At 35.4% G+C, this 72,089-nt stretch overlaps 3 protein-coding genes and 1 long non-coding RNA gene across 9 annotated transcripts; 2 read left to right on the top strand and 2 right to left on the bottom strand.

The window, feature by feature from the left end:
* The first annotated feature begins 9,051 nt into the window (after positions 1-9,051).
* On the top strand, positions 9,052-11,776 carry LOC117321489. The gene is made up of 3 exons (XR_004531372.1): positions 9,052-9,145; positions 10,227-10,286; positions 10,969-11,776. It is a non-coding gene; the product is annotated as an uncharacterized LOC117321489 (long non-coding RNA).
* Positions 11,777-15,566: 3,790 nt separating this feature from the next.
* Positions 15,567-33,367, bottom strand: LOC117321487 (mucin-2-like). Of its 4 annotated transcripts, XM_033875901.1 has the most exons (13): positions 33,280-33,367; positions 32,256-32,297; positions 28,616-28,692; positions 27,820-27,894; positions 27,209-27,329; positions 24,763-24,872; positions 24,461-24,535; positions 20,402-20,543; positions 19,990-20,037; positions 18,984-19,160; positions 18,298-18,774; positions 16,949-17,087; positions 15,567-15,859 (listed from the first exon to the last, which is right to left on the bottom strand). In XM_033875901.1, the coding sequence occupies exons 1-13, from the start codon at positions 33,311-33,313 to the stop codon at positions 15,667-15,669; spliced, it is 1,710 nt and encodes a 569-aa protein (XP_033731792.1). In that variant the 5' UTR covers positions 33,314-33,367; the 3' UTR covers positions 15,567-15,666. The 4 variants fall into 4 exon arrangements, with proteins under 4 accessions (XP_033731792.1, XP_033731796.1, XP_033731793.1 ...); XM_033875905.1 differs by lacking the exon at positions 18,298-18,774; XM_033875902.1 differs by lacking the exons at positions 32,256-32,297; positions 33,280-33,367 and adding an exon at positions 31,558-31,572.
* A 2,949-nt stretch (positions 33,368-36,316) lies between these two features.
* On the bottom strand, positions 36,317-57,416 carry LOC117321469 (tetratricopeptide repeat protein 28-like). Of its 3 annotated transcripts, none has more exons than XM_033875887.1 (21): positions 57,328-57,416; positions 56,850-57,004; positions 56,465-56,674; positions 55,563-55,740; positions 53,676-55,183; positions 52,966-53,309; positions 50,617-51,246; positions 49,968-50,137; positions 48,843-49,067; positions 48,022-48,169; positions 47,486-47,658; positions 45,930-46,033; positions 45,323-45,548; positions 44,205-44,290; positions 43,666-43,823; positions 43,354-43,474; positions 43,055-43,120; positions 42,812-42,888; positions 42,586-42,664; positions 41,924-41,938; positions 36,317-39,427 (listed from the first exon to the last, which is right to left on the bottom strand). In XM_033875887.1, exons 2-21 carry the CDS (start codon positions 56,952-56,954, stop codon positions 39,182-39,184), a joined length of 4,869 nt encoding a protein of 1,622 aa, XP_033731778.1. In that variant the 5' UTR covers positions 56,955-57,004; positions 57,328-57,416; the 3' UTR covers positions 36,317-39,181. The 3 variants fall into 3 exon arrangements, with proteins under 3 accessions (XP_033731778.1, XP_033731783.1, XP_033731789.1); XM_033875892.1 differs by having other exon boundaries at positions 56,850-56,998; XM_033875898.1 differs by lacking the exon at positions 41,924-41,938.
* Positions 57,417-61,748: 4,332 nt separating this feature from the next.
* Positions 61,749-70,390, top strand: LOC117321458 (torsin-1B-like). The gene is made up of 2 exons (XM_033875877.1): positions 61,749-61,802; positions 67,118-70,390. Exon 2 carries the CDS (start codon positions 67,129-67,131, stop codon positions 68,521-68,523), a length of 1,395 nt encoding a protein of 464 aa, XP_033731768.1. The 5' UTR covers positions 61,749-61,802; positions 67,118-67,128; the 3' UTR covers positions 68,524-70,390.
* Positions 70,391-72,089: the final 1,699 nt, after the last annotated feature.

Genomic DNA, 72,089 nt, shown 5'->3' with positions numbered 1-72,089 from the left:
GGAGGTATACTGATACCCAACATAAATCACTGGAGGTATACTGTTATCCTACATAAATTACTGGAGGTATACTAATACCCTACATCAATCACTGGAAGTATACTGTTATCCTACATCAATCACTGGAGGTATACTGTTATCCTACATCAATCACTGGAGGTATACTGATACCCTACATCAATCACTGGAGGTATACTGATACCCTACATCAATCACTGGAGGTATACTGATATCATACATAAATCAGTGGAGGTATACGGAACTCCTACACAAATCAATGGAGGTATACTCACCAATTCCGTATATCAATTAAGGTATATTGTTATCCTACGTAAATCACTGTATGTATACTGATTGTCTACGTAAATTATTGGAGATATACTGGTACCCTACATATATCACTGGAGTTATACTGTTGTCCTACATAAATTACTGGAGGTATACTGTTATACTACATAAATCACTGGAGGTGTACTGACCACCTTCATAAATTACTAGAGGTATATTCATATCATTCATAAATTACTGGCGGTATACTGATATCCTACATAAATCACTGGAGGTATTATGTTATCCTACATCAATCACTGGAGGTATAGTGTTATCCTACATAAATCATTGGAGGTATACTGTTATACTACATAAATCACTGGAGATATACTGTTATCCTACATAAATCACTAAAGGTATACTGTTATCCTACATAAATCCCTGGATGTATACTGATACCCAACATAAATCAATGGAGGTATACTGATATCCTACATAAATCACTGGAGGTATACTGATACCCAACATAAATCACTGGAGGTATACTGTTATCCTACATAAATTACTGGAGGTATACTGATATCCTACATAAATCACTGGAGGTATACTGATACCCAACATAAATCACTGGAGTTATACTGTTATCCTACATTAATTACTGGAGGTATACTGATACCCTACATCAATCACTGGAGGTATAATATTATCCAACATAACTCACGGGAGTTATACAAATATCCTACATAAATTACGGGAGGTATAATGATACCCTACATCAATCACTGGAGGTATACTGATACCCTACATCAATCACTGGAGGTATACTGATACCATACATCAATCACTGGAGGTATACTGATATCATACATAAATCAGTGGAGGTATACGGAACTCCTACACAAATCAATGGAGGTATACTCACCAATTCCGTATATCAATGAAGGTATATTGTTATCCTACGTAAATCACTGTATGTATACTGATTGTCTACGTAAATTATTGGAGATATACTGGTACCCTACATATATCACTGGAGTTATACTGTTGCCCTACATAAATTACTGGAGGCATACTGTTATACTACATAAATCACTGGAGGTATACTGATACCCTACATCAATCACTGGAGTTATACTGATACCCTACATCAATCACTGGAGGTATACTGATACCCTACATAAATCACTGTAGGTATACTGATGCCCTACATCAATCACTGGAGGTATACTGATGCCCTACATCAATCACTGGAGGTATACTGATATCCTACATAAATCACTGGAGGTATACTGATATCCTACATCAATCACTGGAGGTATACTGATACCCTACATAAATTACTGGAGGTATACTGATATCCTACATACATTACTGGAGGTATACTGATATCCTACATAAGTTAATGGAGGTATACTGATACCTTACGTAAATCATTGGAGGTATATTGATATCCTACATAAATCACTGGAGGTATACTGATACCTTACGTAAGTCAGTGGAGATATACTGATATTCTACATAAATCATTGAAGTTATGCTGATATCTTGCGTAAATTACTGGCGGTATACTGATATACATATATCACTATATGAAGTGTTTGGTATTGAAATAAGTGTGTGTCTTATAGGAAATCAGTCAATTACATTTTAATCTTTGAATGCAGGAGTTTCCAAAGTGTATGAAATTTGGCCGTGTCTTCGATTTATCTCTTAATGCCCTTATACAGGAAAACATCATCGGGAATCCTAATTAGGCCCTTAAAACTCCTTTATAAGTTATTCCGTCATGAATTGATAATGCTACTGAAGTGTTGACAAGTCTCGGAGGAGATACCTAGCTAAACTTATAACTGTACAAACATCTGGGATTATAGAACTTGTGTGATAGAAGGGGTGGTACTATGATATATAAATATTACCAAAATGTATATTTTTGTACTTTTTTCTAAACAATTTAACAATTGAGAAAATGAGAAAGAACAATTAAGAACAAAAGAAAGCACAACCTCATTGTGTCCAGTTTTAACAGTATTTAGCACTTACTCTTGATTATAATAGTAATATATGAAATGATTCTAGAAATCACAATAAGTATTTAGTGCATTTGAATAGTATAAAGCTGTTTCAGCAGAGTCAACGACGCGTCAGTGGTTATAGGGAGACGAGTGTGGGAATCCACCAATTAGAAATATAACCACGCTTTAGTATGAAGACGAGAAGGCAAATTAGCTTCTTAATTAAGTGCATCAACAATATAAATCCAAACACATTGCATTAACTGTCGATTTCTCGATTTAAAAGTCTCGTGCACCAAACGAATAGAGTAATGATATACACCATGCTCCAGAGCTTACATGCTGTGAATGTGGTTTGGAAAATGAATTTATCAGCTTATCTAAATAAGCCAGGTTTTACCTCACATTTATTTTTGATGCCCTCTTTCTATGCCCCCTATATTACACATCATTATTGTAACCAAATGATGACTTACCCAAAATTGTATCGACTTTTATGATAGACTAAAGATGGTTTGTACAGATCGGAGTAGTTATAATGCAACAGTGATATGATGAATTTATTTCACGTATAATGAATTCAGTAAAATTGGAAAACATGGTACAAAATCACAAAAGGGGAATTCCCCTCCTCTTCCTAGAAAATAAACTTCCGCTTCCAGTGTTTCTGGGTAATCTAACCCAATGTACACTCCAACTATGCTATATAAGTAGGAGTGGGTTTTTTTTTTTTACTTTTTCTGATTATTTTTTCTTATTTGGCTTTGTTTTGTCGATTAATTTTAGAAATGAAATATTAGACGATGATAAATGTGATTTTAAACGTCGAACATAATATTTGCTTCTAAAATTTCCCCACGTGGTCTATGAAACTATGGTTACAAGTATATAAAGCATTTCGTTGAAAATGCTGTCTATACCGCAACTGCACTGAATGAGACACACACCAGGGTAAGTGTTTATTTAGTTTTTATTTATGTAGAATCCTCATTCCTATTTAATCAAAATGTGTTATTTATAATCGACGCATACTTACTTTTTTATTATAATTGTTTTCCATTGTGGCACTTTCAGGGATCTCCGTGCAAATTTGTATTTTTTGTTATATTTTGCCCTCGATTTAACTTCTTTTTTAGTTAGATTGATGGATTCGATATTATGTCGGTGTGTTCTACTTCATTATTTAAAGCTTTTTAACACATTTTCTGATTTTCATATCCTCGTATTAGTTGCTACTTGGAATATAGACAAGCCCATGTCAGTTCAAATTTCATATGAGGCTAAAGAAATGAGTCGGGAATCTTCTCATTTACCGTCGCATTGGCGTTTTAAAAATGAAAAAAAAAAATGAAAACCCTATTTTGATTAGACTGATATGCAATGTAAAAAGTCGATATTTTTATAACACTGATAAAAGGGTAGTTTTACGACAGGGATGATTAATTATCATGTGTTTAATCTACACATTTAATTCTGTTTTATTGCAAATGTTAAGACGTAATGATACCCGCAATTCAATTTGAAATGTTTAGTCAGTTACAATGGCTGCAATCGACAAATCATATATGTCCCTGTGGTAGTCCAGCGGATCACATACTACATTCCATCAAAGAGCCTTCCGAGTGTCACACAATACATTCCTTCAAGAAGTCAATGCATAACACCCAATATATTCGTTCATGGAGACACCATACAACACGAAATATATTCGTTTTGGGAGTCACCTTATAGCACAAAATATATTCGTTTTCGGGGTCACTTAAAAACACAACATATATTCGTCTAGGGAGTCACTGCACAACATCCAATATTTGTAAAAGGAGTCACGGTATTAAACAATTTATATCATTCTTTAATATAACAAACATCAAAAACCAACCGTGCACAAATATATAATAACTAGGAAAACATATTTAAACATGACATTACGGTAAACATGGTAAAGGAGAAATATCTCATGGTAAGACAGCATGGCACCGGTTATGTTGACTTTGATATCATTATATTAAACCAGATACAAAATACCCTTATACTACATCACAATACACTTACATCTATCAGTAAGATCTGAAAACAAACTATACACTTATATTAATTCCTTTTCTATCCATTTGATTAAAGTACAGGTGCTCTGATTGTGTAATGGTTACTGATAATCGTCAGTGTGGAGTGGCGTTGTTTAAGTCTGTCTTTGCGTTAATTCAATACAATAAAATATTCTGAAATAAAAGCGTCTAAAAGTTAGGTATGTTAATAAACTAGCAAATCACCTATGTATCGTTTATACTAGTTTTTACCTGACACTTAAATGCTTATTGTTACATAATTACCTTTTTAAGAATAGGAAATGATATGCCTAATATCTATAAAATCGTATCGTTTGACCTATCTTAAAATGATTTATGCCGGAGAAACGCTGAAATGAAGGGGAAAATAGTTTAAAGCTATTTAAAAGATAATAGATAACAATTTTAATATTTCAAAGTGCAGTTTTAGTTATCTACTACATACCTTTAATGCATTGCATAAACAGGTTTCTACAACAAGCATTTAAAATAGTATTAACGACTTTGATAGGAAGGCGGAGATTTTTTTACAATTGTGTTTGGCGCGGGCTAGGCAACAAGTGAAGTATACACAGATAGGGCGTCTTGTCGCAATCTCTGGTTGACGAAATGGGATGACACAAAAGGTTCGCCAGTTAAAATAAACTAACGGAATATCTACAATGGTTTATACAACGAGGAACAATGGACACTTGAAAAAGTTGCACGGGACCTCTTTGACTTGAGCGAAATTGAACGACAGAGTAAACATCGCGAAGTGTGAAATCTGTAAAACTTTTATAATCATTATTGAGTTTGCAATTATCATTAGTATCGTTCTTATCACACTATTAATATAACTTTATTAACCGAGTAGATAACCTCTAATGCCCAAACATGCACATATAGGTATCAAACTCCATTATCAGGTACATGTATTCGAAAATCCCTAACATGTTCTGATGTGACTGCAAATTTGATTAATTTGTTTGTTTGCATGTTTTTTGGGGGGGATTTGGGTTTTTTTTTTCTTTTGTTTTTAAAGGGGGGGGGGGGAGGTTGCAGCTGGACCTGCTTGACGTCAACAACCACAGTCAATCAATCTGAGAATTGCTTAATTCTACAGATTGCATGTAAAGCGTTTGACGGGAATAGCGTTTGATGTTTTAAAAAATAATTGATAAGGTATCACATGAATATATACAAAACCTTAATTATTGCCAAAAGTTATATTCTTTTGATGCGTTTCGGGTATTGAACAGTCTCCCATCCGAAGAGTTGAAAACTTTAGATAGATCAGGATGCTTGGTCACTAATGTCATGATCTGTCGATGTAATATCTGCAAACAAGGGTTATTTCGTTTTCTTTTCATTTCATAACCCCGCCTGGATGCTTTTACATTTTTCATTTTTAACACTATTGCTTACTATTAATATATTGCTTTATTGTAGTTTATCTTATTGCTGTTTTATAGCCAAGTGTGTTAATTTTAATCCTTTTTGTAAGAGGATAACTACGATAGAGTGATGGCGCATTAAACAGACCTAGCTGGCAATGCCTCCCAAAACCATGGAAAATTCAATTGCGCCTTGCTGCGGAACCTAAAGGAATAATTGTATTAACATTAGTATTTATAAATATCAAAGCATTATTTTTTTATGTAGAAACTATGTAGTGTCCTATTTCCTTAATTCGTGTATGTACTTTTATCGGAGACCATGCTAGATCCTCTCAGACCGTCTTGTATGGACGTAACTCCAAACTTTGTTAACGTTCTAGCGGCTTTATTCATTAGGGATTAAGGAATTTTCATCATCAAACTTCAACCAATTACAAAAGAACATGATATTTTCGAGGTTGCCGAGTCAAGGTGCAGGTCACCGTTACTTTTTTACATCCTTTTCAGCACTCTAACGGGATCCTTTGATGGATTTTCTTTTAAGTATTGGACATAAATGTGTTTTTATTGGAGGCCTTGATGAAATACGAGTTAGTTCTGATGTAATCAATTTACCGCTGCTTGACCATGCTTATACATGTAAATGTGTTGTATCATGACATGAAATCTGTGTTTAAAACCAGACTGAGTTTTAAATACTAGCTGGTTAAAACCAGATTGTATGTCTACCATTGGTGGTAAAAGCCATGCTGTATGTTAAACATTGACCGGTAAAAACCAGGCTGTATGTTAAACATTGACCGGTAAAAGCCATGCTGTATGTTAAACATTGACCGGTAAAAGCCATGCTGTATGTTAAACATTGACCGGTAAAAACCAGGCTGTATATGAAACATTGACCGGTAAAAACCAGGCTGTATGTTAAACATTGGTGGTAAAAACCAGGCTGTATATGAAACATTGGTGGTAAAAACCAGGCTGTATGTTAAACATTGAGGGGTAAAAACCAGGCTGTATATGAAACATTGACCGGTAAAAACCAGGCTGTATGTTAAACATTGGTAGTAAAAGCCATGCTGTATATTAAACATTGGTGGTAAAAGCCATACTGTATGTTAAACATTGGTGGTAAAAGCCATACTGTATGTTAAACATTGGTGGTAAAAGCCATACTGTATGTTAAACATTGGTGGTAAAAGCCATACTGTATGTTAAACATTGGTGGTAAAAGCCATACTGTATATGAAACATTGACCGGTAAAAGCCATGCTGTATGTTAAACATTGACTGCTAAAAACCAGGCTGTATGGAAAACATTTACTGCTACAAACCAGGCTGTATGTTAAACATTGGTGGTAAAAGCCAGGCTGTATGTTAAACATTGACCGGTAAAAACCAGGCTGTATGTTAAACATTAGTGGTAAAAACCAGGCTGTATGTTAAACATTGACCGGTAAAAACCAGGCTGTATGTTAAACATTGACCGGTAAAAACCAGGCTGTATGTTAAACATTGACCGGTAAAAACAAGGCTGTATATGAAACATTGAGGGGTAAAAACCAGGCTGTATGTTAAACATTGGCGGTAAAATCCAGGCTGTATGTTAAACATTGACTGCTAAAAACCAGGCTGTATGGTAAACATTTACTGCTAAAAACCAGGCTGTATGTTAAAAATTGGTGGTAAAAGCCATGCTGTATGTTAAATATTGGTGGTAAAAGTCATGCTGTATGTTAAACATTGGTGGTAAAAACCAGGCTGTATGTTAAACATTGACCGGTAAAAACCAGGCTGTATATTAAACATTGGTGGTAAAAGCCATGCTGTATATGAAACATTGACCGGTAAAAACCAGATTGTATGTTTACCATTGGGGTAAAAACCAGGCTGTATGTTAAACATTGACCGGTAAAAACCAGGCTGTATATGAAACATTGACCGGTAAAAACAAGGCTGTATATGAAACATTGAGGGGTAAAAACCAGGCTGTATGTTAAACATTGGTGGTAAAATCCAGGCTGTATGTTAAACATTGACTGCTAAAAACCAGGCTGTATGGTAAACATTTACTGCTAAAAACCAGGCTGTATGTTAAAAATTGGTGGTAAAAGCCATGCTTTATGTTAAACATTGGTGGTAAAAGCCATGCTGTATGTTAAATATTGGTGGTAAAAGTCATGCTGTATGTTAAACATTGGTGGTAAAACCAAGGCAGTTTGTTAAACATTGGTGGTAAAACCAAGGCTGTATGTTAAACATTGGTGGTAAAACCAGGCTGTATGTGAAACATTGACTGGTAAAAACCAGGCTGTATGTTAAACATTGACTGCTAAAAACCATGCGGCGGTATGTGATACATTGTGGTAAAAACCATACTGTATGTTAACCATTGGTGGTAAAAACCAGGCTGTATGTGAATCATTGACTGGTAAAAACCAGGTGGCTGTATGTGATACATTGGTGGTAAAACCAGACTTTATGTTAATTACTGGCTGGTAAAAACCACACTGTATGTTAAACATTGAAGGTAAAAACCACACTATGTTAAACATTGGCTGACTGAGAATCAGTGACATCATACGATTTATTGTTTCGTGTGATTTAATGTTTGGCATTAGAAATATGTCATTTGTCATTTGATAATGATTCAAATTCTTCCTTTAATAACATTCATTTTACCTTGAAATCATAATAATTATAACAATGATGATAACAAATTAGTTTACCGTAGTGAACAAATAGAATCGAATACTTTTTAATAATACTTCGTTGCGGTGACAATGCGCAAAGCAAATTGAGCATTTAGTAGTGAAGTTATTTGCGGGGTCAAATAACCATCTGATAACGGAAATTGCCCGTTTTCCATTTTACCAGCGCAAATAAGTTATCGCTTGTTGATGTAATACAATTCCATCATTTCCATTGTGGGAGAAATCATCACTTCTTTCGACCATGTTTTGAGTTCCGCACTCAGTTAGCAAGTATGGTCACTTTGGACCCTATGTATCACCGACGAGTCCTACAAGGACGAAACAGCTGTATGGTATAGTTTAATTCATTGGAAAGATGTTAACATCTAGTATCGTTTTTGTATGAACATTTCATATTATTGTAAGACATTTTAGTCAGTTGTTAGGGTTTGTGGTGCATCGATTTCACAATGCATAAATTGTCCTCAACGTAGCTAAATGCAAAACCATTATATTTCATTAACATGTTTGAAGTGTATATTCTTAACGAATATAACGTATTTTGTACTGAGCAAGACTCCGATATCCTAGTGATTATTATTTGCTTGATTTGAAATACATTCTTTTGTTTTTGTTTCCAGAACATCATCACTTTCTACTTGTTCCGGTTACTATGGACGTCAATGTCGGGCTATTTACGAGGTTCATCATGTGGGGTTATATCTGTGAGTATACCTTAGGCATTAATGAAACCATTTTATATTGGATATGCTGTATGATATTTCATTTAATCGGGCAACACTTAAGTCCCTGGCGATAGCAGCCATGTACAAATAGAGGTCAGCATAGCGTCACGTTACCGCAGTGGTTATAACAACTAGACATAACTTCATTTTGTACAATATATTACAAAACTCAACAATTAAATAAAGGTGAATTAGGCTGTGACATGTCAACATCCCACTTTGAAGGAGATATATTACCGAAAAAAGAGCAAATTCTCAATATGAAATGGAACTTATCACGTTAATCCTACAGTTCAATGGGTTCCTTGTTGGTTATTAAAACTATGTTCTTAGTTGAAATATATATATAGTAGCGGATATATAAATGTTTACAGTCGCATAGGTTTGATGTATTAAGGGTGTATCCAATCGACATTTTCAATGAATTTATTTTTGTCTTTGCTTAGATACAGCTCTTTTTAAGTGAGTCTTAAAAGGAAATAGAAGGATTAGACAAGGTATTAATTACTAAAATTGTTTTGCCGAATCAAGCCCAGTATAAAAGCAAGTTGAACACGAAAGGGGAACCATCAGAGGCTCGGGTATGCTAACAAAATCTTGGACGATATACAAGACTAAGCAAAGTGTTGTAAAATAGTAATCCCCCATATATACCGGTGACATTTCGTAGACTATTTTTGTCAGAAAATCTGCTCCAGTATAGATGGGTAGATACATCTCATTTTCTTTTCTCATTACCTCAATGAAATAAAACACTGTCCCATGCTATTTTCTGATATTATAAAAAATATCCATCGTTTATAAAATTAAAAGTTATGAATTTTGTTTGATTTTAGCTAATTTCTTGTTTTGTTTGATTCTCCTTTTAAGATTGATTCGACCGATATTTTCATAGCGGCCCGTCGTCGATGAAGCAGCTTTCTCGTCCGAAATAACTGGTATTACTTGTTTTCTAATCGGGCTTCCCGAGCAGATACATATGCTGTTCTGTTGTTCATGTTCACACTCGTTTATCAATTTAATATTTTTTTTCTTAGCATTTTTCTGTTTTGTTTGACAGGTCTGACATTGCTAGTAAACCCAGTGTTGTCCCAGTATGATTCAACGCCAGAGAATGAGGGTAAGTTGACGAGACTAACACGCAGTTTTTATCGTGATTAGTCATCTAATGAACTCATATTCTGGTTGGTTTCTTGCTTAAAATCCTTGACTGATAGCTTGGCTTATTGTGCTAAAAAAAAACATTCAATACTTGCATAAACTATTGATATTTGTATTGTTAAGTTCATCTTTCTGCTGTATGTAGGGCTTATACTGTGTGTAGTAGTTCTATTGTAGGAAGTGGTTCTACAGTAGGTAGTGGTTCTATTGTAGGTAGTGGCTCTCTTGTAGGTAGTGGTTCTACTGTAGGTAGTGGTTCTACAGTAGGTAGTGGTTCTATTGTATGTAGTGGTTCTATTGTGGGTAGGTAGTTAAGCAGCTGTTTTTGTTACCTGCAATCTCAATGTATTATTAAAAAACATTTAAGATATTAATATCTTTAAACAAAAATTGGGAATTAGAGAACGGTTCGTCTTTTTTAAGGAAATCAATAGGAATGTAAAGTTAAATTGTTCAAAATGAACAATTATATGCTTACTTATTTTGGAAGGTATTTAATGTGTTTTCACAACTATGTCATTATCATTTTATATAAAAGATCAATCTAAATTCAAGAATTATTTAAACAGTAACTAGTTAGCCTTTGAAGTGGATGAAAACATATTTCCTAAAGAAAACTTAATGTTTCATTTTTGTTTCAGATTCGTCCTCGCATTCCACATTGTTCATAGCCCTTGGCGGAGGAGGAGGATTTTCGGGTATAATCGTCCTGTGTTGCATCTACTACTTCTGCTGCAAATAATGATATAGAGTAGATACAAAATGAAAACTTATCAAAAATTATATTATTAAATTCCGGATGTTTTCTAATTCTTTTTAATGTAACATGATTTCAAAATACATTCTATGATATCCTACCTTTCTATGTGTAAGGAATGTATTGGAGATCTGGAATGCGAATACTTCACTGATGTTGTATCTTTTGGGACAAGGATGAATACAATGCTTATTGTTGACAGTTTATTGTTGCGTTAAGTATTGTTGTGAATGAAATACATTTGACACCAACAAGTACGACAGGGACTACACATATCTTTAAAGATGCTACATGTTCGATAAAGTATAATGATGACCGACTGAACATACAAATACCAATAGTTAAAAACTTTACACTATCAGCACCCTCCTAAATTAAGTTTTCCTTTTACCTTTTTGTTTTGAATGGATAAATAATTAAATCCATCATGCTTCACCTATATGTTTTGGATTTAACTTTAGGTCTTATAAGCGATGAATATGAGGAGTCAGTAATCAATTTTTCAGTTTGTTGGTGTTGGTTAGATACATTTCGATACAACGGGTGTCGTTTTTGGGAAAAGCAGTGTATTTGGCGATGTAGAATCTTTAATATTTCAGATCACTGAGTGTATATAATTGTGGCAATGTCTTTCATGATTAGATATATAATGAGATAATGCCCTTTCCAGACTATGATCCCGGCACCAAACACTGAAAAGGATACTTATTATACATAACATAACTATGTTTTAGATGCAGTCTATATATAGTTATGAACAAATAATCTAAAATTCATCAGTGTCAATCGATATCGTTTGATATAGTGTTTTGTTATATACAAATTAGTTTGATTTCAAGAGAACTGCACGTGTTTAATCTTTTTATCTACTTACTTAGAAGAGTTACTTCCCTTTTACTAGTAGTTAAAGCTATATCGTCGCTAGTATTTTGTGATAATGATTACAAACCCAAGCATGGAAATTTTCTTAATCTGTATAAATAAATCACTCAAAGTATGTTGATATCCTACATAAGTTACTGGAGGTATATCCTACATAAATCACTGAAGATATGGTGATATTCACTTCCAACGTAAACTACTAGAGATATACTGATACCCTACATAAATCACTGGAGGTATTCTGATACCCTACATACATTACTGGAGGTATACTGATACCCTACATAAATCACTGGAGGTATACTGATACCCTACATAAATCACTGGAGGTATTCTGATACCCTACATACATTACTGGAGGTATACTGATACCCTACATAAATCACTGGAGGTATACTGATACCCTACACAAATCACTGGAGGTATTCTTTTAATATGTTTAAATGAAATCATTATTAGACAAAGTTCATGTATGCTCGATATGTAAACAATGGCCATGTGTGTAATTTATGTGCAGTGTATGGCAAGCCATTTTAACAGTTAATCCCATTTCCTCTTAAGGGGATATTTTTTTTACTTAAGTGAAAAAAGAATTTCACTTAAGTGTAAAAAACATAATGCAAATAATTTATTCACCTTAAGGTGAAAAGAATTTCACTTAAGTGAAATTCTTTTTCATTTAAGTGAAATAAAACATAATGCAAATAAATGTTAACTTCCCTTAAGACAAAAAGAATTTCACTTAAGTGAAAAAAAATGTGTGCAGACATAATGCAAAATACTTGTCCCTTAAGTGAAATTCTTTTCATCTTAAGGTAAATAAAACTGTCCATATGTTCATAAAGTCACTCTGTCCTCCTATCCACCCAATGGTATAATGGAATGAACCCTCCCCTTAGACCTGTCTCCAAACCGGTTTTATACCACATTTATATATCTAAAACCATAACTTGAAGATACTTTTTTATCATCATGAAAGTAAAGTGAAACACATTTCAATATATGTTATGTTTCATTGCCATGATGTTTTATTTTTTCGAAGGTAAAAAAAAATATTTCCATTATGTTGTATTTCACTTATGATTTATTTTCCTTATGTTTTATTTCCATTATGTTTTATTTCCATTTTGTTTTATTTCACTTATGATTTATATATTCAGTGTAAACCTTTCGCTTATACATACTATTAAGTATGAACAGATTTTTCTCAAAATAATGAAATAGTGGAATTAATTAGAAATCATGCTTAATAAACGCCTTCATTTTTAGTTTTTAAAAGTAAATTAAATAAGATAACCGATTTTGACAAAGAAGATGTTGTTAAAACCATTAAACACTGTAATCCAATGCTATGTCAACTAAGAAACAGCTTGAGTAAACTTTAACTTTGACACGTTCTTATTACTTAAATAAAACATAAGTGAAAGTAAATCATATGGGAAATAATATTGATTTTACAAACAACAAATGAAGTAGAGAAAAGGTCTCGAATTGGTCAGAAATTAAACACCTAATGCTTGGTCAATAGATGGACTAGTCCATATCTGATTCATGAGAGTGGGTGTCCTATTTACTCAACAGCAGCATTTGAATTATGTTTTATTTCACTGATTTTCCCTTAAGATGAATAAAAATTATTTCACTTAAGTGAAATAAAACATAATGCAAAAAAAAGCCTTTTAACCTTAAGGTAAAAAGTATTTCACTTAAGTGAAATAAATTTGAAGCATATTTTACCTTAAGAGGAAATGGGATTAAATGTTAAAACGGCTTCGTTCTCGGCTCCGTCACAAATCCCGCTGTAAATATAGATTATACACTGATGTCTCAAGGACTCCCCCGGTCAAGCGTCCTGGCCAGTGGTATTTTGATTTTGGTAGAGCGTGAATGAGCATCTTGGATTGCCATCAATACACGTATGCAACTAGAATTTTAGCTTGTTCGGGAGTATGCGGCTTTAACTGGTTAATGCATGAGTCCCTAAAGTGTATGCAATTTGTCTTTTTCGAAGTATCTCTTAATGTCCGTATACTGGATCACATCATTGGAATCTTTACTAACACCAAATTAAGCCCTTTCAACCTCATTTTACAATATTCAGTTATTAATTGGTAATATAGCAGTAAACACTTGGCCACTTTATACTAATTTGTCCTATATAAACAGATATAAATATGACGGCAGATTTAGGCAACATACTTTAAATCTCTGTGATACAGCATACACATGAATACATATTCAAAATCCCTGAATGTGTTGTTGTTGATATGAGACAAATTAAATTTAAACACCATTCTTTGCAGTAAGATGCTACCAAAATGGTGACAAGTCTCAAAGGAAAAGTCTAAATAATACGTAAACTGTACAAACATCTGAAATAAGGGGGGGGGGGGGGGGGGGGGGGACTTGTGTACAAACATCTGAAATAAGGGGCGGGGGGACTTGTGTACAAACATCTGAAATAAGGGGGGAACTTGTGTACAAACACCTGAAATAAGGGGGGAACTTGTGTACAAACATCTGAAGTAACAGGGAAACTTGTGTACAAATATCTGAAATAAGGGGGGAAATTGTGTACAAACATCTGAAGTAACAGGGAAACTTGTGTACAAATATCTGAAATAAGGGGGGAAATTGTGTACAAACATCTGAAATAAGGGGGAACTTGTGTAAACATATCTTAAATAAGGGGGAACGTGTGTGCAAACATCTATAATGAGGGGGAAACTTGTGTACAAACATCTGAAATAAGGGGGAACTTGTGTAAACATATCTTAAATAAGGAGGAACGTGTGTGCAAACATCTATAATTAGGGGGAAACTTGTGTACAAACATCTGAAATAAGGGGGAACTTGTGTAAACATATCTTAAATAAGGGGGAACGTGTGTGCAAACATCTATAATTAGGGGGAAACTTGTGTACAAACATCTATAATTAGGGGGAAACTTGTGTACAAACATCTGGAATAAGGGGGAAACTTGTGTGATAGATGGGGTCATTCTTTTATGTATAAAGTATTACCAAAATGTATATTTTTAGGTTGTGTTTTAACATTATTTTCCTCTTACTCTTGATCCTAATAGCAAAACATTCTATAAATCACAATAAATGATTAGGGCATTTGAATATTGTAAAGCTGTTTCGGCGCCGCCAGTGGTTATAGGAACGTTGGAGCGTGTAAATGTGTAAATCCAGCAGTTAGGAATAGTTTTAGTATGTAGAAGGGAATTAGATTTATAAGTTGATCATCAATTTAGACCCAAACACATTGCATTCCCTGTCTCTTTGTTGATTACAAAAGTATCGTGAACTAAACGAATAGAGTAATGATATACACCATGTTCCAGAGTCTACCTTCTGTAAATTTGGTGTGAAACATGAATCAATAAGCGTATGAAAATGAGCCTAGATTTACCTTAAAGTTTGTTTGTTTGTTTGTTTTTTTTACACCAAGCGTTTATATTACACCTCGTGACTGTAGGTAACAACAGGATGACTAACCAAGAAAGTGTTTTGAATTTTGAAATAGACTAGGAAAGGTTTGTATGGATCAGGGTAGGTATACCCTAACAGTTCATGCATAATGAAATCTAAAATCTGAGGATCTACACACTTTACTTTCATGAATAATATTATTTATTTGCCAATACAACTTATATTCAAACTTCAAAAGTATCAATCCATTCATCTCGATGACATCATCCATGATTGTGTCCGACATACAGGTCGGACTTCGGCGGCACCAGGTTGCGGTTGCAGAGGGCTGATGTGCAGCAGTAGGTGCATTCGAATGGGTACAGGTGTAGTTGTGTCGTGTCGTAATCAGTACATTCGTGTCGGTCAGACGTTCCCGCCAGCCACTGTACCTTACACTCGGACTCCGTACCGCAGCTGTTTATCAATGAAATATATATAAAAACAATATGGCATAATACAATTGGGAGAAACGTAAAACAGTAAAATACGTGATCCAACAGGGAAATTTATTTCACAGACCAGTTGCGGTTGTCCTTCAGTACAACGATAAATGAAACCTAGACTGAATATGCAAATGCACCTTGTCCCTATGGGAACAATTTGACGTCATTTATCAACATGTCGACCTATTGTGCATTACGTTATGCCATTTTCCTGGAGTGGGAAGTATGTCTATGGCGCCTCCACATAGAGGAGCATCATTTAGGATACATTTAATACATGCTAGTCAGGCTAATATATATGAATATGTGAACTGTAATAATATCAATATGAATGGTATTTTGTAGGAAAGACTATTATAACTTTCAGCTTCTTTATCAATTGGTTTGATGCTGATTTTCCAATGCCAGCAAATACATGTATAACAATCAAAACGACACTTAACACAACTATAAGACAGTGCCTTATAACATCAAAAATAATCCACAACACAACAGGTTATCTTATAGGGAACAACCAACCAATTGAAAAAATAGATTTTTGAAACATTCCCTGTGTAAAGAAAGTTGAGCCAAGGATAAAATATCTGGCAGTCACTGATTGGCCAGTATGTTATGAAGTGAGAAAATAGATATGTAGCCTGATAGGTAACTATCCGATTGAATTTTTCCAAAAGTTCAGGTAATAATAATTAACAGGTAAACTTTTCAGATTTTTGAGAATTTTTACTGCGAAATTTACCCATTTTCAAAATGGCTACCCTGGAGAAATGTTGAGCTAAAGGACCCAACTTTTTTTTGATCAGGTGTTATATAAGACCCTAAACTTTTGTTATAAACCATAATTGTCATATTGAATTCAAGAATTTGAATGAAATACATATATAATGTACTCAAAAACGTTAACACTAAAGTCTATGGGAAAACAATTGGTTGGTTGGTCCCTATAAGGGCATATACAAAACACTGTAAATCAAGGCCTATTGTAGTAAATGATAGGGATACACTATATAACTTTGGTTCTGTTAGAGGTTAGTGACCTTGATAAAAAGGACGTATTTACCTTCTAAACACTGATCGCGTGCCGTCATCGTTGTTGACGAACCTGTTGAGACAGAACTGCTGATCAACTGTATTACATCGCTGTTCTCTCACGTGGGACTCACACAGAAACGGAGGGCCATTACACACGTAACACGTGGCTGCAATGAGTCAGTAAGATTTATCAATAAATTGACTCGAATCCCCGTGCCAAACAAAACTTACATTAAATGGTTGAGAAATTGATAATAATGCTAAGTATATTTTTTAAGATATCTCAAACATTGACAGAAATAATTGCGGGTCTTTTGAAATGTCTTTGGTGTATATCAATAGCTGTAAATGATATGCCTCTAAACAACATGACTCTGCCTTTCTACTTCTCTCATGATCTCGTGCCATGGTCAGCAAAGTATTGTTTGAGATTTCATATATCATAAATAATTATGTGAATTTATGTTACTCATAAAATCTTGTCTCTATTGAACACTGATATTGAATCATCGATCAACAATCAACATTAAACATTTTCCTGGATCCTACAAAAGATGAGCATACGTCCTGACGGCTTTTATTGTTATCTGACTCACTATATAAATGGATATTAACCAAGTTTGATTGTTATCTGACTCACTATATAAATGGATATTAACCAAATTTGACTGTTTTCCTATAAAACATGCTACCCATGAACTGTTGCCCGGTCACATGATTTACCGTGAATGCTACCCATGAACTGTTGCCCGACTACGCGCTGCCCAATCGAACGCGCCTAATTACAAGCGTACAGATGACAGTGACTACACTACTTGTCGTCTGTTTGTAAACATGACTTATAAATTTGAAGACATAAACGATGATGGGCTTTTAAATCAAATAGAGAACAGAGACTAAGCTAATACCAAGAATACCATCAAGGGTTCTGTGGGTTATTAAATTTTGAATTTCAGACTGGGTTTTTTATTTTGGTAATTTATTCACCTCAATGGTCAGATAACAAAACAGTTGGTTCGTGTCTCATCAGTCAACAGTCAAAACAGTTTTCACTCGGTGTTGGTACTGACCAGGTGAACTGTTTCCCTCGGTCTTCGGCCTCGGGGAAACAGTTCATCTGGTCAGTACCAACACCTCGTGAAAACAGTTTTGACTGTTGACTGATGAACCATGAAACGACTGTGAACTGTTGTTAGACATAGATGCAATCAGCTCATTTCAACCATTTTAAAGACGAACGAAAAATGCAAGCACACGTTTCCTTCCAGAAGCAAATTAAATAATAAGCTGCATGAACGCACCACATTCTGATACTGAATTAAAACATACTATTAACATACTACAAATATCCTTCTTAAAGATTAGCCATCGACCTACTCGGTACCAGCGTAGTAGTAGTAGGCGTGGTTGTTGTAGGTGTGGTCGTGGTCGTTGTAGGCGTGGTCGTAGTTGTTGGCGTCGTTGTTGTAGTAGGCGTGGTCGTTGTGGTAGTTGTAGGCGTGGTCGTGGTTGTTGGCGTCGTTGTTGTAGTAGGTGTGGTCGTGGTTGTAGGAGTCGTGGTTGTAGTTGTTGGCGTCGTTGTTGTAGTAGGCGTGGTCGTTGTGGTAGTTGTAGGCGTGGTCGTGGTTGTAGGAGTCGTGGTTGTTGTAGGCATGGTCGTGGTTGTTGGTATCGTTGTTGTAGTAGGCGTGGTCGTGGTTGTGGGCGTGGTAGTTGTAGTCGGCGTTGTTGTTATTGTAGGCGTGGAGGTAGGTGTAGTCGTTGATGTGGACGTCGTAGTTGAAGGAGTGGTGGTGGTTGTGGGTGTGGTTGTAGTTGTGGGCGTGGTGGTAGTTGTCGGCATGGTAGTCGTTGCTGTAATTGTTGGTGGTGGTGATGATGTAAACCACACAGTATTTACATGTGTTGAAAGCTTTTGCTTTAAAGAAATATTGACGTTTTCATTTTTTCTCAATAAAACCGAAAGCAGGCAAGAGACAATGAAAGCACTGCAACCAATGCAAATTTTGTATTGAAATGACAAAAATGCGGAAGAAGCATTTTTACTTTTCACGGGATCTTACTTGGAGTGGTTGGTTTCGGAGTTGTAATTACAGTTATAGTTTGCGTGGTAGTAGTTGTTGGCGTGGTTGTTGTAGTTGTTGGGATGGTCGTAGTTGAGGGCGTTGTCGTAGTTGTTGTAGTTGTAGGTGTGGTCGTTGGGGTGGGTGTAGTTGTAGTTGCTGTAGCTGGTGTTGTGGCTGTTGAGAAAACACGAATAAAATATTTGTATTTTTCATTACCAGTTCCGGTTTGGTTTCTCCTGGAAGACAAGTACAGAAAACATTTTAACAAGAAATTATGTAGTCACAATGGCATCTCATTTATGAAGAATCCATGACAGCACGCTGAAATATATTTCAAATATATCAGGTAAACATCCCGCCTGACCTTGTATTAAACAATGAATGCATGTACGTTACCAATTACACAATGACTTCAAATTACATCTGGACTCTCAACAGAATGTCCAATAATATGGAATCCATATAAGTACACTGGAATGCATGTCGTATACGTCCTCTTATTAGCTTGGTCTATTATGGAATTGTGCACAACAGTAAATAATTCGTTCATTTTCGAAATGCTTGCACAGTTTTATTTGTTATACACAATTCGTGCTATATTGCTGTGTACGAATTGACTCTAGGATGGGACGATGTCTTTGCAGATTGATCACATCTGTCATTGGCCCAGCAGCTATGGAGTGGTAGGAGTGATAAGAGAGGTAGCCCACTCTATACTTGAGGTATAGCGTTTTACAAATGATAACATATGGTGTTTTATCATCTGATGATGCTGAGCAGGTATACAGTGTAATTCTATACCATAATTACAATTGTATACATGTTCATGTAGTATATACGCCGTGAGCGGGGTTCTACTACCAGGTATGTTTATGATTACACCGAAAGAACGTGAAGTTGTACGCACGGTTTTGACCTAAAAAACAATTCAACACATCGGATGTTTTTCTCTGATATAAACACCATGACACACGGAAAATAACTTCAAGGAAGACATACTTACGGCAATTAACTTTTGAAGAATCGATTTTGCCTACATTGTCATGCCCCGCTGTAAATATATGATAAAGCAATTTCCAATTAAGTTTTATGCTGATAAGTTTTATGCTGATAAGTGTGGGTTAAGCTAAAAAGAATGCATTGTTTTATGGCATTTTATTGCTGATGAAATGGTTTTAAAATTTTCCTTTTATAGCTGGGAACAATGCAAAAAAAAAGGGAATTAATTTATATCAAAAAGGCGTTTTATGCACATCAAATACAAAGTAAATTGCTTGATAAAAAAACGATGTTTGTATCATTTTATGTCGATAAAACCTACTTTATCTATCATTGTATAAATTGTTGATGCATAACCGACAAACACAGCACTCATTACATACGAACGGTTTATGTGATATAACTGGTTAACTTACTGTTATTGAAAGGATCGAAGTTGTTACACAGTGAGTGATTACAACATTCAGACCTAAGCTGTAGGTTGGTCGTGCTCTGTGCCCTTTTCCGTCGTCCTACTTCTGTTACGGAACTTTTGAATGCTTGCGTTGCGTTACATTCCTTTGAATACAAAACAAGTCGATTCTCATTATAAATAAACATAATTTTGAAATGTATACTTTTTCTTAAATAATATGTAAAAAAAAACCAATCCAATCATAAATGTCCTTTCCCACAACCTACTCTCATACAAATCAATGCCTATTTTAACCGTAAAAGAGATTAGTCATTATAAGAAATGCAGTTATGCTGCTGGTGTTCAAGTTTTTAACACCTGACCAAAACATAAATCCATGTGTCAACATTAATGCACCTTGGTAAAACTAAATTGGAAAAAAGAAGAAAAACAGGCGTATGGCTAAGAAACGTTTAATTAAAAAATGGAATATGCGTCATCATTCGCTTAAAACATGATAATATTTCAGATAAACTATGAAGCAATTGATAAAAAATAGCATATACAATTACCCTTCTTTACGGTTAAACAATGATTTTGAAGTGGAATATTGACCACATATATTCTTGACCTGTTAAATTCGGCTTATATAAATATTACAATACCAGATTTTCGGCTTTCTTTAATTGCATTCTTTACATAATATTCTTGATTATTACATTAACAACATTTATTATTATATACTCAATATCGTATGTTTAGTATTGGTAATGACATTACTGACATATACCACCTGATGTAAGTAAGGTAAAGGCAATGAAGGCGATATTCAGAATCGGTAGTATATGTTTTACCAAGGATGAGGTCGTGAGGATCCAGATGACACACACACCAGACCCTACACCCCCTTCCATGGGTGTTTTAGTTGGGCGCCAAATGTAGAAGGACAAAGGCATTATCAATACAATGTTGTTTTTTTCTTTGAGACAGCATATCATCGATATATTTATGAATGAAACTTAAGGACTTTGCTAGCTCTCTACATCTGTTCTTCCGCAATTTAATCAAGAGCGTATCAAAACAAGAAAAATCCGGCCAAGAGAGCAGCACAGTTTGATCTGTGAGAAGATCTTGTCACAAAAGCTCAACAAAGATATTGTCAACCAGAATTCCGTCCATTCTCACGATTTCATATTTGTGGTATTTTATCTTCCCTTAGTAGTATGTTTATAGTAGAGTTACAAGTCCTATATCGCCGTTTGCTCATCTTGGAATGTTTTCATTACAAAACAGCGAAGGCTTTCCTTAAGTTTGGAATAATGAATGGTAGTGTAAAGAGTGGATATTTAAAAAAACGTCGTGAAAATCATGGAAACACTCAGTAATCACAGTAATCACAGTATGACATCGATGTAAGCCTTAAAAGGCTTGTGTGATGTATTATCGCCATGTCATTACAGAATAAACTCACAAGCTTAATTCATCGACACCTTCTGTGTTTTATGTACCTCCATTTGAGGTTATTTGATGGCAAGCATTGTTACATTACATCTTTTATATGTCAATATTTGTTTCGGCCTTGTTTGATTTTCCTGATTTTAACTCCCAGATTTCTAACAAAACTTTTAGCCCCTAGAGTGTTGTAGGTCAACTAGCTGTGCGACATTCTAGCCCTTACCCTAATCCTTAATGATACCATAAAACGCACGATGAATGAGTGTAACTAATTGAGTTGGTCTTGGAACAATGCCAAATTACCTTTTGATCATTTTAACGTCATAGAATCTACGATATCCACGTGAAAAAGTATGTCATGTTTGAATTATCTTTAAAAAAGAACTACCTCGCTTTTTTAAAATTGATGATTGATTTCCGCCAACCGACTCTGATCGTACCGATATTTTTTACCTACCGATTTTGTGTTGGAAATCCTAATCTTGTGAGGTGAAAGGACTTAAGATTTCCAAATGGGCTGTAAGATTTTGAAAGCGGATCTCGGTTTGCTGCGGCTCTTAATGTCTATCTCGATGGATGCATAAGCAAAAACTTTTTTTTAAAGTCAAGTCATCCAAGAGGGATCATTTCGCCCTCCATTTAATTATCCTTATTTGTTCTATGCATGATCTTTTCTCTGCTTTGACGATCGGATAATAAGGATGCCCTGATAGAAAATCTAAGTGACATCTTTAAAGAGAATTTGTCTTTGAATTAAAAATATCAATTCTTAACTTTAACTGTCGATTTATTTTCTTTATTGTTAAACCTCAAGTCGAATAGGCACAACTAGGGACCAAGGGAAACCTACATATGAAGCTTGAGACAAGGGAAACCTATATATGAACTCTATGAGATATCTAAGAATTTTAACTGAATAAGAAATCTTATTACAAAACTTAAACTTTCAGTCGTTTTGCTTTCTGCATCAAACTCAGAATAAATCTAGAACACTGATAGGTCAGTAAGGGTTCAATCATGTGGTAAGGTAACACATTATACATCATAGGCATCCGCCTCCATATCTGTTGGGCGAACAGAAAAGGAAATACTTTTATCAAACTCTTTTATTAGATTTGATTTGTTTCATTTGAATTCGAAATTAGTCCCACACTAAGAACTAGCGTCATATTCAGAGATCCACTTTGTCTATGGCCATTTCAACCATATGACCTTTTTTACCCAATGACCTTGGTCTATGGACAGTTGGTTTCTTGTTTAATTCCGACCAATTTTGTCTCATAAGGTCTTGACAAATGTACATTAATAAAAAGATACAAAACATGACCTTGATAGTTGATCCTGAGACGTTGACCTTTACATTATGATCTTAACACTTGGTCAGTTGTCTCCTTGTTTAATTCCGAACATCTTTGCTTCATCATGTCAAGACAAAATGTCCATTAGCAAAAAGATACAAAATTTGACCTTGACATTTTACCCATTGATCTTGACTTTTAGTCAGTCTGACCTTGACCTTTAGTCAGCCGACTCCTTGTTCAATTCTGACTAACGTTTCTTCATAATAGCTTTACAAAATATTCATCAGTGAACAGATATATTTTTGTACGTTTCTTCATAATAGCTTTACAAAATGTTCATCAGTGAACAGATATATTTTTGTCTGTCTTAATCTTTGACACCAGCTGATTTCTTGTTTAATTCTGGACAACTAGAGGAACCCACATGTGAAATTAAGACATATCGATACCACACTACATTTGTCAAAATCCAAGATCTTGTTTCAATTTAGGACAACTAGGGGAACATATATGTGAGGTTTAGAAATAACAGTAAAAAACTTTATTTTTCAAAATTCAATATCTTATTTCAAGAGCAGACTCAAAATTAAATGGGGATAACTAGGGACCAAGTGGAAACTAACAGCGAATCAAAAAATTGCGATAATAAAATTCAACTCTCAAAATCCAAATCGGACTCGGAATCAAATGAGCACAATATGGATTTAGTTTGGTTAAGTTTATGATTTTTTAACGTCCTTTTTATCAACAGCTAAAGTTATTTAAGGACGGCCTCCCGTATGTGCGTCATGCGTGCGTATGGTGAGTGCGCATTTGTGTTTTTGAAGGCTGCGGTATATTATTGAAAAGTGTCCTTGTGATTGTCCGGAACTTTTACCGATTTGTGGTGCTACCTCTCTGAAGCATTCTGCCAAAGACATTCAACAGGCTTTTCATCCAGGCCAAGTGACAGAACCCAAAGCCTTCCTGACATGTGCGAACGCTCAACTAAGGCTAAAAGTGAGTCATTGCCAAGGGAGACATCAGAAAGAAGAAAGTTGTTTAGAAAGGGGGGGAATATAAGATCCCAAATGTACTCGCCTCTTACGATCATGCACAATGCGTATGCCCTACATGCAGGGTACAACTAGGGACCAAAGGGAGCCCACATATAAAGTTTCATAAAAAATTATTCAGGACTTTTTCAAGAAATACTGATAACAAGGATTGTGTACAGACGGATGGACAACGGGCCACGGACGCGGAGCTTTTGAACAGCCCATCGACTGATGATAGTGGGCTATAATAACAAATGAAGAAAATATTGATGGAACCACACCACTTACCGCAGTTCGGTAGCAGTCACTTTGGTATCGGACATCCTGGTAAATGTTGGAAAAGTACACTTCCACTCGACATTGCTATGGAAAATACAATCACATATATGTAAGCAATCACTTTGCATTGCTGTGCTGTGTATATGACAAATGTCTATACTAACATCGTTACTTCATAGTGATAATAACAAACATTAACATGTGAATTTATACTTCTGTTCTTCGTTGCTGTAAATGCCTACATTGTATGTATTTCTATCTGGTTGTTTCCAAAGACAAAATCAAATTGCAGATATGTATGAATTACGCACTTCATTCCTTGAGCAAATGTCCGAAACCCCACACGCTTCTGGATGAATCATATCGTCACATCTGTAGCATCGGAGGGCCTTGTTCGGGTCATCTTCACTAACAACGTCGACTGAATGTAAACACATCACACTGTACAGAAAGTTTCTGTAATACATCAATACTATTACATATGTATAAATACTTTCGTTTAGTATAGCTCTGATTTGTTGTCTCCAATACGATACAGTGTAAGTATGACCGAATAAATGGAAAATGTAATGGATACATCCATTCCTTTCAAAGCATTACCAGTAAGATGATGCTATCTGCCAATTTCGTATTCTTTTGCATTTTGTTTTGTTTTTATTTATGTTTTTAGGGGTTTTTTTTTACATATTATTTTGTGTGTATTATATTTCATATGTATAGAGAATATCAACCTGATAACGAAACCGTAATTTTATATGTATATGTTGATATTGTTCTAACAATTACATAATGCTGAATATCAATATTCATACTAATGGGGGGAAAATGCCATCAATAATTGCTGATTTGCCTAACCCTTTAGAGGTCAGTAATAGAATAACGACTTAGGGTAACTGACAACCATTCAATTTACGGTTACTAGGAATGGGAAATTAGGAGTTACTACTTAACGCAATATATGAGATTAGTACTGTTAAACTAAAACTAAACAAACTCGCAACCATATGAGGATGCTTGTCATGAACCAGCTTGGTACTGCTAATGATGGCAAAACTCAAAATTAATAAGCCATGCCAAAACCTGAGGTAATGAAAAATACAAACTTTGAGGTGGTTAACAATGACACAAATCAAAGTAACTAATAGGGGATACTTACATTGACATAGACTGATGATACTTACATTGACACAGATTGGGGATACTTATATTGACATAGTCTGAGGATACTTATATTGACATAGACTGGGGATACTTACATTGACATAGACTGGGGATACTTACATTGACACAGACTGGGGATACTTACATTGACATAGACTGGGGATACTTATATTGACACAGTCTGGGGATACTTATATTGACACAGACTGGGGATACTTACATTGACACAGACTGGGGATACTTACATTGAGGCAGACTGGGGATACTTACATTGACACAGACTGGGGATACTTACATTGACACAGACTGGGGATACTTACATTGACACAGACTGAGGATACTTACATTGACACAGACTGGGGATACTTACATTGACACAGACTGGGGATACTTACATTGACATAGACTGAGGATACTTACATTGAGGCAGACTGGGGATACTTACATTGACACAGATTGGGGATACTTACATTGACATAGACTGAGGATACTTACATTGACACAGACTGGGGATACTTACATTGACACAGACTGGGGATACTTACATTGACACAGACTGGGGATACTTACATTGACACAGACTGGGGATACTTACATTGAGGCAGACTGGGGATACTTACATTGACACAGACTGGGGATACTTACATTGACACAGATTGGGGATACTTACATTGACACAGACTGGGGATACTTATATTGACACAGACTGGGGATACTTACATTGACATAGACTGAGGATACTTACATTGAGGCAGACTGAGGATACTTACATTGACATAGACTGAGGATACTTACATTGACACAGACTGGGGATACTTACATTGACACAGACTGGGGATACTTACATTGACACAGACTGGGGATACTTATATTGACACAGACTGGGGATACTTACATTGACATAGACTGAGGATACTTACATTGACACAGACTGAGGATACTTACATTGACATAGACTGAGGATACTTACATTGCCACAGACTGGGGATACTTATATTGACACAGACTGGGGATACTTACATTGACACAGACTGGGGATACTTACATTGACACAGACTGGGGATACTTACATTGACACAGACTGGGGATACTTACATTGACACAGACTGAGGATACTTACATTGACACAGACTGAGGATACTTACATTGACACAGACTGAGGATACTTACATTGACACAGACTGAGGATACTTACATTGACACAGACTGAGGATACTTACATTGACACAGACTAGGGATACTTACAATGACACAGACTAGGGATACTTACATTAACATAGACATAGGATACTTACATTGACACAGTATCACGTAACCAACAATGACACAGACATATACTTATATTGACTCAGACTGAGGATACTTACATTAACATAGACATAGGATACTTACATTAACATAGACATAGGATACTTACATTGACATAGACTCGGGATGTTTACATTGACACAATCTGATGTAACCCACAATGACATAGACATAAGATACTTACCTTGACATAGACATAGGATACTTACATTGACACAATCTGGCGTAACCCACAATGACATAGACATAGGATACTTATATTGACACAGACTGACCTAAGATACTTACAATGACACAGTTTGAGGTTACATAGCTGTTTGGTACAACACTCGGAACATGCAACTCCTGCGGATTCGTCCCGCTTTCCAACTATCAGATTGGCTGACAAACATGTTTGAATGTCGCAAACCTGTAATTTGATATCCGTACATGGGTGTCTGTGAGCATTGATTTATAATGGTTTGTATAGGAAGAGACGACGGGAGCCTTTTGTTTATGGTTGGTGTGGTGACCTAGTGATCGATAGCAGCTGTTGCTATAGTGATATAATATATTAGAAAAAACACTGCTGCTATGGTGATATGATGATGTACAACCGGTGATATTATCGTTATAGATAACAGTTTATAATACCAATTCAAATGGCGTCGTATGAAAAGCTGTGCTTTTCGAGTATATATGTGAAATATGTGTATAACCTTTAAACATTACGGAAAGCCAAAGGGGTCAACATTTTAACAGTGTAATTATCTTGATGTAACAGAGAAACTTGCAATTCGATATTTAAAATTCAGAATGGAAATGTTAGAATTTCGAATCCTTTGGCCTACTATTTCATTCACAAGAATATCTATCGCATATTAATCCATATATATGAAACCATACTCTAAGCGCATTACCGTTTTACTTCTACATCCGCCTCGGTATAGCTTTTTTGCGTCTAACTTTCTGACGTAGCGTTCCATATAACATACCTGAAATATAAGGTACATGTCGATCAATACGACAAGATATTGGAAGATAAAAACAAGTTATATATCTGCTGTAACATTTGAACAAGGATAGCAGCAACTCTACCCATCCAAATATATAATAAGCATATAACACGGTTATTTACAATGAACCAATGGAACAAGATCCAAAGGAGTACCACGAGATATTATATTTTTCGTTTCATCTACACCATCTGACCTGTAAAATATCAAAGCCGGGAGTGGTTGTATTCATACCAAACGTTGAAGTAAAAGAGGTTGTTGTTTCTTTGTCAAGTGTTCAATGCATTTCTTGAACAAAAGCAAAATACAGCATAATGTTGACGGTTGCCTCATGACACTTTAGATAACATTAACCTGTACATCCTTGTAATACAACGACAGTGCGAACTTACTAAATACAGAGAACCCATGGATGTAGTGACAGAATACAAATTCGTTAATTTTGCTGCAAGATGTCCAACAATGATATAAAAAATTGCATAAGAAGGTAGTTAGTAAAACCTTTTTTTTTAATTGGCACATAATAGACACATATCGTACAATTAAGTTACATAAGTTAAGCACAAATAATCATAGAATTGTCTTACCATACATTTTGTAGGTGTTTAAAAGTTTCTATGAGGAGAATGTTATGCTTTTGTCATTAAATAAATGCGACTTATGTACAATTAATCCCATCATGTGACCACGAGATACGAACCGCATCCTGGCCACAGTTTTCCAATTGTGTACACTGGTCGGGGGTCTCGACACCATCACAAATAAAACATGTTAATCCTGCAATGTCAGAAGGATAATGTTATAAAAAGGCCAGGAACAGATATCTGATAGAAAATAAATACTGAAAACAGTAACTGATATTTATAAGATATGCTTTACTACTCGAAAGACTGAGGCAAAAGTAACTATAATTGATTACTAACATCCTCATTACTAGATATGTTTGTTTAGATTAGGACGTATGATTGTGAATGTATCATTCCTCACACCGGCCTCAAGGAAGTTTCATTTAAGGTAATAATCCAATGAAGTTGTAAAGCTTGACAAAGTCTGGCTCGCCGTTTTTACTGAAGATGTTGAACGCACTAGCTTGACAAAGTCTACCTCGACATTTTGTCTGAAATTGTTGCACACACTAGCTTGACAAAATGAATTTGTTGTACATATCAGCTTTGACAAAGTGTACATGACAAGCATTTATTAGGCGGTGGATAAATATCACTGTTGAATAATGGAATAGAACTATGCGTGTCCATTGTTATATAAACACAATTGTTTATATTCTATTGAAACGAAATTATGTGGATTGCACCTTCATCATCGGTCTGTATATAGGTAATTGATAGGTAATTGATAGGTAATTGATAGGTGTAATTGATAGGTAATTGATAGGTAATTGATAGGTGTAATTGATAGGTAATTGATAGGTGATTGATAGGTAATTGATAGGTAATTGATAGGTGTAATTGATAGGTAATCAAAGCCGTAAGAATTCTTCATTTATCAGTCCATCGTATAGGCTATATTGGATCGTTTATTATATAAATTTCACCATAAAGTAGCCACGTTCGAATATAGGCATTCCCAAAAATAAAGCCTTTTTTCTGACTTTTGAAAAATAAACCGCGTCTTATTTTCGAGTTGTTAGGGTATTACAAGTAAGATTTGTGTATCATGATAGTATTACAAGAAAGGTTGTATGTATGCTACATTACAGATTACGTTGTGTATATTATATTACAGGTAAGATTGTATTTATTATATTACAGGTAAGGTTGTATTTATTATATTACAAGCAAGGTTGGGTGTGCATTATGAAATCATAAGTAAGGATGTGTGGCTGTGTTATGATATCATAAGTAAGGATGTGTGTGTGTGTTATGATATCATAAGGATGTGTGTGTGTGTTATGATATCATAAGTAAGGATGTGTGTGTGTGTTATGATATCATAAGTAAGGATGTGTGTGTGTGTGTTATGATATCATAAGTAAGGATGTGTGTGTGTTATGATATCATAAGTAAGGATGTGTGTGTGTTTTGATATTATAAGTAAGGATGTGTGTGTGTTTTGATATTATAAGTAAGAATGTATGTATATAATGTTGTAAAGATTGTGCGTTTTCATATGTGTATAATACATGATATGTTAAATCACTAAGTATTTGTATTTATATAATATGTATGGTAATGACAGGTTGATTTGTAACTAAATAGCATCGCAATATTGCGCGAGATTACGTGACATTTTCTTTGTAAGGTTGTGGGTGTTTTTGTGTTTATACAGTAAGGTGTGGTGTATTTATTTTAAGACATATGCAAGATTGTCCGTGCTCATTTGTATCTATATATTATCATTCATTTTATTTCTGTTTTATTTATTCATTTTGTTTTTTTGTCGTTGTATTTATGTTTATCAATCTTTAAATAATGATTGTGTATACATGTAAGTACTGGTAATCATAGCTTCATGTAACTCCAATTAACTGCTCTATAGCTTGGGACATACTATTAAACTGCGGTTAAGCTTTAAATTATCATTATGACTTGTGACCTGGTGTAAAGGTCACAAGTATATAAGTGATCAGCAGATTCCTAATGAATACTATTAAAAGGTCAGTTTTAAGTATTTCAAAAGCAAAAAAATAATCATCAGAATATTTCGCTAAACCCCGTTTTCGCAATTTGCATTAAAATATGGAATATCAAATATTCTTAATGCTGATATGTTTTTCGTGAATAAATTCGATATTTAGATTTAATTTTCTCTTTACTCTTAAAGTATATTGTATCAGAAGTCTTTTGGTAAAGAAACGAGAAAAAAAAGGAAAAAATATTTTCATAAGCCCCCAACTTTTGAAGAAAAAAATACTTGAATTTTACTATAATCTGATGTTTACTCTTTTTAAAACATTTTTATGCTATACAAATACGGTGTTCCTTGTGACTTTGATGAAAGATTCAAAAAAGTTCCAGAACCATACTTCAGAGAAGTTACTTAGCAAGAAGAATTGTGAAGTAACGCATGTTTTAAGCTAAAATTAGACGCGGAATAAGACGTTTAGTTGGGGAGGGGGGGGGGGGGGGGGGGGGGGGGTTAAGATCAAAGCTTCCAAAAAAGTAAATTTCAGAAGTGTATCTAAAATAGTATTGATTGAAGCATACTTTTTCATTCATATGCACATTACAGCACTTTACACAGAATAGAAGTTTTTTTGTGTTTTTGTGGGTTTTTTTCCTTATATCCCAGTACGATTAATTAATGAACATTACTACTTTGGAAAAAGTGTGGTCATATATCTTTTTGTCTTCTGAATTACTTTCTTAATACTAACCTTTAAAAAACTAAACTAGAGTTCTTGTGCTTTCTGTATCACTTGTACAAGTTCATTAATTAATTAAAGTGCTGTAATGTGCATATGAATGAAAAAGTATGCTTCAATCAATACTATTTTAGATACACTTCTGAAATTTACTTTTTTGGAAGCTTTGATCAAAGCTTCCAAAAAAGTAAATTTCAGAAGTGTATCTAAAATAGCATTGATTGAAGCATACTTTTTCATTCATATGCACATTACAGCACTTTACAAAAAAGTGTGGTCATATATCTTTTTGTCTTCTGAATTACTTTCTTAATACTAACCTTTAAAAAACTAAACTAGAGTTCTTGTGCTTTCTGTATCACTTGTACAATCCTTTGATGTTGTCAAGCGCTGAAAAAACGGCTCCGAAAGCGAAGACAGAGGAATGGTTCGAACAATAAGATTTGAAAAGCCAAACAAACAATAAAAATAACTAATGACGACATACTAACAAACAGACTTTGTATGAAGTCATACTATTTCAAGTCATAGGATCAACGTATTGAAAAAGAATTTGTCCAGTTTTTAGGGCAACTACTCTTAAGTTGAATAAACGAATCTAAAAAACTATTCTCTACAGTATTTTTTACACTGTCATCGTACTTTGGGAGATGTTGGTTATTCCTTTCCGATAACTCTTTATCATCATGCCAATAATGTCAGCCTATGGATTTTTTAACATACAAAATCGCATTCATTGTGAAATAGTTAAGGTAGATAGTTTCATTGAACAATATATAGCTATATTTTCGTGCGAAAAAATCGTAGATCATACGAGTTTAGTAATTGTGTGCTTGATTAAGTATTGTCTAAACGCCTTTGTGTTTGTGAAGATGTTAATGATGTTTATATAATAACAAATAGTAAGTTATCTAAGATTTAAAGACACTATACTCTACAGTTTGTTTATAAAGATATACAGTAAAATAGTACATGAATGTGGGTTGATAACGACAGGGTAGTTAAGAAAGAATAATACCTTGAGCTGCAGTCAGAGTATTGATATAGCAGGTTAGCAAACCTGTGAATAAAATACATATATGTATTACATAATGCTGGTATCATTACAGCACAATATTCTCGCTCATTTATATTAAAACAATGATAGCAATAATGTCAGATGACCATCCACCATATTATATCATAAAGTGACTGTATTTATGTGATACTCTGACATACAATATGTATATAGAACAGCTCATATGTAAATGATGTAGAATCGTATGACATGAATACTATTTTACCTCGATCTCATATCCCTGTACACATCATATCATGACATACGTAAATTATATTATTTTAATCATATATAACCATCTGACAAACATAATATATAAAATGTTCGGCGAATGAAATATGTGAATATCTTATATAAATAGCATATGTGTTATTATAACACATCAATTATCTTACTTACATAATACACTGTAAAAACATGAATTATATGACAGATTATATGAATCATCCTACACACATAATGTATGAATTATGTTAGACACGTCATATACCAAGTAGCTGACACATAATTCGATGTATTGATTATTTAATAAACATAATATATCAATTACCAACACAAGAACCCCGTCCATTCAAATGTTAAACAACATTGGTTTGGTAGGTGTTTTCAACAATTGTTGGTTGTCAGATACATTCATACTAGCTGTGTACTTTTATAGACTAATACATTACTTAACAATTATATAAGGTGTTAATAGAGATCGCCTATCACATTACCAAAATTATGAAAATAAAGTTGCATACATAGGGCATGAACTGATTCGTTGACGAAAGGACGTCATCGAATTCGGCTAAGGGACTTTCCTCTGTGACTTCAGGATTACTATGTCATTAATCACCATACTTAGGAAAATACACCAACAAACTTAAGCATATATTCAAATCACAGAACCCGCAGCTAGTACTTGAATATTAACAGACTAAGTAGACCTATTGATGATTCCTTGGTGTTGAGCTTACGACTAATTGGTGTAAAGGTTACGTACCAAAGAGAAGAATAAATGTCTGAAGGCTCCACATGATCCCTCTTGTCGCTCAGCCCTGTGACGTAGCGCGTGTATATTGAGATTGGAGATATAGGTCAACCACAGTCACATATATACTACAGAACGTACTCTCCAACCTATACATTGTCATGTCTGCTGTCTTCGTTTGGTGTCCAGACATTTGGACGGTTGAAGGACGGTTTTGTCATTCGAAGTCAAGTGGCCTTGGCTTTTTTTACTTTTATTTAGAAACTTTTTATGGACATATAAGATCCATCGTATAAATATCAACAGAACTTCTGTTACTATTTTGGAGATTTATTAATAAATAAAAAAAAGTACAAGAAAACTCTACCACAAATGTAATGCAGTGATACAAGAAATACAGAGCAATTTCTTATTTGGGGATCCACATGCATGTTGAAATCCATAAATTTTGGTATTGATGAGTTTTCCTCCCAATACACAGCTGTTTATAAATTAAAGAAAACAGGTGATAAAGATAACTTCAATATTTTCATTTCGAGGTTTTCATACTCGGTCAATGCAGAATAACCCGGATATGAACTTGGTAAACTAGAAAGAGTAAAACTTTTATCTTGAATGATAACGGAAATGCTTTGTAGTCTGACTGCCTGAAGGATAAGACATTTGACAGCCGACTTAAATAAAATCGCCGAATAGTGAATAGTCGACAAGGCTTTCATTTTAACATTTTGCTTGACAATAGGCAATACCTGATTTCGATAACGTGAAAATACCGTTTTTAATTGTGCTTAACATAAACATTCTGACAAATTATATTAATATCCAAATGATGAATCTCATTCCAAATAGTTAGGCCTATATAATTATACATATAACAAGAGATGACTATGGAAAAGCAGATAGCCATTATAGTATTCTATGATAGGAAGAACCGGCCAGCATGCTGCCACAGAGAGGTGCATTCAGTGTGTTAAAATATAGAATCTTAGCCTGTGTGTATTTAGTGTATTGTTTATTTAAACAAAACAAATCTGGGGTCGAAGTCAATGTATGTTTGTCTCTATATTAGTTTTATGAAATAAGTGTTGCTGGTATTATTCAAGTACAAAACGATGTTAATGTCGGAGCACTCTTGTTTCAATGTACCCAATCACAAATGGCAAACTTATACGGGAATGATTCCGACTGCAGTAAGATGGTATATCGTTTCGTTCTTCTCTTGCTGGGAACCAATTGGAAAGACATGTGTTGACTGACCTTGGATAAAAAGAATATATTATCTCTTCCTTATTTCAAGTTCAAAACAGTACAATTCTCGTGTTTGCACTCTTCACTAACGCTGGACGTTTCTTATCATATTTAGTCATATATAAGACAATGACACCGAGACAGTCAACACTTTCAACGATAACAAACTGTAACAGATTAACAGACAAAACATGCCGCCTATCATAACCGTGGCCGACATACACTAGTCAGATTTATGTCAAAACCATATGTTGAGGTATATGTGTGTCTATAACATATGCTAACCAACGATTGTCAGGTGTATGTGTCTATATCATATGTTGAGGTATATGTGTGTCTATAACATAAGCTAACCAACGATTGTCAGGTGTATGTGTCTATAACATATGTTGAGGTATATGTGTGTCTATAACATAAGCTAACCAACGATTGTCAGGTGTATGTGTCTATAACATATGCTAAAAAAAGATACTCAAGTGTATGTGTCTTAACAAGGACCAACCAACACTAGTCAGGCATAGGAGTCTATACAAAAAGCGAACAGGTGTATGTGTCTTTACCATATTCCGACTAACACCAGTCAGGTGTATGTGTCTTTACCATATTCCGACTAACACCAGTCAGGTGTATGTGTCTTTACCATATTCCGACTAACACCAGTCAGGTGTATGTGTCTTTACCATATTCCGACTAACACCAGTCAGGTGTATGTGTCTTTACCATATTCCGACTAACACCAGTCAGGTATATGTGTGTCTTTACCATATTCCGACTAATACTAATCATGTGTATTTGTCTTTACCATATGTTAAGGTATGTGTGTGTCTATAGCATATACTGACCAACACTAGTCAAGTGTATGTGTCTTTACCATGTTCAGACCAACACTAGTCAGGTGTTTGCGTCTTTCCATGTTCCGACCAACACTAGTCAGGTTTTTGTGTCTTTACCATGTTCCGACCAACACTAGTCAGGTTTTTGTGTCTTTACCATATTTCGACCAACACCAACCACGTGTATGCGTGTCTTTACAATATGTTGAGGTATGCGTGTGTTTTATAACATATAATGACCAAAACTAGTAAAGTGTATGTGTCTGAACCTATACTGAACACTTATCAGCTATGTGTGTCAATATAATAGGCCGACTAACACTAGCTAGGTATATATGTGTCTATACAACTAAGGTTGATTTAGACTCTTTCATAGAACGTGAGCAAACCCTTCGCGCGCCGAATTGCATTCCCAAATGATAAACAGAGAAGCATGTTTTTATCAAATGCCAAGAAGTTTTAATACCAATTTATGGTAGCTTTTCACATTTAACTTATATTTTATTTTGTCTAACCGACTCACGTTGGCTCTACGTTGTAGATGATGTTATTTTGCCCACTCCTTTTCTAAGCCTTCGCGGCAGTACGTCTGATTGACTTTGGCTTCTAATCGCAAGTCCGCCAATAGCCCATTCTTCAAAACAAACCAGTTTGCGCATGCGCTCATGACATATTTTCTGCGGCTCATTTACATATAAAGATTGTAGCACCGCATTAAATATCCCTGTAATCAGTGGTCAGTTTTCCAGGTTTTAATTGCAATTATGAAGAACTACGGTATTGTTTTACAATATATCATCATCAGGATATATGGGGGCTTTAAGGCCAATGTAGCTAATATATGTTACTTGTTATAGTCCAATGGTACCTTATATTTGTGGCTTGTTAAGTTCAATTATGGCAAACATTTATAAGTTTCGTTCAGCTATTGTGATGTTAAATCATTTGAGAAAACAGAACGAAACCAGTAAAAAATAAAAAATATTTAATATATAAAATAATCATCAATAAACAACAAAGATCATATTGAATGGTTATAAAAACGACAGATAATATTTCATCAGAGTGGTGTTAGTAATGCCGCTGATGCTATAACCTCCTTTACTTGAATAAGTTAAATATTTCCTTTAAAGGCTAAGGATCTACGATATTCACGTGAAAAATATACGTCCGGTTTTAAGTGTTATCGTAAAAAAAGGAGATATTGAAGATTGTTTTAATTACCCACGGATTTCGACATACCAAAGACGCATTTCTCTCTTAATATTCAAGGTAAAAGAAAGCTTCCTAACTATTATTCTTTGCAAGTAATTTAGTGATATCAACTAAAAGAGATGATGTTTTTGCGCTTAAATACATAATTTATGAAGTCATACATAGTTTTGAACTTTCTATTATTTAGTAGATAATATTGGCTCTGACAAAATATTAATCCTTACAAATCACATTTCAAAATTTACGAAGTTGAAACAATATAACACGCATATCACGCAACACACAAAATGCGACACTTCTGCCAAATGGTCAATATTAATTTAGTGTTTACTGTCACAAGTACATGTATCTCATTTATCATGTTCACCAATCAAATACTACGAAACCGAAAGATTTCCAAGATAAAAAAAAAGGTGTTTATCACCATAACAACTGATTACAGTATTACACCAAGCTTATCTCACACATACTGACAATTTACAGTCAAACACTTATAGTTTAGTCCAATACATCTGTGTCACATGGCTAACCTATTATCAAAGCTATAAACCCGTTACACAAATTGTGTTAAAATGAACACACGCATAAAGGCAACTAAAGATGGTACCATTGGCTGCACGTTTCCATTGCTTTATTTGTGACCGTGGGCACAGACTTTTAATTACATTGTGATGACAGAAAAGAAACAAAACCTTTTTACGAGTCAACATGTTCATTATCTTAGATTTCAATTTAGCACGAGAAACAATTATTCCCACGACCATGGTGCAGCAGTGGACACCCTGTACAAAGTCGACAAGAATGTATCATCCCTGCTTTTCCTCGGTATCTGTTACCGTTTGACATTAAACTATAGTTCTAGTGTAGACATAAAGCTCTATTAAATAGAATTTGATTTGTGCTTTTCAACGTGTGATCATTTAAGAGGTGAGAAGCCAATACGTGCGATATTGTTTTTTCTATACAGTGTATAACTGAGCAAACATTAACCAGCAGACAAAACCTCGACTGGCATAAATGATAAGTTGAGATATAATCAAGAGGATGCGATATATTAAGCATTGTTAGCATCCATATTTACCATGTTACAACTCCGATTATTGGTATTGTAAACAGACAAAGTATGATTAGCAATTATATACCTCAATACTCATGTTTTCTTATAAACTTTCTGCTTTTCTTTAACGTTAAATTATTTATTTTAAAAACATGTTTTTTGAATACTTGATACAAAATCAACAAAAACTGAAAGACATATATTAGTATATATAAGATTAAGATAAATTGAAAACCATCACTCTAAAAAATGTCATGTTCGGTAAATTAACGTAAATTGTACTGAGAATATAAGGCTGGCATTCTTCGACCATTTCCCTATTAGTGTGTAATACACCGATATCATGGGCAGCCAAAATATTTAATAGACATCTTACATTTTATACACATAACATTATGTTATACACTTTATTTTTTAATGTTATACACTTTACATTATGTTGTATACTTTACATTATAGTATGAATCTTTTACATAGGACTTTATATTAGTATATTTATACAAATTTCCATCTTATCTTTCATTGGTGCATATACACTGATATCACAGACTATTGATAATGTACATTAATATACATAGTTAAGTTTACACTTGATATGACGTTATACATTTTGACATCTGACATAATATTTTCATACACAAACGTAATGTTTACATCATATCAATATTTAATATTGGCTGATTTATGATTCCATTATAACCTTGTAGCAAGCACATTATCACAAAACACAAAAAGGTGTATCAAGATACTTTCACATCCTGTTGAGATTAGCTAACATTGACTTAAAACCAGTCACAAAACTTAACAATTTGATACATAAACACAAATATCTACAAACATTAACACAGAATTATTCTCATCATCAACACGTCTAAGGAAAACACACTATCATTACATAGGGTTCTGACGTGAAGATACGAAGGCACAAATACAACACACAATCATAGTTTATAGTTATAACATAAAACATAATCAGATCTGTTTTCCATTTCAATTTGGCAACGTTAAATATCACAAAAAAACAAGGTCATCTGTAGAAAACGTCCTTCAAGCGTCATGGTTATATATATATAGGTTCTTTTCATTGTCGCAGTTTAAACGCAAATGTTTACCTCTGGACTAACTCTTCTTAACAAGTAAACAGTACAATCCTCGGACCACTCCAAGGCCCGTAACCCTCTTGCCTATTGCGTCTCTACCAGTGGTTATCACCTGTACCTCTATAACCCCGGTGTTAATTGATGTACTATGTATGAACATATATATCGAGAACTGCCATGGCCCTAGACAGCAATTTGTGTTGCACACATTCTAAATGAGATGAACATACAGTGGTAGTATAGTCTATACATGAACTATGTCTGAGTACCTCAGGTAGAGGTGTATATAGTTGAAGACTTCCGTTTGTGCATTCTCAAAAATTGTTCATATAGTTTTGTTCCTCCGTTTGATATATCTTCGACAATATATCAAGGTATTAAAGTGTGGTTTCAAACAGAAGTATTCTGAACCCAATAGAAGCATGTATATTATAAAACTGTCGGGTATGGTTATAACATGTTCATGTACTCTGTATATACGGGAGATACAATTTCATCACATCGTTACGGTGTCTCAGATCTATGTGATTCATCCTTTGTTGAAGGACGTACTGCGCATAGTCACGTCTCTGATCCACCTCGGGGATACCCATCAGAGGTTCACGGTCAACGGGTATCCTTTCACGTGATGCACTGGCACCGGGCATGACCTTCACTTTGGTCGGCGTGGTACGCGGACGGCCAAATTTATCAAGAGATTCGTTAGCCTGAAAAAGGACGATATGATATTAAAACATGTCGAATTTTGTATTTTTAGTTGGTATACTATGCATAAAGTGTTGATGTGAAGCACACGATTTAAAGATACTATATTTGATGTACCTACCTTCAAACACAAGAACATAGTCAGGATTACACAATAAAAAACCAATTCCCCGACACACAACTACAATGATTAAAACTTTGCAAACTACTCCATTGTATTTGGCATGTACTATATCTTTAACAAAATTCATATCTAAAAGTGCTAAATACTTGTACAATCTAAAATGTTCAACAATTTCCAGCAGTCTTGTTTTCTTGTTCCTTCTCTTTATAAGAAGGAACCTCAATTAGGTCATTAAAGCACGAACTACTGAAATTAAGAACAATGCATTTGTTGACAAAAATGTATTTGTTCTAAAAATATAACATCTAAAAGTGCCTACATAGTGAAAACCTCATCATGATACATTTCAATTCATATTTTCATGCAACTTTTCATTTAATGATGTAATAACTTACTTATATAGCAGGTTGTATGGATTTGTATGAATTTGATAGTACGACAATAACCACTTTCTTTGTAGCATATTTTACTGACGTTATAGCGCATTGTACTAAATTTGCAATAACTGGACAAATAGTTACACTGTATGTAAGTAACAACTATCGTCGTTAGTTGTATCTATAAATACTTACGGTAATCCCATCAAAAGTAATACAAAAGATAACTATAGGACAAGAACAGAAAATACTGTAGAGGAAATCGTGGAACATGTTTAGACATTACCATTTTCACTCTCTAAACCGACTTAATCACCAAAAACATAACATGAATACAGTCACTACTATGATCAAACTATAATTTAAATGTTACCTTCATACTGCGATAGATATATGTGACAGTATGTCAGCTTAACAAACTGAGTTTCAAACATCGCCAAAGTAAATTGCAAAAGAATAAATCACACATCTGTCCAGTGCCATTACTATCTTCTGTGGGTACCGAAAATTTCTCAAGAAACACATATCAGTAATATGGTAGCAACAACAATTAATGTTCTTACATTGATTAGCAAGTCAAAAACTAAACAACAATGATAGCAGGCACACAAAAATACAACAAATGATACATTATATCAAACAATGACGGGCACGGCACACTATAATGATGTAGACAAACAACAAAGATATCACATTAAACAATGACAACAGGAAAACAGCAATACAAGATAAGATGAATATTCCTCAAATAATTCCATTCTCACTGACAGTTTCATTTACTCGAGCTCCCAATACTATCCTCGAGGATAAGTTATTTTTATTTTCCTTTTTTTATCACACCCTTAGATTTATCCATTTTTATAACTAACTGAGACCATATCCTTAAGTATCCTTGTATATATCGTAAATATAATAAACACTTCAGTAAAATACATACTGAAATATCTCTCCTTTCTACACCCATCATTGCCGGTACGGATATGAAAATCTGTTGTGAACCACTGGTTTGCACAAGAGGCAAATGTTGCGGTAGCCTACGTAGAATTGGAAAGTAACGGACTTGCGCTCCGACAACAACGTTATCAAATCAGAAGCATCCGCAGCGACATTTTTTATATGTGCCCCGTCCTACTTCAAACCCAAACCCTGGGAGGTATTCAATCAGAGACAAAACAGAATCTTAAAATCGGCACTGACTTATCTTTATTTCTGTTTGTTTGTGTATTGGAATTGCTTTACGTTTGCTTCAATATCTTGCTCTCTGTTCAACCTTAAACTTTAATGGGGTTGCAATAAGGGCTGGTCAGTATAATATGACCAGGTGGGATATCATGCTACAATATGACATTTCGGTGTGATAGTAATATAACAGTGTCGTTAGGTGGCACCATCACCCTTAGACACTGTCTTAATAGACAAGATTCCTGTCAAGATATAAAACCCCAATCAAACTTATATATAATGATTCATTCCTCCTTCCAACCTCAAAGACGGTATACAAAAACAAAGCAATAGCACAAGCACGAAGACATAAATGATATATGTACCCTTTATTGTAAGCCTCACAAGCATGTGTATACCAATAATAAAACAATTCAGTTGTATAATATTTCTATTTCAAGAATGCCATGAGAAAGTTTTTTTTATTCATTCACGACTTTCTACCCTGAATTAACGATAACATATCTTTTTACAAACATGTTAAATGAGCTCCTTTATTAATGGGATGTTGGGGCAATTACACGACAATGTGAATGATTGGCGATAATACGATGAATAATACTGTTTTGACTAAGATGTTCAACCAGGTTTATAACAGAGTATGCTTTATAACAATTACCTACAAAGTAATATTTCTATTCCAATGATGTCCCCTACCACATCAAATCATCTTTTCTATTTTGCCATTCATATGTACTACTTTTTGCTAATTTCAAAAATATGATCAACAAAATTATCTAACATCCACTCAATAATACGCATGCATTTTGGCTTACCTTGACAGATTCCGACTAATGCATTTAAATAATGGGTTATTATTAATAACAATCAATCAATAAAACAATGGGAATTTGGCATAACATTAAATGTTGTAATCAGCTGAAAATGTAATTGACATAATACAGAATGACTAGTACAGGTTCCTATGGTGGTCAGACTATAGGTTTTAAGATAGTAGTAATGGTGGTGGGTTGTGGAGGTGGTGAGAGGATGTTTTGCAAAGGAGATAGTGGGGGAAATGTAGTCTATAGATCCTGCACTGAAACCTTATTGAGAAAAGGTCACAGATTAATCAGGAATGCTGTGGGATGTTGTTTTAGCTATCTTCTTACATCAACTGCACTTCATTGCTAGATCATCTACTTTTATTTCATGGACAACACTACAGCACGCTTTACTTGAAATTTTTGTACAATATACCTTCCCCGTGTAAGTTATTGTGTTAAATGAAAAATTATTTAAAGGGAATTCGAACCTGTTCCTCAATTATGAAATTGCCTATTGGTAAGCCTGTTTCATTAGTAAGCATAAGTAAACTTGGTTGCCCTTTTCAAATGTGTGTAGATGGCTAAGTAGTTTAAACTAAGGAAAGGGGACTAGAGATATGGTAACATGTCTGACACATTAGTACACTGGTTATAAGGACTAGGAGACTTACCTGTGCTACAACAGTTATTTGATGCCAGGTCCGTGCTCTTTCTTGGTACTCAGTGTAACGCTCATCCAGATCAGATTTCCTATTAAAAGATTTAAAGGTTAAACATCCTCCAACACACAATGACAGCAAAAGTAAGACCATGCAACACAGTTTGAAAAAAAGTAATACTTCAGCAGATGAATTGTAAAATTTTTCTATAAATTATCTCAGTATATAAGAAACTTACCCTCGAGCTAACTTAATTTTCTCATCCATTTCATCAGCCTTCTCTGCTCGACTCAACCAGGGTGTACTCATTCTCAGCTTAATGAAAACAAAAAACAACATCTGTCATAAATCTTATACTACTGTAAACTCAGCAATTCATGACATTTATACAAATGCATGCACATGTATAGCAGATTTTACTTTGTATATAATTATGTAGAATTATATCAGTGTATTATGTCGAATTTTATCAGTGTTTTACCTGATTCCTCGGCAGCAGTAGTGGGGTTAAGGAAGGTAGGCGACCAACCTCCTGCAGCATGGTTGGCTATAAAATAATAAAAAAACAAAGACATCTTACGGAGTTCCTCAAAGTCATAAAGTAATTTGTCAAATTGTATACATGATTCAATGTATTGCCACGGCAAAAATCTGTGTAATATTTCAAATCTGGCTATAGTATCAGAGAATGCACAAGAGTGCAATTTTAATTTGTAAATTGTTGTAAACAGTAGTGCGAGGACAGGAGAGAACTCTGTAGAAGGTAATGGTGAAGCGTACCTTAATGACCTTGGTGGTGCCTGGCTTCCCTAGGAGGTTAACGTCCAGTCTGTACAACAACACCTGGCTCTTATAGGCACTCAATGCCAGGAACAACTGTAGTGCGGCAGTCAACAGGGTCCTGGAGGAGTGGCAGAAACACACAAGAGTTAAAAGACAATGACTATTCCAAATGTCCAAGAACTTACATTAAATGAGGAATTTGCTTAGAGAAATTGCAACGGTTTACATGCTTTATCATGAATTGTCGGACAGGCATATACCTGCAGTATAAGGCCTAATTTGACCTTCAAATGTCAAAGTTGACCTTACTTGTTCTGGGGTGTACGGTTGAAGTTGAGCAATAGACCAATCTGGTGGAAACCTATGGCGTTCAGAGTTTTCTTCACAGATGGATTTTGCCATAGAGGCCTTACTGAAAGGTCGTTGACCTTGAGCTGTATCTCAGGAGCATGCTTAGTAATACTCATCTGAAAAATATGAAAATTCCATTTTAGGGGGGGGGAGGCAGATTCTCTGATTAGTTTCCACAAAATGTTTACACAGCAATGATTTTTCATGCCAAATTCATTTTATGAATTTCTACGAACAGGCCATGTGAGCTTAAAACAAATAATGTAACAAATATGCTATTAATGAAGCAAATCTACTGCACATGTACATTATTGTATTGTCAAATGATTTATTTCCAGTAAATGTGTAGAATATCTACTGCAGATAAAGTAGTGAATGATTTCATTGTGTAGAGTTGAAGCTTATCTACCGTAAATGTACTGGTGAATAATTTGTTTGTGCATATCTACCGTATGTACTGCACTAGTGGAGACACCTATACCAGGTGGGCTACCTACCAGGTCAATGATAAGAGAAATCATGTCCTGTGACAGAGGAAGCATGCTGTGAATCCTCTCTGTACATGTGGTATCCTTAGTGATTTCTGAAACACATAATCCCATATCTGTATGACGTATACTTATTATTCAATAGCAGTTCACTCATTACAACAGGAGTGGCCAAACACACAGTGCTCTTTAAGTTATATCTTGGCTCTTCCTTTACAAACAGGAAGACTCGTGCGTGGATACGGCAGTTTAAGATCATTATAGAACAATGTGTACCTAAAACATAACAACAGGGTCTGGACCTCAACATGAATAAGTTCTGACATATTTCAGTCAATTTTGGCCCTGCCCATCAGCCCCTGGTTATAGACAGGGCCAATATGTGCATACCATCAAACTGTCATCCCATACTGATAATTCTAAGAAAGGTTTTAATCCTTTCAAATGGCAAATCATCAAATGATGCTCAAAAATGCACTTTTCCGACATAAACTACAGTAAATTTTACCCCACCTTATCACTAAGAACAAATATCTTTTAAAATTCTGCAAGAGAAAATGGGGAAAATACCAATATTATTCTGAGGCATTCAAAATAACATGGTAAACAAATTGATTCTTTTAAGCAGGTACTTCAGTTTTGTTAAAAGCAACAGAGAATACTGAAATGCAAAACAATAATTTCAATTTAAAATTGATAGAATTTAAAAAGCTATAGGGCAATATAAAAATAAAACCTAGATCTGCAGAGCCTTGAAAAAGTACAGGCATTATAAGACCATTATTTTATGTCTATGGTATGAGGCATTATAAGACCATTATTTTATGTCTATGGTATGAAATGCTGTTGATTTCAGAATGGATTTATGGAAAGAAGTGTTTAGTGAAATCTGCTGAACACTTACATAATATATGGATTCAAAAACAGATGATGGCCTTCTTTTAAAATTTACACTTTGAAAGCATCAGAATAATCAGCTATGGGGAGAGTCAAGTAACATGCTGTTCCTGTCCAAGCTGGGTTTAACAACCTTAATTACAACTGATGTCATACCATAAAAGCTGTACTAGAATGCTGTACCAAGAACAATCAAGATTAATTATATCAACGGGGTTATTATCGCTTACCACTGACAGCCCTTAGGGCATCATATGTGGGTACCAGCAGCTCGTCCTTATTCCAGTGAGGATACACCACATAGGGGCTGGCCAGGGTGGAGCCTTTGGCCTGAAAGTGGAAGCCTAGACACTTGAGAAGGTCAAGGCCACCAATACTACCAGTCAGGTGCCCCGACAAGTTTGTCGTCTGTTGGTTGAGCTCTTCTGTGTGAAGCCTCTTCAGTGAGCTGTCCAGCTGGGAACAAGGAGACACTTCAAAATGTATCATAACAACTTAACCATATCTCTTAAAAACCCAGACCTCCAAACCTTTATAAATTCATCATTGATATATTATATGTCACAGCCAACTGATGCAATTGCTCAGACCACCAAACCTTTATAAATTCATCATTCAGATACATCATGGCCAACTTATGCAATTGCTCAAGATTCTGACTAACATTTGTGTTCATTAGATTCAGAAGAGGATTATTATTATGTACAACATAAGATACATTACAGACTAAAGAAGTCTATGAACTCTGGGACATGACTAATAGAAAGTCTTGTTATAGAGTTACCAAGTCTATGAGCTCTGGAACATCTCCAATAGAAGGTCTTGTTACATACTTACCAAGTCTATGAGCTCTGGGACAACATTTGGCTGTTTGGAGTGATGATATAACACTGTACCCAGAAGGGACTGAAGTGTTAGCAGGTGCTCTTCTCTTACAGGCACTGTAAGTTGTAACCAAAAACATCAACAACATATTCACCAGGTATTCAGCATCATATTCACCCAGTATCCAGCATTACGGTAAACCTCCGGTTAGTTCGAACAAAATTAAATAAATATTGACGAACCTGTTCGAATTATTCGAAGTTATGCTTCAGAAAATATGCGCGAGTTCGAACTATTCGAGACAATATCGGCGAAAATCTCGGCAGAGTAAAATCATTAGACACAAACACATCCATCGTAAATCTCATACGTAGCAATGGCAGCCTGAACAATGGCACATTTATCAGTAAGTAAAATGATAGTTTTTCATTTAATTCAATATTAATTGATCGTTAAACGTTCTTCATTTCGCGATAATTATGATGGTTTTTGCGCGAAGCCGCTCGCGGATTGGGCAATGCGTAGCTACAGTAGGCCCCAAAACAGTACAGTACACGTTTCATTTGTGACACAAAAGTTAAACATTTGTACAGTATAATCTTTGCATGATTATATTTTTTATCTGAATGAGAAACTATCACTTTATTATTGTAATAAATGGTCTCTTAAATACATCAAAAGCAGTCTTCATAACCTGTTGCGTTTACGAAACCACTACTGTAAAAATAGGCGATATGTGTTGGTAAAATTAGGTCAGAACATCAACATGTCTGCTTTTAAATATGCCCAATCGTATTATCTACAAAACATAGTTGATACCTGCAAAACTATCCATCACTAATTGGGACACCTGTGGATTGTTTTGACTGGATATGAATGCTCTTCACGTCACTTGGCACGATCGGGCAGCCGATCCTTTCAACTTTACAGCAAGCGACACCTGTGTTCGAACTATCCGCGTGTTCGAATTAATCGGAGGTTTACCGTATATTCACTATGTAATCAGAATAATGTTCACCATGTATTCAGCATTATATTCACTATGTAATCATTGTAACTTACAGCAACAGAACCTGAATGGTGAAGATAGCAACTCCAACAAGAACAGCCACCCCAGGATGACTGATGATAACTGATTATAATACCCCCACTTTACAATCCACCCAGATTCCCACTCTGTCCAAAACACTTGTTAATCAAAATAAAAAGAGAATAACAGCATATCAAAACAGCAAGTACTTGTGCACACCTTAAGTATGTTGAGTTCACAAGTTTCGAAAACATTAATTTGGATGGAAATACATTGTAGTTGGAGAAGTTGTTACCGGAAAAGAATCTGTCTACAGTAAAAACAAAGGAGAAGGGGCATAACTGCCATAGAAATAGACAGATCTAAACATTTTTTAGCCCAGTGCCCAACTTCAGTGTGTGATGGCTACAATCTCACAGATTTCACAAGTTTTGGTGGACACTGTAGCAGTTTTCTGTACAAAATCATTTTCACTGACAAATTACCTTATAGTAAAATAGACTCTGGTTATCATAATTAAACTTTTCATGATAATTACCTTTAGGAAGCGAAGACTTGGGGTTGAGTATTTCCTTTCCTAACTCCTCCTCTACAGCCTTCTCCGTTCTATCAAGTGTCTGGTCAAGCTGGTTATGTCGGATCTCCTTCAAGTTGACCATCACATCCTTACCCACCAGTATAAACGGACACCAGAAGTATGCCTCGCTGAACCTAGCACAAAGAACACAAAATTAACACGTTATTACACATACAAAATCATAAAACAGGAACCAGACTGACTCCATCCATAGTGGACATATCTCAAGAAAGGCATTTATATCCAACAATATGTCTCACATTTCATAGAATCTTTTGGTTAAGGTACAAATCAAACTTAACACAGGTTAATTTGAAATCTCAAATACATCCATACATCCAACACATACATGATTTCCTAGCTGCCTCAAGCTATAATGTACTACCTGACAACAATAATTAACACTTTGTAGCAATGAAGTAATTTGTAAACATTAAATTTTTGAAAAAAGTCTTAAAAAATATAAAGTAAAAGTTGCAAATATGCTACATGCTGACCTGTTGTCCTCTTTGACAGCCTGAAGGGCACTGGTCAAAGCTGTTGTCAAATAACATCCAGTCTGGAGCTTGGCATAGAAGTGGAAGTAGAACTTGTTGACTGCCTCGTTTGGTAGGGGCCAGCCATACACCAGTACACACTCTGCCCCTATAGCAGTAAGTTCATGACCACAATGTAAGGCCTGTATATGTATCATAGGAGAGGGAATATCAAGGAGACACTGTCAATAGTCAGAAGAATTTATCTATATATTTCAACTGTATTACCTTGAAAGTGTGTCCCTTTAACAAACTCGAAATTTGTTACTAAATCATACTCATATGTAGAAACTAATGATATATTTATTACAATATCATCGCATAAACGTTTAATGTAGAATAATATAACCTATGACCTTTTGCTCAGTACAATCAGATTTGGTGTGTTTATTTCAACTTCTCCTGAAAAGAACTGTTCCTTATATAAACATTGATTTTATTGACAGATCAGCCTTTTACAGATTTGAATTAAGCACATTCATCTTCTTCCCCATGAAAAAAAAGAATTGGTGTCATTATTAGGGCAAATGATCTATGTATATAACAGGAAAGAAAAAATGCATCTGCCTGACTGGAATTTTAACTCATGATATGACCTCTAAATCAAGCCAGATATTCTAATTAACAGAACTAGCTGGGTTAACAGTGATAGACTCATTTCTATTTGTATATAGTTCCTCTATAGATATAGGCACATGAACATCGATCATTGTCTAAAAGATAATTCAGAAACTTTCAAAAAGTCTAAAAAGACTTAAGTACAAAGATATTAATGGAATTACCAGCTGCCAGGAATGCACTTGCCAGCTCATAGCCAGGGTTGATTGTCTCTTTAAGTCTGTAAGGACTATAGCCCACATTTAGTGTGACCAGTTGGGCAGACAGCTTCAGGTCAAGAATGTCCTCTACAGTGACCAGGTAGGAGGACTCCTTAGGGGGTCCCTCCACCAGCTGGACAGGGCTCGGGCTGAACACAAGCAGTCCTTCCTTGTAGCACCCGTAGGAGGCTGAAACAAAGAGGTAATAAGCTGCCAGTCACACAGACCAAGACATTACAACAAGATGGTTTTTAACTTTTAGATAAACCAAACAATTCAAAAAAAAATCAAAAAAAATCAAAAACAAATATGTATAACTGTATCAAAAAGATATCACTATTCATGCATGAACCACAGTATACCAAATAAGGCAAAAATTTCATAATTTGGAGTCAAACTTGTGATATCTAATTCTAACTTTGTCATAGCTGCACCATTCATGGAGAAGATTATGAAAGAAATGTGCACTGTAACTTACACAAAAAAGAAACTCTTTTTCACATTGATGCATGACCACAGCTGGTATACATGACAGCATGTATACCAACTGAAACAGTCCTTGAAACTATATTATTATAACTCTAACTCGTACTTGCAGACAGTTCAACAGTTTTGGTTCTAAAGCATTCCCATAAATCTATCAAAATATCAGTCACTTGGCAATTCTTTTCTTGTGTGGTCAATTCTTTCCCTACATTTATCATATCAAACACCTGTTATGATCTGACGGTATTTTTCATGAGTTTAAAATTGTCCACCACTAAGATGTCCTCAACTGAAGAATTTTGTGTGATTCATTTTAATAGTACAGTCATGTATATCAAGCCACGAGACATTCCAAGTTAAGGCCAGTCTAATGTAATTGGTATAGGCACTCAGGTATTTGAGCCTTGTAGGCAAAGGAGTATCTGAAATTATTCCAGTCAAAATGACCAGGTCATTACCTGGTATATACAGTCAATTCTTTGTACACCTGTTTCAGGGGAAGTTACCCTTACTTGATAAAAGATTGCCACATTAATATAGCCATACCTGATCAATCATCTTAGAACCAATTTAATGAAAATCCTGTAGTCTTAAGAGCTTTACCTATGTGTAGGACAGTGGCCTTGGGTGCATCCTGTAGAAAGCGTGCCTTAGTCGCCTCGTGACCTGTGATAGCATCTACATCTACATATGAGGCAACAGTTTTACACTCCTGACGTGCCCAGTCTAGGTCCAACAAGGACGGTCTCCACTCACGTCCATGCAGCATTAGCCTACAAGCATATACATATACATTATAATTCTCTGTAATATCTTATGTTAGATATACTATACCATGATCAGGTGTGTTAAAAGAATCATCAACAACATGAAACCTCTTAAGAATAAATTGAAATATCTGGTCTACAATGAAACCAAATTGAAAAATAAAAGGAACGATTATAGCTATTTTGGTATATACATACATGTGTATATATATATATATAATTAAAGTAAATAATGTCCTTGTGATGGATATACATAATAATAATAATAAACACAAACTATAAAATCACAAGCGCTTCCACATGCTTTGAGAGCAAGCTCTTCAGGTGAAAATGCATATACATGTTGAAATTTGTTTGATGTGACAGCATTACCATGACTTTCCCCTCTGAAAGCTGATCATTAACTTAACTTACTTTTCTGGAAGCTGTATAATATTACCTGACCTTACTTTTCTGGGAGCTGTATAATACAACTCTTCACTTACTTTTCTGGGAGTGAAGGGTTACCAATCACCATACATCTGTCTTTGCTGGAAACCTGCTCAAACTGTGTGACACACTGAGACGAGGTTGTTATATCTGTACCCGTCGAGGTCCTTGAGGTCAGAGTGGAGTAGTTATGGATGTTTAACATTTTGTCTGGGAGAACTGGGTAGCCTACTACTGGTGGTGATGTCACCAGTGTCTGGTGGTTCAGTTTCCCGAGAGGTAAATGTTGGAGACTTGCTGCCTCTGTACCAGAAAACTCAGAAATTCCAGGGAGGATTTGTGTGGACTGTCGGGTTGCATTTTTGCTGAGTTCATCTGACAGTTTTGTATTTTCTTTCATTGGAGTCTTTACTCTAGACATACTAGATGTCACGAGTCGAGGGTTGGCCACTTTTTTAAGATCAAAAATGGCTTCTGATGAGGACACACTGGAGTTTTCACCTGGTGTTGTACTGGCAGATGGCATCATAAGTGACAGCACCTTACTGAGCCCACCCTTCCGTGCCTGAGTTCGTTCAAACTCCAAATCATCCTTCTCTCGTAGGTGATTAAGTTCATTGTTAACAACTTTCTCAAGTGCAAGTAGACTTGGGAGGTAGGTAATGCGAAATCTGTCATACAGATTCCTAAAGTAAAAAAAGGAAAACACTATATACGTAATATAACAATAAAACAATATTGTAAATTAATGACTACGAACAAAATCTGTATTAGAAGTTGCCATAGGTACAGTGGGTATGTGGATTTAGGTTACCATAGGTACAGTGGGTATGTGGATTTAGGTTACCATATGTACAGTGGGGATAGAGAGGTTTGGTTTGGTTTATTTTGCTTAACGTCCTATTAACAGCTAAGGTCATTTAAGGACGGCCTCCCGTGCGTGCGACATGCATGCGTGTGGTGAGTGCGTATGTGTGTTTTGGGAGGCTGCGGTATGTTCGTGTTAAGTCTTCTTATGATAGGCCGGAACTTTTGCCGATTTATAGTGCTACCTCACTGAAGCATACTGCCGAAGACACCCAGCAGCACACCCCACCCGGTCACATTATACTGACAACGGGCGAACCAGTCGTCCCACTCCCAAAATGCTGAGCGTTAAGCAGGAGTAGCAACTACCATTTTTAAAGACTCTGGTATGTCTCGGCTAGGGGACAGAACCCAAAGCCTTCCTCACAGCGGCGAACGCTCAACTAAAGGCCAAAAGTGAGGCATTGTCAAGGGAGACATTAGGAAGAAGAAAGTTGTTCAGAAAGAAGAGAAAAGATAAGTTCCCAAATTTAGTCGCCTCTTACGATCATGCAATGGGGGCAGCAGGTACAATTCTTACGCTCTACCTGCAGGGCAGCCATAGAGAGGTGGGGAATTTGGATGTAGGTTACCATAGAGAGGTGGGGTATGTGGATGTAGGTTATCATAGAGAGGTGGGGTATGTGGATGTAGGTTATCATAGAGAGGTGGGGCATGTGGATGTAGGTTATCATAGAGAGGTGGGGTATGTGGATGTAGGTTATCATAGAGAGGTGGGGTATGTGGATGTAGATTATCATAGAGAGGTGGGGTATGTGGATGTAGGTTACCATAGAGGGGTGGGGCATGTGGATGTAGGTTATCATAGAGGGGTGGGGCATGTGGATGTAGATTATCATAGAGAGGTGGGGTATGTGGATGTAGGTTATCATAGAGAGCTGGGGAATGTGGATGTAGGTTATCATAGAGAGGTGGGGAATGTGGATGTAGGTTATCATAGAGAGGTGGGGTATGTGGATGTAGGTTACCATAGAGAGGTGGGGTATGTGGATGTAGGTTATCATAGAGGGGTGGGGCATGTGGATGTAGGTTATCATAGAGAGGTGGGGTATGTGGATGTAGGTTATCATAGAGAGGTGGGGAATGTGGATGTAGGTTATCATAGAGGGGTGGGGCATGTGGATGTAGATTATCATAGAGAGGTGGGGTATGTGGATGTAGGTTATCATAGAGGGGTGGGGCATGTGGATGTAGATTATCATAGAGAGGTGGGGTATGTGGATGTAGGTTATCATAGAGAGCTGGGAATGTGGATGTAGGTTATCAATAGAGAGGTGGGGAATGTGATTTTTAGGTTATCAAGAGGAGTGGATGTAGGTTATCATAGAGAGGTGGGGAATGTGGATGTAGGTTATCATAGAGAGGTGGGGTATGTGTGTGTGTGTGTGTGTGTGAGTGTGTGGGTGTGTGTGTATGTGTAAGGAGGGGGGGGGGGGGGGGGGGGGGGGGTATGTGGATGATGTAGGTCACCATTAAGGCAGCAGGGTATGTGGATGTTTTTACCAGTAGGTAGAGAGGAGTACATGTATCATAGATACCTTGAATACCAGTCTTGGAGGATACCAAAAGGGCAGTGGTGGAGATGTTTGTCTGGAATGATGATAAGTGGACTTTTCATGTCCAGCTTTATTAGAATATCCTCTACAGGAGCCAGTAAAATATCAAACAGTCTGCGTGCTGGTGATTTCAGAGGTTTATCCATGGATGCATCCTCCTCTGACTTCGTCTTTTTCAAGTCACTGTCAGACTTCCCTAACATCAAGTTCTTTTTCCGTACTAGTTCCAATTCAAGATCTTTTGGAGGTAAACACCTGTTCTCACATGAGTTTTGTAAAGACTTACGATCCATATATGTCCTCATCTCATTTAGGGTATCTTTTACCTGCAAGGTAAGTCATCTGTGTGGTTAGAGTTAGGAACAGATCTACGGTCTTCATGTTTTATACAAATGTGATATGACTATCAATTTGTACATCTAAAATCTAGAACCATAAAGATATGACACATGGAATAACATAGAATCTTTTGGCCACAAGCAATCAATCAAGGTCACAAGATAACTTGTCAGTATTCACATATTAAGTAGTCATGGCTTTATAAGTTAATAAATTGATCCTTGTTTTCAACACATTTTCTGTTAGATTAATTGAAGATTCTCTGTACCTACTGACACACATGACTACATGGTATTTATTGGTGAAGACCACACCTTCATACTGTAAGTAAAGTTTAGACTGTAGTCACTGACCTGTTGTATCATGTCCTTGTCATCCTCTGCCTTGCGAGAGTAGAACCTGACAATACCCTGACCTGGCGCCAGCACCCACAGTAACAAGTGACTGTTGATCAGGGAGTAGAAGAGGACATGAGCACTCTGTTGGCTCACCACACGATTTATACGGTCAGTCCCCCACACCTCAAGCACTGACCCATGGCTGTAACCGGTCAGCCCTAAGGACAATGAGGCCAGATAGCCTGGCTGCTGCGTCAGGTGACGCCGCCGGTACATCTCCGCAAACTGTAGACATTCATCCTTGTTGCCCAGCTTGGCCAGAACACACTGCATACCATCATAACACTGGACTAATTGCTGGTGATACTCTATGGGGCAATGGGTGTCTTCATCTTGATGCTCACGAATTTTCATTTCTAGAAAAGGAATTAATTTTGAAAAATACTTCCTAGCTAGCTCAATGTCCATCATTTGTGTGGAATGTTGTTTGATACAGGCAATGCTGAATTCACATAATGTCTGAATGTCAGAGAAGAAGTAGTCCTGAGCCAAGTCATAGGCCTGCTCATAGTAATGTATGCTGTACTGGTTTCTCTTTAAATCACGGAAGGCATTACCCATTTTACACAAAGCAGTAGCCTTACCGCGATAGTCAGTTCGTATACAGGCATTATACATGGCTTCATATTGCTGAACTGCTGCCTCATAGTCCCCCTTCAACATGTATGTGTCTGCCAACATTTCCCTGGAAATAGTCATCATTCTGGTGTCTTTAGATTTGTCAGCGATTGCGATATATTGATCATGATATGTAACAGACAGCTTCCAGTTGCGCAGAGCTGCATACACACTACCCAGGCAGCCATAGGCCTGGGCCACACCTTTCTTATCCCCTGCTTCTTTAGAGTTTTTAAGATACATTTCATAATTTTTCAAAGCTTCCTTATAATTTCCAAGAATTTCATTGAGCATCCCTGCATTGTGAAATGATTCACCAATTATTTTTCCAGTTAGATTATACTTGTCAAGTAGATTTGTGTACTGTCGAGCATGTACCACAGCACTATGCATGTTACCAATAGACTTGTAGGCTATGCTAAGATTCAGATGGAGTCCACACTGAAGTTCACGCGTCCAGAAGTCTGGAATGTGATCCTCGGTTCCAAACTCCTCTATAAGTTCTGATTCAAGGTGTAATAACTTTTCATAGTAAACTATAGCCTGGTGAAGGTCACCACTCTCCAGGTATAATGTGGCGATGTTCACCAGTGCTTTGGTCTGATAGATCTGTTCGTGGGTAGCAATGGCCGTGGACAAACACTCCTGGTACAGACTGATGGCCTGCTCACTATGCTTCATAGCAGAGTGAGCGTTTGCCATGGTCAGTAACACACGCATGGTGATGCCCTTCTGATTTGTTTGGAACTTCTGGGCAGACTCTAGTACTTTAACACAAATATCAAACTTCTTTGCCTGGAACAGACACACACCAACTTCACTCAGCTTTTTGTAGGCATCCATATCTGAAAAAACATCACAACATTTATATAAACGTTTGCTTTTATTTATTATGAAAACAGATTCAATAAAAAATGCAGATTATCAAACTGATTTTATTTGATGTCAGCTCTCTACAAGTTTTGCTAAATTTCTTTTAGTCAGGTAAACAAGGAGCCTTATCAATATATATAATCATTTTAAGAGAAATCCAACAAAAGTAAAAAAGCAGAAGTGAAGCAGTAGACTTGTTATTGGGGTGTTTCTTAACTCTTATAGGCCAAATGGTATGCCAGTTTAACATTTCAGGAAGTAGTAATTTTATCAGACTAAAACTAGGTTCTAGCCATTTGGCCTCCTGTCAATTTTTTATAATGCATTGAAAAAACACAAAGTTTATTTTACCCAGTAATGTTTCTGCCAGGTCTATGGACAGATTACAAATGTTGCCAACCACAGCAGCAATGTGATCAGTGATGTCCTCAGCGTTATCAGGGTCAAGGTCTAGGGCAGTTAGCAAGGCATTGATGGACTCACGATTTTGTTGCATGTGGAAAAGAGTAATTCCTTGTAGCTTGTATATCTGTAGATTATGTTCATACAATGTTGATTAATGAGCATTACATAGTAGACTATGTACAGTCTTGACAGTAAAATTAAGTATGGTAAGTAATGTAGCAAGAAGAAATAAGTATACATTAGGTGATATTTTTCCCCTGCATATACCATACTAATATAGATGACTTCAAATCTTACTCTTTATTTATAAATCTGTAGCTCAATTTTATTTTCTTAAAGCAACATTACTGGGCCAAATGACCAGCATTGGATAGGTAGGTGAAGTGTTTAGAGTTTGGATATCTTGGGTTCTTGTCTAACCCTGTCTGTAGAGGTTTTCCCTGTCTATTGATATTGGTTTAGATATCTCTCCACGCTCTTAGATGTATTAAAATGTAATTCATGATAGAGGCCTGGTAATAAAACAATGGTATTTTCCTACTAACTCCGCTATGGAGAATGTACCAAAGGTTCTGAGTTCAATCTCTTGCGGAGGCTTAAGAATAATGACCAATGGCAAAGTTGGATGTTACATCATGTACTCGTGTGCAACCACATTATTTTTTTGTGATTTTTTAAAATCAAATTTAAATCACTAACTAAAACTGTTTCAACCCATCCCCCATCCCCACCCTATCCCTTTACATGCCTATAACCTAAATTTGATTGTCAAAAGACAACTAATTAATCCTTATATGGTGTATCCACATTCAAACATTCAGCATACTTATTACCAATAATTAGCCTACCTCTGGGTTGTCAGCCTCAATCAGGATCATCTGTTCTGTATCCCTGAGTGCCCTGATGAAGTCTCCTTCCTCAAGATAGGCAGCTGTCCGAGCCATCAATACCTCTACATTTTTGTCATCTATTTCCAGAGCTTCATTGTAAAGTTTTATAGCTTCCCCATAGTCGTGGATATGCATGGCTTCATCCCCTCTCTCCTTCAGTGTTTTCACCTACAACCACAACAACCCTCATACATATCCATTTACAGATCTTTGTTAATCATTGTATTCCTGTTAACAATATCATGCATACATTTTACGTCTATAACAGATACACACATGGTAAAACAATTTGTGCATGACAGTTGTACATTTTTGTAAATCAAAACATTTTAGACTGTGTTACCTCGAGGAGTTCCTCTGCTTCACTGATTGGCTCGCTGCCCTCAGCCAGGCTGGGCATGCTGAAGCTGTGAGACAGATTGGTACCGAAGTGACTTCCCCGTTCCATACTGTGTTGTCTCTTAATCAGCTCCTGTCTTAATTTAGTCCATTCTGAAACTAAGAAAATAACTACTTTATTATTTGATCACTGATCAATGTTATTACTTATTTGTAAGTATGCTTTCTGTTGCATTTGAATACTATGTTGGCAGTTGTTCATCGTGACACTTAACATGTAGTTGCACTGATGATGCTTTTATTAATTCTTACATTACTAATTATTAGCTGTACGTCCCGACTGTTTGATGGTGCGAACAGGTGCTTGTTCTGTGGAGAATAGAGATATATGAATTGGCCGCTTCCGTGATGATGAAGGTACAAATTTCACTGCAAACATGTGGGATAAACTTCAAACGATGTGCCTTAGAATTATATATTACCTTGTCATCAAGGCATTTCCGTTCGTTCGTGTCAAACCATCATAAACATAATATGGTCAATTGCCTTTAAAAACCACCGGAAGTGCTCGTTACTATACACAACATCTCAATAGTTCTGCGTTCGAATAAGTACAAAGTATCAACCGAACCAATCTCTGCCAAGAGTTGTCGTTCCTTAAACACTAAGGGCGAATTTGTTCTCCTAAAACCAGTTTTAGTTTCGAACCGGTTCTGTAAACTTTCCATTTGTTGAGTAAACCAGTTTCAAACCACATTTAAACTGAAACCGGTTCATTCATTTGTTTCTGATAAACCTAAACTAGTTTATTAAACCATTCAAACCACCACCGGTTGTGGTTTGGAAGGTTTCGTTTCTGAAAACAAGATGGCGAATGTTGTCAACACACATGCAGAATGTGCTCTTGAAGTGCGCTACGTGCTCCAAACTTGCCAGTTATGGCTTGTAGAGTCATTTGACTGGACAAATAAAATATAAATTATAAATATTAATAATTGTTTTCCCATTGGTATGACAGTGTTCCCTTGTGTTTGAAAGAAAGTCTGCTAGAATTGCATGCGTTTCCCTGTCATTGCATTGAATTGTGGAAGTATGTCTTCAACATAATTTGGGATTCGGGGGATTTTTGTGCGTTCAGGAGGTATTAACGTTTCAAATACTGCTCTGAAGCTTTTTCTCCCAAAGACACCATATTGAAAACTAGAATTTCGCATTTGTTTCTCAAGAGCAAACCAGTTTTAGTTTACAAACCGTTTTGAAAACCAGGTTTAAACCATAAACCCAAACCTAAACCAGTTTATTTGCAACAAATTTGCCCTAAGTATAGATCTATAGATTTTATCAGTCATTTAGAAAGTCATGTTTCATTTCACATACACAGAACGCTTAAATTTACAGATAGTATGTCAAATCTAAAGTCACGTAAGGTGGAGTGGTTACAATCAGTTTATTAGTTGAGATGCGGGTTTTCGTCTGATAATAATTTTGACAACATTGAAGTGATGCACTAGAAATTATAAGTGATTGTGTGAAGATAAAATACAAATAAGATCCAACATTTCAGGTTATTTAAGCATTGATGTCTTTTTTTTTTTTAGTTTCATCGGGGTATGAAACAAATTCAACGCTTATAATTAATTTTTGAAAATGATTTTCTAATTTAAAACATGTTTTATGTACAATTTTACTGGTTTTAAATGGGATTCTTTTTCTCAAATCAATACGCAACGTCAATTGTCGTATTGTGACGTCACATTTTTCGCGCCATTCTCGGAATTTCTTTCATAGAAGAATGAAAAGAATTTTTCGACCAATCACATTTGAGTATTTACCATGAAAACAAAGAAAAATTAATTATACATGAATGTTTCTACAACAATAGTCTGTGTCATTCCACTCCCAGCTAGGTCTTGATTTGATAAGTGAAGTTACTGTACTGTGATTTTGTACATCGTGTTGTACAATTAAAAAAAAATAACTAATTCAAATGAAATGAATATAATACCTAACGGCCGCATCAGCTTTACGTACAATAGTCAGTGTACCAAAACTTGATTAACTTCTATACAATGTAATTACGTTGACGAACTTCTTCTTATGTGTTTAATATTATACATGTATACATGTAACTACATCTTAAAACCCATTTATATCAATTGTTAATGTTTAGTCACATTAGCAGTACGTATCTCCTGAGATAATACCGAAGTATATCAAATTAAAAACTGAGACCAAAACAGAAATTGAAGATTTCTATATGACACCCAGTGTCTCTATTGATAAGGAGAGATCAGATATAAAAGATAAGAGAAAGGCTTTACCACCAAAGGGAACTCTTAACAGTTGAAAGGCTCAATTTCATTTATATTTTTAATATTCTAGAGACCTGGGTCAGTCTATAAAACACCTACCTCCCCGTATTCCATAACAAGTGTACGTCCGTATGTCATTATCGCCTTTATTCGGCCACCGAAATGACTTAGGAAATGGAGAGCAGGATCACACATAACAATTGCATTGAAACAATAAACGTGATTGAATCATACATATCATACAGATAAACCATCGGGACTTACGTACAGCTTTAGAAACACATACATAAACAGAAATAATACTTACCATAATAATATATATGGTAAGTCATGTGAAAAATAGACTAATATGAAGATACGCTGCCTGGCCGGGTAGGGAACATTGATAGTTTCTTTATATTCAAATCAAGCAAGAAAATGAACAAAAAAAAAACCTGAAAAATATAAATAAATACTGCTAACCAGATATTGGATGGGAGACGTGTGATAGTCCCAATGAATGGAGATAGTCTCGAGTGTGTGCTTCTACAAGGGTACAGAAATACAACGGGCGACAAGTCTGTACATTGTATCTAGTCGCGGAAACAATTGTCACAGAATAGCAACATGATTTGATTAATTGTCTTCCCTAAACATATCTGTCATGCTGTTAAATGATGAATTATAATCTGTGAGTCTATATTGAATGGAAATCAACTGTGCGATGAATTGTTGTTTTTTGTGTAGCTGAATCAAGCGCAAATCATCATAAGAAACAAACAAAAAACTGATAACCCTTCTATTTCACTTTCAAGTAACAAGACGTTGAATCCGCACTGATAGTATACACAATGAACTTAAAATTAAAAGCATACTTTCCTCGATCTTCACTTCAAGAGTTGTAGACGGACATAGCTGGCTTACCAGTAATCTGTACTGATGGTAGTCACTAACTCAATATTTATATCGTGAAGTTTGTCTCCTTGTATCCCTGCTCCCTCTACCTTTTATAATTCGCTTTCGATTCAATACCAAAGGCGTTAAAAGTTATAGGAGATGAATATAGATACCTAACACTATTGATCACTTTTAACGCCTTTGGTATTGAGTCGACAGCGAATTATTATGTGAAGTTCAACATTTGCTTTTCTTATTGATAGAACAAAAACTAAACAAATATGTACACTGTGATTAACATATAGTATCGAACTCACGATCTACGACATCCAATTGCCTGGTCAGAAATACCCGCAGCTTATACCGCTCCGCCAATTGGAAATCCACTCGGGCCTTTCCGTCATATCTTCGGAAAAAACACACTACCAAAGTTAACACTGATAAGCCCCATTATAGCAGCAATATCGCATATTGATAGCCTACTGCATATTATAAAGCATGTTTAGTGATACCTATCAACACCAAAACCCTAACATGGGGTATTAAAAAAATAAATAATAATAATAATAAAAACTTTTGTAAGATTTGGCATACCTCTGAACACTTGCCCAAAACCGTTTACAATATATTTGAGATAATATAACATCTATCCTAAACAACTGATTTGACATTTAAAATCTCAGTCGAAGATGTTGAAAATAAAACAGACTCTTTTGTTTTGTCAGAAATCATTTATTCTGGCTCCGGGAAGTCATATAATAATAGTTAATTATATTTGTAATTATAACTCGAATCATATACGCAAAATATAAAGCCATACATTTCATGAAATAGGGTGCAGATAATAAGTAAAGGAAGTTTCTCGACAATGGCACATCGTCAGAATCTAAAACACTCCGTACGAATGAAATACTGTAAATGTTTAAACATTTTGTTCTCATCATAAATATAATGCGTAATTATAACTCAAAGCATATATTATGAGGTTACTCACGGTATTATAAATAAACAAAAATTCAAACATGGTAATAGTATAATGGTTTCGTAACAGACAAAGTGATATTATAACTGTATCTCGTTCATATCAACCTTTGAATTGATTGGGTTTTTCGGCATAGCCGTATAATTTTCTTTTTGCCCCGGATATGACGCGACAGGTGGCGTTACAGGTCAAGATGAAGTATGTGATTGGTCAATGTAGCGGTAAATGCAAATTGCAGATATGCAGTTAAAAACGAAACAAAGTTAGATTGAATGCAAGCTGAATAAGTGGATGAATATTTTCAAATGATACATTGATAAAACTAAATTCCTGATTAAAAAATGATTCAAACTGATATAATTCTGTTATCCGTGCTGAAACACATTATATCGTTAATTTATTTCACCAGCAGTTTTACATTATAACCACCAGCATTAAAACTATGCCGTTTATCTTTTTTAAAGATATTTCTTGTTTGGGTTTTGTTTATTTTTTTTTTTTTTTACAAAATCTCGATAAATCAATATAGTCTGGCGAAAATGTTTATATTTGTTTGCAATTTTTCACCCAGAAATCTTCGATCGGAATGCTTGGATATATATTTCCATAAAACCATACCCACATTACACTGATCAAGCCCTATTGTGATGGCACGATACAGATCTACACTTTGCGTCAATTGGTTCACTTGACACATCTAACGCCATGACTTGACGTGTGTCAAGTAGTATATGTTTCATAGGTCATGTGAAATTGAAAGTAGGATCTCGGTCTATCGGGAACACGTGTAAGTATTGAATGTATAGATGTATAAATATACTTTGTGTTCTGGCAGCGCATTTATATCATACTCATATTACAATAGAGCTGTAGAGAAATTAGCCAGCAGAACTAGACACTGGCATGCGAGTACACTGACCTACTGTACAATATAACAGTTAAAAAAGTCAGTTGCTTCGGGTAATAGGCCTAGTTATATATTATATAGATTCTATTATCTAACCCCTGCAAGACCTCTAGTCAGAGTCAACGGTAAGTCTTTAAATAGAACGTAAACAAAAATCCTTTCATATTTGCCAAACTGGATTCAAACACGCTCAGCTCAAACCAATAGAGATTAGCCTACTAGTGCAATAGTATTGAAAAAAAAATCCTGTGAGTATGGCAGGTTTTTGCATGTTTGTTTTCCCCACAAAAATCTGGATTGATTTGAATGTTTGTAAATAAATTCTAATAAAATCATATCTTTATAATCCTCTTATCTAGTATCTAATGGAGGGATAATTAACATACCTGTAGATATTCTTTAGAAAGTTAGTTGAATTACATTGTAAGTAAACAATATTACATGTACAGTTGAGTGTAGACTTAAGGTTACACCCAAGTGCACTCCATTTGCACTTGGAGTGCACTCCGTTTGGACTCCAGGTAAACTTGGAGTACACTCCAAGTGGACTCTGAGTCTACCTTGAGTCCTATAAGACACCATGCCTACCCCAGTTCTATAATCAGACTATATACATGTATATATATATCAATACTTTGATGCTTTTAATATAATTTACATATAAATAAATAGATTTTTACAAATTACTTTTGTTCTGTTAATATTACTATTAACATTTGTTTAGTCTACTAGGAATATTTCTTTTATTGTTAATACATGGTAATAGTGCCTTCATGTTAAATTCATATTTATTAAGATCCATAAAAGACAGTTATACAATTTATCCTATAATCAGGTTTCTATGAAAGTTAATTGCTTATTATTTCATATTTCATTAAGATGTAAGCAAATTGTATTTCATTTTATTAAGGAATTGAAAATTATTTCAATTAGAATATTTATTACTGTACATATATCATGACTGTAAAGGAAGTTTAGATAATATATCTATATTATGTATTGAAAGTTTACAGTATTTAATGAATTATGTGTTTTTTTAATAAGACATTCTCTACATACATGTACTCAATTCAGGCTAGTAATTATAAAATAAACAATCATTTTAGTTTCATTAGAAAAATATACATTTACAACTGTACATATTTACGAGCATTACCTAGTTAAATTAATGTTCTGACATAACGTACACACAAGTATGTAGTTCTGGACTACCCATAATAAATGACAGTATCTGTTTAATTGCTTTTATGATTGGCCATGCATGACTGACTCTGGCCTGACACCCCTGATAACTGTGCCAGGTGAGTTTTAAGAACCAGCTACAGGTACTGTCCTGGGTTCACAGAAATACCTGTGTCAATTTTGTCACTGTATGGCTTCAAATGATGAAGCTGTACAAAGCAGGGTCACAGTGTTATAACCTCAGGCCAATTAACAGAACAGTAAGATTATCTCCTGACTTGAAGGAAAGGATTGTAGCTCTCCATTTGAGGGGCCTTAATCAGACCAAAATTACATGTATAAACGAAATAAATGTACCAGTGTAATTAAGGTGGAAATGTCAAGATAAGTAGTAAAACCATTAACAAATTGGTTAACAGGTTTAAGAAGACCAACTCTATTGAAATGAAGTCATTCTATACTGAAATTAGAAAGTAAAAATAAGCTGTTTCTTATATTTATTACATTGTAATCTGTCTAAACCATAAGTCATTGAGACCAAACGTATTGGCTGGTTTATGCAGGTGTCCGGTATGTAGAGGTACAATGTTGAATTATATAAGTTCAAAAAAATTAATGCAAATCAAATTAAGAAATGATGCAGTTCTTATCTTGTTATATTCAAAAATATAAAGACATTGCTTTAAAAAATTAATTGTAAAGAAAGAGATTAAAGTAAAAAAAAATAATAATTTCAGTGTAATTCCAAATGGTATAATGAATGTAAATTCACATGTATAAGGAATTATCCTCCGCCATCTTGGGACATCCTATTATTATGATTCTTGTATTATGTATTGATATATACCTATATGTTATATGACATTTGGTAAATAAAAAACTTGAAACTTGAAAACCTTTTCCCAAACCAATCTATAGCCTTATACCCGTAATTAGTACACATTGTTCTCATTCAGGAAATAAGATCATAGAGCCTGAGGTAAAATTTGCCTAAGGGCAGTTGGACACGGCAACCTATGTACCAATTACCTGTAAAACTGACCTGTTGGAACTACATCGTTTTCTATTCCCATTCAGTCAATATCTATCATGATATGTGTCACTCATTCATTATATGTAACAGATACAGTTCATGAATGTACAATGGTTGTTCAAGCCAATTATAAAATCATAAAGTTAAATCATAAATGTTCAAACTTAAAAAAAAAAATGACATAAGGCCAGCTGCAGTTGGTGTATGGAATGTTTGATAAGTATTTACTTAACTCAAACATGAAAATTATATTAATCTATGTTGATTTACATATTGACCTCTAATACTCTATACATGCTTCCATTATAATATCAAAGACATAAAGTAAATACCAGTTTGAATTTTTTTTTTTTTTTTCAAATATTTTTTTTTTATAATAATGACTTATAACTGTTTAAATAATACTGTAATAGGAATGGACAATCATATTATTTCAAAAGTGTCAGATATCAACCGTCACAAGTCTGTACCTATATTCTATATGACCTTGGTATAGGTCAGCCTGAGTTTCCGCTAGCCCCGACACCATACCAGACATGGTGTCAGGGCCAGAGGAAACTCGGGCTAGGTAAAGGTAAGGTGTGATGACCAGTTTCCATCTAACAATTAAGGGGGTCTTTATCTAGTTAGATGACCGTGTGTACACCTGTCCAGATCTTCACACCTTATGAGGTAAACTTGGAGGAAGGGGTCATTATTGGGGTCAGTGTAAGTCTGTCTTTTCTCCACACCCCTGTAATCATGCTTGATATACAGGTAAATATTTACCTGGAAGTTGGGGGGGGGGGGGGGGGGGGGGGGGGGGGGAGAGAGATTGTATCTTATATAACTGTTAAAAGAACTCCATTTATGACCAGGATTTATGAGGCAGGTATAACAAAACAAAGTTGGTTTACCAAATGGAAATTTAAGTCTGATGTTAAACTGTAAATCAATATTAGACATTGGATCCGGAATATGCTATCAAGGTGATAAAAATATAAACTGTTGGAAGTAAAGTATTTGAAATATTAAAAACAGTAGTACTTTGAGTACAAGATAGCTCCAGTACACATTCAGACTCTACATTTTAAGAGACCACAAACAACTTAGGGGGGGATTGTATATATCTTATATAACTGTTAAAAGAACTCCATGTATGACCTGGTTTTAATGAGGCAGGTATAACCAAAACAAAAAACAGTTGGTTTACCAAATAGAAATGTAAGTCAATCTGATGTTAAACTGTAAATCAAAATTAGACATTAGATCCGGAATATGCTATCAAAGTGATAAAAAAAAAAACCAACAACTTTCTTTTTTATTGTATGTTAAGATAAATATAAACTGTTGGAAGAAAAGTATTTGAAATATATATAAAACAGTACTTAGTACTTCGAGTACAAGTTATGTCCAGTACACAATCAAACTCTACATTTTGAGAGACCACAAACTGCCAATTTTCTACTAATTGACGTGGCTTGTTAAAACTCTTCAAATCAAAGGAATGCTATCATACATTTTTCAATCGAAGTGCCAGATCTATTCATTTTATATAGGGTTAACTAATAGAAAAAATCAATTATATAAGATGCTGTTAGTTAACCAATGAAAAATGAACCAACAAAATAATAAGATGATATATACAAAGATAAAACTGAGTAACACATATCTTATTGTTACATGTTTAAGGAGTCTAAATGTATAAGAGTATACATCTATCTATAAACATTATGTATATATGTACATGTACTTGGTTACAGGTACATGTGATACATGTGGACCCAGGTAGGATTGGGGCCTGATAGGACTCCAGGTAAACTTGGAGTGCACTCCGAGTGCACTCCAAGTTTACCTGGAGTCCAAACGGAGTGCACTTGGAGTGCACTTTGTGTAACCTTTAGTCTACACTCAACTGTACTTGTCAATTTGGAGTAGTTAGTTAAATTAAGTAAACAATATTACATGTACTTGTCAATTTGGAGTCCATTATCACTTCTTTATCCGACAGATTTATATTGTCTGACCTACAATGTAACTCAACTGGGTTGACTACACAAGGCGATGGAAGACTTCGGCACAGACTAAATTCCAGATTCTATGTGTGATTTGCCTAGAGCCCTTAATATTATATTCCTCCTTCATTTTTCTGTGTGTTGAAATACTTGGCAACATGTAGTCTAAATGGTTTGACTGACTATCAACCTTTTGTATTTGTCCCTCCCTTGCCACCAAGCCACCATATTTACCATCTTCTATCAATCGATGATGGATAGTTAGATGAAATTTGACCTACCAAACACATTACTATTGAAATACAACCTAAGTTAGGGTAGTTCTTATATATAACATACAGATGTGTAACTGTTACTGCAGCAGCAAAATGTGTATTGCCAGACAGGGCCTCAAATACAGTACCTCAAATCTCTAGGGGGACACTTAAATCATATAAGCTACCCACGTTCAGGCCAGTCAAGTTCCACTACATTTCTCCATCTGACAAAGTCTTCAACCCTGAAGCCACATATGAGACCCTATTCCACCTTTGAGAGAATTATCGTTGGGCACCAAATGTAACATGAGGGGCAAAAATGCAACAATCAGACTGAGACTTGACCATGAGACCTCCAAACTTAAGACAGATGCTCTAATCATATGAAATCATCCCAGTTCAATTCTGTTAGTGTACCAAAGTACATGAATGCATGCACATATTACTTGAAACAAGACTAAAGACAATATTTTAATACAGCACACTAAAATGGGAACAATGCAATTACTTTTCGACAATGGACCTTAGTCTAAGTTCTGAGTATTATAATATGAACAATTTCAGGATAATACATAACAAAAGCTTCATGTTTTCTGTTTTCTGGTAAGTAATATGGTAAAGCAAAAAAAAAAAAAAATGGACAGGATTGGTTGAGATTTGACGGTTGCAATTTGAAGGTGTAGAAATTTGACAGGACAATGTCTTATCATTCCTTTCCTTTACTTGCAGAGTAATTAAGTATGGATGAAGAAGAACCCATGGATATTTCAGGAGAGTCTTTCTCTTTGGGAAGTCCATCTAGATTACAAAGAAATTCTGCCAGTAGAATTATTCCACGTCGACAGTCCTTTCCCATCAAACAGCAATCAAGGTCTGAGGATCGTCAGTTCTTGACTAGCAGAACTCCCAAACGTTTGTCTATGTCCGCCCTGCAGTCTAACTCAAGGGTAGATTACTCTAAGAGATATTCCTCAATTACACCTCAACACTATCAACCCAGTTCTGTAGAACTGCCACCTCCTCTGAGTGAACAAATCCACAACCATTCAACACCAATCAGAAGTTTGAGTGATCGTTATGAACGACCATCAAAAATTACACAGAGACATCATAAACATAAATCCTCGGACAAAGAGGAAGAGGAGGAAGATGATCCATACATTAGACGTAAAAACAGTCGCAGAAAAATTGAAAGGAAACGTTCAGAACCATATATAAGTATCAAACAGAAACTGGCTTTCATGGCATTTCTGGTAGTGTTGTTTATCATTATCCATATTATAAATAGTGCTAGACCAGGGCAGTGTAAGGTAACTGTTGATATTCCAAAACTAAAGGATCATCTCAAGAAGAATGTGTTTGGTCAGCATATAGCCTCAGATTTAGTAATGTCACTGGCAAAGAACCTGTCTGTACATTTCCGTAAGTCCTTAAATAACTCCCAGACTGTTGTCTCTTTCCATGGCTGGTCTGGTATAGGCAAAAATCATATTGCAAAAATACTAAAACAGATGTTTCGACCAGTCAAAGTTAACACATTCCTTGTTCCCCTTCACTTCCCACATAGGTCTCAGGACCAGGAATACCAGGCGCTGATCCCACAGTGGATAAAGGCTAATATTTCACTCTGTAACATGAATGTATTTATTTTTGATGAGATGGACAAAGCGTCAGACAGCGTGATCCAAGGACTTCAAACTGCTTTGACAGAAATCAAGAATTCCAATTTAACTACAAGAGTCTGGACCTTGTTTATTCTACTCAGTAACAGCAGAGGGTCGGACATCAACAATTATCTGTTCTCTCAGCTAGAAAATGGTCGTGAAAGAGAAAATCTTACACAAGAGGAGTTTATCCCTACACTTACCAGTGATACAGAAGGGAGCTGGTATGCTTCTCTCCTTGAGGAGGGACTTATCACACACACAGTGCCGTTCCTGCCTCTCACAGAGACACATGTAAAAAGCTGCATCATCCGTGATTTATACCTGAAGAATATGGTTCCTAACAAGGAGACTACAGAGAAGATTCTGGGGGAGCTTCCATTTAACCAACCAGGGGAGAAAGGTGACCGTTACTCTACAACAGGCTGTAAGAGAGTTTCCTCTAAAGTGGACCTACATATGGACGACTGACAAAGTTGACATACATATAGACGACTGACAAAGTCGATCTACATATGGACCACTGACAAAGTTGACATACAGATGGACGACTGACAAAGTTGACATACATATGGACGACTGACAAAGTCGACATACACATGGATCACTGACAAAGTCAACCTACATATGGACGACTGACAAAGTTGACATACATATAGACGACTGACAAAGTCGATCTACATATGGACCACTGACAAAGTTGACATACAGATGGACGACTGACAAAGTTGACATACATATGGACTGACAAAGTTGACATACATATGGACGACTGACAAAGTCGACATACACATGGATCACTGACAAAGTCAACCTACATATGGACAACTGACAAAGTTGACATACATATAGACGACTGACAAAGTCGACATACATATGGATGACTGACAAAGTCGACCTACATATAGACGACTGACAAAGTCAACATAAACATGGACGACTGACAAAGTCAACCTATATATGGACGACTGACAAAGTCGACATAAACATGGACGACTGACAAAGTCAACATACATATAGACAACTGACAAAGTCGACATACATATGGGGAACTGACAAAGTCGACATAAACATGGACGACTGAAAAAGTCGACATACACATGGACAACTGACAAAGTCGACCTACATATGGATAACTGACAAAGTCAACCTACATATGGACAACTGACAAAGTCGACCTATATATGGACGACTGACAAAGTTGACATACACATGGACGACTGATGAAGTCGACATACATATGGACGACTGACAATGTCAACCTACATATTGACAACTGACAAAGTCGACCTATATATGGACGACTGACGAAGTTGACATACATATGGACAACTGACAAAGTCGACCTATATATGGACAACTCTGACGAAGTTGAACTACACATGTGGAACTGACAATGTAGGTCTATACATGTGGATGGCAATTTATTTATAACAATCTGGACTAATTTTCATTAAAAGTGTCCAATGTGAAGTCTTGGTTCCTCTCGTGGTTATACAGTAATACATGTATAAAGCAATCCAGTTTCTGATGGGTATTACATTCCTCGTAGATAAACACAGGGACTTTGCATGAATTTCCAACTCCACAGTATAATAATATATTATTTAGTATGATACATAGAGTACACATACAGGATTAAGGTGTTATAGGAATGTGTGCCAAGTCCCTGTGGTGGTGGTGATAGTTATGTTTTGTTATGAATTTGGTATGTCATGAGTGTGATAAAATGTCTCAATATTTTTTTTTCATAATTTGTATTGACCATCAAATTGAAATATTTGTTGAGGTACAGGATTAAAATATACATGTAGATCATCAAGTATGGCAGCTACAAAAAGTAAACTAAATACTGTTTTTGTTCTGTTCACAAATAACATTCGCTATATTGTGTTCATTCTTTCATATACATGTATATACATGTGTAGCGGAACTGTACTGGGTCAATCATCAGCGACCAGGTAGCTCAGTTGGTAGAGCATCTGGCTAGTGTTAGGCGGTCCCGGGTTCGAACCCCGGTCTGGCTGCTACATTTTCTCTTTCTCCTCTTACACATGTAGATATGTTTGATATTAGATTATATGTAATACATTTAACAAATGAATCAGATAGACATTAATTTACATGTGACAATTTGAAGAGGTTAAAGACATTGAATGATTTAAGTAGGATTAGTATGAACCAGATGACTATTATAATCAAATCAATATTTCAAAATACTCATAAGTCTGTTTATAAGTGTTTTCAATGCAGTGATATATTGATGTTTAATGAGATGATGTGGAAAACTAAATATTTAGCATTTTGTATTTTAATTAAAAAACTGTTGCTTCCATTATTTAAGTATTATTTGTAATCATAACTGTTGGTACTTCAATATTGTCGGCATGTTAAGCTCAGATCAGCAGGAGATAACTATTGTATGCCAGTCTGATCTCAGTAACAAAGCCAGCACTATAATGTTAATGAAAAAGTTGATTTAGTTCAGAATAAGGCCTAGACTTGCATGTGTAAGGCATATATATTCTGTGTAAACCTGTGACCTTAGTTTGTCCTGGTGGTCTTGAGCTAAGCTGTGTGCACACAGATTTAATAACCTAGACCTCAGTTAGTCCACTAGATCTTGAATTGACTTGTGTGATTTGATTTTCCCAGACCCAAGTTTAACTTTGTCTTTAAGTTAACCTGTGTGATTTGATTTACCCAGACTGAATTAGAATGTAAGGATGTGAACTCCCATACAGATATTTGCCGACTTAAAAAACTTAAAATTTGAAATAGGTCTTTTTGAATAAAACATGTCTATACACATGTAATATTTTGGCAAAAAATGTAAATATTCTTTCACCAATGGTCATGACCTCACTTGACCTGTGGTCATGTGACAAAATCTTCTTAAACTTCCTTGTTGCATTCTTGATTATCTTGCTGTCATAAGTATCAAAAGGATTAAATATTGGAAAAAAAAGAAGAAACTTATTCAATCATCTTTGAGTTTTCATAATTACTTAAGTCAATTTAATTCACATTTTATATTCCAGTAAAGTGTGGTTGTACATGTATCTCAACCAAAATTATCATTGATATTTTTAGCCCACCATCATCAGATGGTGGGCTATTCAAATAGCCCTGCGTCCGTGGTCCTCCGTCCGTCCCTCCGTCCGTAAACAATTCTTGTTATTGCTATTTCTCAGAAAGTACTGAAGGGATCTTTCTCAAATTTCATATGTAGGTTCCCCTTGGTGCCTAGTTATGCATATTGCTTTTTGAGACCAATCAGAAAACAACATGGCCGACAGGCAGCCATCTTGGATTTTGACAATTGAAGTTTGTTATCGCTATTTCTGAGAAAGCATTTAAGGGATCTTTCTCAAATTTAATATGTAGCTTCCCCTTGGTGCCTAGTTATGCATATTGCGTTTTGAGACCAATCGGATAACAACATGGCCGACAGGCAGCCATCTTGGATTTTGGCAATTGAAGTTTGTTATCGCTATTTCTGAGAAAGTACTGAAGGGATCTTTCTCAAATTTCATATGTAGCTTCCCCTTGGTGCTTAGTTATGCATATTGCAATTTGAGACCAATCGGAAAACAACATGGCCGACAGGCAGCCATCTTGGATTTTGACAATTGAAGTTTGTTATCACTATTTCTGAGAATGTACTGAATGGATCTTTCTGAAATTTCATATGTAAGTTTCCCTTGGTGCCTAGTTATGCATATTGCGTTTTGAGACCAATCTGAAAACAACATGGCCGACAGGCAGCCATCTTGGATTTTGACAATTGAAGTTTTGTTATCGCTATTTCTGAAAAAGTACTGAAGGGATCTTTCTCAAATTTCATATGTAGGTTCCCCTTGGTGCCTAGTTATGCATATTGCTTTTTGAGATCAATCCGAAAACAACATGGCCGACAGGCAGTCATCTTTGATTTTGACAATTGAAGTTTGTTATCGCTATTTCTGAGAATGTACTGAATGGATCTTTCTCAAATTTCATATGTAAGTTTCCCTTGGTGCCTAGTTATGCATATT

The sequence above is a fragment of the Pecten maximus genome, chromosome 2, assembly GCF_902652985.1.
Source record: "Pecten maximus chromosome 2, xPecMax1.1, whole genome shotgun sequence".
Taxonomy (NCBI): domain Eukaryota; kingdom Metazoa; phylum Mollusca; class Bivalvia; order Pectinida; family Pectinidae; genus Pecten; species Pecten maximus.
This window is presented reverse-complemented; position numbering and strand designations above follow the sequence as displayed.

Bases quoted from the DNA above. Each gene is read 5' to 3' on its own strand.
- LOC117321458 (XM_033875877.1), top strand. From the start codon at position 67,129: ATGGATGAAGAAGAACCCATGGATATTTCAGGAGAGTCTTTCTCTTTG.
- LOC117321487 (XM_033875901.1), bottom strand. From the start codon at position 33,313: ATGTGGAGCCTTCAGACATTTATTCTTCTCTTTG. The intron at 27,895-28,615 runs GTTCGTATCTCG...CTTATATTTCAG, and splicing joins AAAACTGTGGCCAGGATGCG to GTATGTTATATGGAACGCTA. The intron at 20,038-20,401 runs GTAAGTTAACCA...ATATATTTACAG, and splicing joins CTTCGATCCTTTCAATAACA to CGGGGCATGACAATGTAGGC.
- LOC117321469 (XM_033875887.1), bottom strand. From the start codon at position 56,954: ATGGAACGGGGAAGTCACTTCGGTACCAATCTGTCTCACAGCTTCAGC. The intron at 55,184-55,562 runs GTAAAATAAACT...ATGTTTTTTCAG, and splicing joins CCTGGCAGAAACATTACTGG to ATATGGATGCCTACAAAAAG. The intron at 45,549-45,929 runs GTAAGTATGTAA...CCTTGTTCCCAG, and splicing joins TCCCAGAGCTCATAGACTTG to CTGGACAGCTCACTGAAGAG.